This window comes from Chanodichthys erythropterus, chromosome 8, assembly GCF_024489055.1.
Source record: "Chanodichthys erythropterus isolate Z2021 chromosome 8, ASM2448905v1, whole genome shotgun sequence".
Lineage (NCBI taxonomy): Eukaryota > Metazoa > Chordata > Actinopteri > Cypriniformes > Xenocyprididae > Chanodichthys > Chanodichthys erythropterus.
The window spans coordinates 45,892,295-45,964,383 of NC_090228.1; the positions used below are offsets into that span (position 1 = coordinate 45,892,295).

Here is a 72,089-nt window from a genome sequence, read left to right on the forward strand (position 1 = left end):
ATATAATCGTAGATTTAACAGGTCAATATACAGGTCAATATTAAATAAAAATACTATGGTAAGAGAGCAGTGAACACACTATTACAACAACTCAACACAAATCAACAACTATCGCAGAGCTGCCGAAGATCTTTGCTATGTTAAAGGGATAGTTCACCCAAAAAATGAAACTCCTGTCATCATTTACTCCCTCTCAAGTTGTTCCAAAACTGAATACATTTCTTTGAATAAGTGTGCCAGATAAGTGTGCCATATGCATCAGACGTTCAGCCAACAGTCCGTGGGCGTGATATCTGAGGCTGAGACTATTGACTGCCTACTTCAGCAATTGGGAATGAAAAATATTTTGTTGTAAATTTCAATATTTTGCAACAAACTGTTAAAATGAATATATGATTTCTGTGCATGTCAAAGTCATATTCTTGTAGGGTTTAAAGGGGAAAAAAATAGAGAAAATGTTGACATTTTGTGAATGTTTTTTTAATTATACATGTATAAAAAGAATAGTATTAATACATTGTCCACTAATTCAGTCAACTATGTTATGAACCATTTGTTATGAAAATTGATGTTTTGTTCAGGTCAAATGGACTATGTGGAAATTTTATGAATTCTTGAATGTTGTGAACATTGCTGAAAACTAAATACTAGATATTACAATTATTTCTACTTTTTATCATTTGGACACATTATATCTGGACGTACGCACTTTTCCTGGTCAGATTACTGCAGGTTTTTGGAAATCTAAGATATTCCTGCAGCTCGCCAGGGATTTGGATGATGACTGGTGATCATTTATATGTAAATGACATTACTTAGGTGTTGTTTACAATGCAGAGAACTGAAACCATTCAGCTGCGTGCAAGTTCAAGATCATTTGCGATTTATAGATTTCACATCTGAAAGAGATATGCTCGTTTTCTGTGTGTACGTTCATTTTATGAATCACACGTGAGCACATTGTAGAAATGTAGGATCAAATTTAGGACAGTTTCTGCGCAACATTTTATAAATGATAATTTACCAAAAAATGGTGTTTTTCAAAGTCAGTAGAAGGTCACTTCACTGTCCTTAGTTATTAGAACTGTGACCTTAATTGTCTACCACCTGAAAACTGTTAGTGTCTTATGGAAAACAGTATGTTTTTTTTTTCTTTTTTCTTTTTAATAAAGATCTATAAAGCTTATTTGGATTTTCCAAAATCATCTTTAAAATACAGTTTATATGATTTAAATTTTGCTATTTTGTTTTAGTATCATTATTACTTTAGTTCATGCAATTCTCTTTGTTTTGTATTTTGTAGACGTCCCTATCCTCCATCATTTCATTATAAAAATCTATGGGTTGCTATAAATCAAGGCAGATTGAAGTATATCCACCTTATTTTTAATGTAAGAGCAGCGCACAGCCATTTGTTACTTGAATGCGCAAGGTTTCCGGTGTCATCCACTTCTCATAATTTTTAGCTGAAACAGCTCATTATGCTGTCTGATATTTCAGAATGGTGTTTCTTATATTACATTAAGATATTGTTGTAGTTATAAACACACTGTTTTGTAACGCAAATAGTTTTACAGCTTACTGCACTTTATTTCTCTATTCACAAATGGCAGCTAATGAATCAGAAATCTCGCACATTTACAGAAAATAGCTTATATCTGCATTGTAAAATTAGGCGGATAGGCCTACACAACATTGTGTTCTCTTCTACATTTTAAAACAATTTATTGAAGAAAAAAAAAACTTTCTTTGCTATTATCCAAAAACATTCATGATTTGTTAAAGTTTTTAAAGGCTAAATGTTATCAAACATCAAGCCAACTTGATCTCAGTAAACATTTTGACAAATTCAAGCACATTTGTACTTCATAGATAAGCAAGTTTGTATTATTATTGGCTGGCAATGTCTTCACTTTGAATATGAGGCATTCCAGGTTCTAACAAGACTTTTTTTTGTACTCTCCACACAATAAAACTGGTCTAACTGGTATTTATGTAAGGATGTGGGTAAGTATGCATGAAGATTAAATAAGGTGACGAGTAATGCAGTCATGTATCTGTTATGAGCCAATCACAAGTGTCTGCTGTCAGGATAGGCCAATCATGTTTGGGATGATACTTGTTATTTGATCCTTCACAGTCACGGGTAAAAGAAATCGAAACCAGCAGTTAGAATCTTTCTCTGATAAGACATCATATAAGATTGCTGTAAACCAAAGCTTACAAGTTCAAGTTTTTTGGTAAGTCATAACTTAACTCATAACTTTCATAATGTTGTCATTTAAATGTCTTGACATTTGATGTGTGTGTTCAGGTATAACTATACTTGTGAGGTCCAAAATGTCCTTATTATTTAAATATTACCTCACAAATATTGTGAAAACTGCTAAACACCGACTAGGGAGTTGGACCTCACTAGATGAAAAGACTTATAACTCGTCCAAATCATGTTTCTATTTACATTTAGTGTTTTGCACAGGTTTGTGTGAGGATTATATTTCGGGGTCCAGTGAGGAAGTAGAGAATATCTTCTTTTCTGGCGGTTTCCCATTCATACGAGGTCCGCTAATGACAGAAAATATCATTAACCTGATATAAAAACAATAGAAGTCTATGAGACACCCTTACTAATATATTCAAACAAACATTCACATGCCTGTATGTGTATTTGGTATATATTTACAGTCAAACTCAATTAAGAGTTTACTGCAAGGCGTCAGGCACAATTAATGAATAGATGTTTATTATATAATGAATTATATACATTTCTGTGAAATTTGAGTCAGTACAGGTTTAAATAAGGTTTTTCTCAACATTCATATCAAGTTCAACACTTACTTATAACCTATTTCCCCCAGTGTTTGAGCCACCGGTTGGTTGGGTCCTTCCCAGAAAACAGGGCGTAGATATAATTCCTTACATGTTTTGTTACTAATCTACCATCATGTTTTCTCCTCTGCTTAGTAGTGAAGAGTACAATAGATGAGGTTACTGTTTACACTGCAAAAAATGCTTTTCTTACTGTATTTTTCTTGTTTCCTGTCAAAGCAAAAACTCACTTCATTTTGATTTTTTTTTTCTCCTAGAAAACAAACAAACAAACAAACAAACAAAAAAAAGTAAAAAATATCTTTTGAAATTTTACTTGTTAAGTAAGAGCATCTGGATTTAAGAATTTTTAGATATTTAGACTGTAAACAAGACAAAATAAGAAAAGCATTTTTTTGCAGTGTACAAACAAATACTCAAAGACAACACTTCTGGGTTCTTTTCACAGCCCTGAAAAGACCTGTATAATATACTGTCTTATGGGCACTTTGTTCAAATGAAGGTGAAAATTAGCTGTGGCCTATCAAATGTAGCTGGTTTCAATGACTACACAGATAAGTTTGAGAAAACTCTTGTGTTTAGTTTCAAACAGGTATTTCAACATTTTTTTTTTTTTCACGTTACATGGCTAACATTCTCTGGAACAGGTTTTATTTTGGGTAAGAGATTATAAACTAAAACTGGACCAATCAGCTGTGAGCAAAGTGACATATATATGATGCACTAAAGTCACTGTTAATAATATAATATATTTTTGATAAATAATTAGTACACTACACATAAGAAGCTACAATATGTAGTTTTTTCGCCACTAGAGATCACCTATTCAAAACAAAGTGTAGCTTTTTTTATGTTGTCTTCACCATACAGCCAGTGGAAAAGAACCACATTTTACAGATGCGCTTAGCAATCAAACTTTTGGTATAGTAGCATTCTAAGTCAAGTTATGTCACCATTTTTTAAATAGTGCTTTGTACAATAAAGACTGTTATATATAGTATATAACAATAGTAAACAGTCATTATTCAGTTGAAATCAGTTCAGTGTTGACTAATTTCGGTTCAATAACTGTGTAAAGTTCATCAGTTATAAAATAAATTAAATTCAGCTTTAAAGCAGCTCTGCAGAAAAGAGTGATGTCATCATCCAGCTAATTTGAGTTCTCTTAAAGTATTATGTATGCACACATTTTCTTCTTACCAATATATGGAGCTTTACACTCAATTAACACTTCAGCTCTGATTTAGAGACTATAAAAAAGCTAAAATAATATTATATGAAAGTACATAACCTTTACTCCTAGAATTATATTTTAGTGGGTTTCATAAGAGATGTTAGTGACAGAGGTTCTTCATACCACAGCAGACATATTTAATTAATCTAATTAGCACCTGCCTGGCCTGTGACACTGTAAAATTCACTGGCCAAATAGAACATTTCCATGGCACAATCACTCTTCATGTTCTTTCTGTTTCTTCATATTGTCTGTCTGGTTGTTGAGGGCTTTGAGGGCTATAATCACTTTGTAAAGAACAGGAAGACATTTGATTGGTGCAGAATCTTGTCACTTTAGATCAGTCCACTCAAGAATATCTGTGTTAGACAAAACAACATGCCTTGTACAGGTCGGAAAATCCTATGAGCGTATTTCACAATTATTTTTGTTGTCTTGTTACAAGACAACGCAAAAATACATAAGACAGCGCAGTCCCTGAATGCACATTTCTCATGGCAAATGTGTGAGTCAGCAACCCTGCATTATAGAATTATATTGTTTATTATTTTTCTTTTATGCAACATTTATGTTGTCAGTGTTTGTAAAGGCATGGCTGAAAATCACATTTAATTCACAGGAGAATGAGTGAGGAGAGGGAGGAGGAGGACGTTGTTCACTACCAGAACCAGAGAGCAGCATCTCCAGACCCCAGCCTTGTTTCTAGAAAGAGTGATGGATCCATGGGTCCACCTGAAAACTTCTGTGGTAAAACAGAGACCTTTAACCCCAGGTGAGACAAAAAAACAGTACTGGGGACAAGGGTAATAATTATAACTTAAACATCAGTGATAAAGGGGGAGAATCTGATTTATTGAGGTGACTTTCTTAATATCATCAGACAGCATTATGTATCAGCTGTGTGTCTATGAAGAGTGTCCGTGACTTGCGTCCTTTCACTTAATAGTTGGTTCCGATTAGTTCAGTGACTGTTCATTGATTACGTTTCACACTACTGGTGATGTTTGATTAGTATTGTATGTGTTTTGAGGGAGTGATTGAATTGATTCAAGTTACCTGTCATTGCACAACCTACAAATCCCAGCATAAACGCTTCCAATGAATTGTTCTTAAAACATCTACATTCACACACCACTGTTAATTTTTATAGAAAAACAAACATAGGCTACTGCATGTGTGATTTGGCATTGCAGAAAGCATGCAAAGAACGCTTTCTTTATAATCACAAAAAAAGGCTCTTAGTTAATCACAATCTCACAAAAGTTCTGTTTTAATTAATGGAGCAGTCTACACTGCACAATAAATAATTTATTTACATCAAGTCTACACTTTGTTATAATGATAGGATTCGAGAGGATGCAGAACTCAGCACCAAACAAAACTCAAAAACTCAGTGGATTCTAACTTCAACACTTCTATCTGTTTTCAAGAAATCGACATATGTTTAGGATTGGTTATATTGCTCAACACTGTAAAATCAAAAGCTGTAAAATATATTTATGTTGTAAATAGAAACCTTTCATGCTCTCTGGAGTGCAAACACATATGCACTGGATCTCTTGCCAGCATGCTATTATTACGGAGTAAATGTCTCAGGTTATGACTGTAACCATAGTTCCCTTTTGAGTGAACTCCACGCTGCATCTAACATTGACGTTATGGGGAACAAAAAACCCACTGCACTATACTGACAAATGGCTGTCCTAGTGTGAAGCTCTATAGTCCAGGTCCAGGCTATAGAACGTTATAAGTGTGTGCGGGGAAGACCAGCCCACAGCATCACATACTTCTTGGAAGGAAACTCTTGACAATAAAACCTTTGAAGCTGCCACTCTTATGCTCTTCCGCATAACAAGACAACGCAAAAAATACATAAGACAGCGTAGTCCCTGAATGCACATTTCTCATGGCAAATGTGTGAGTCAGCAACCCTGCATTATAGAATTATATTGTTTATTAATTTTCTTTTATGCATCATTTATGTTGTCAGTGTTTGTAAAGGTATGGCTGAAAATCACATTTAATTCACAGGAGAATGAGTGAGGAGAGGGAGGAGGAGGATGTTGTTCACTACCAGAACCAGAGAGCAGCATCTCCAGACCCCAGCCTTGTTTCTAGAAAGAGTGATGGATCCATGGGACCACCTGAAAACTTCCGTGGTAAAACAGAGACCTTTAACCCCAGGTGAGACAAAAAAACAGTACTGGGGACAAGGGTAATAATTATAACTTAAACATCAATGATAAAGGGGGAGAATCTGATTTATTGAGGTGACTTTCTTAATATCATCAGACGGCATTATGTATCAGCTGTGTGTCTATGAAGAGTCAAGTCAAGTCAAGTCAAATTTATTTATATAGCGCTTTTACAATTGGTAATTGTTTCAAAGCAGCTTTACATATTAGAAGCACAGAAAAAAGGGAAGTGGTTAAAAATAAGCTGTACAAACAAGCGTGGTAATATGTAACATATACAAGATGGTGCTACATTAAGCCAATGTCGACTGACTCCCAGGGGTGGAAAAAACCCCCTAGGAGAAAAACCCAGCGTGCTAACACTGGGAAAAAAGTCCTAGGAGGGAAAAAACCCCTTGGAAGATATATATAATATATGTAAATGGATATGGAGATCAAAATCTGAATTATACATTTTTATTATAGAGATTAAAAATAGATTATATATAAATATATGTAAGCGGATACGGGGATTAAAAATCTGAATTATAGATGCAGCCAGAACTGGATCTGTAGGCCCATTGTCTCCTGGGCTACGTTGTAGTCAGGTCCAGACACAGGTTCTCCATCTGATCTGGATACGGCCTGGATCCAGCACCCGGCAAACCTCAGGATAAGCAGAGAGACAGATATTAGCGTAGATGCCATTCTTATTCTGATGTACAGGTATATCTAGTGTTATAGGAAAAGTGTGTCCGTGACTTGCGTCCTTTCACTTAATAGTTGGTTCCGATTAGTTCAGTGACTGTTCATTGATTACGTTTCACACTACTGGTGATGTTTGATTAGTATTGTATGTGTTTTGAGGGAGTGATTGAATTTATTCAAGTTACCTGTCATTGCACAACCTACAAATCCCAGCATAAACGCTTCCAATTAATTGTTCTTAAAACATCTACATTCACACACCACTGTTAATTTTTATAGAAAAACAAACATAGGCTACTGCATGTGTGATTTGGCATTGCAGAAAGCATGCAAAGAACGCTTTCTTTATAATCACAAAAAAGGCTCTTAGTTAATCACAATCTCACAAAGTTCTGTTTTAATTAATGGAGCAGTCTACACTGCACAATAAATAATTTATTTACATCAAGTCTACACTTTGTTATAATGATAGGATTCGAGAGGATGCAGAACTCAGCACCAAACAAAACTCAAAAACTCAGTGGATTCTAACTTCAACACTTCTATCTGTTTTCAAGAAATCAACATATGTTTAGGATTGGTTATATTGCTCAACACTGTAAAATCAAAAGCTGTAAAATATATTTATGTTGTAAATAGAAACCTTTCATGCTCTCTGGAGTGCAAACACATATGCACTGGATCTCTTGCCAGCATGCTATTATTACGGAGTAAATGTCTCAGGTTATGACTCTAACCATAGTTCCCTTTCGAGTGAACTCCACGCTGCATCTAACATTGACGTTATGGGGAACAAAAAACCCACTGCACTATACTGACAAATGGCTGTCCTAGTGTGAAGCTAGGAAGACCAGCCCACAGCATCACATACTTCTTGGAAGGAAACTCTTGACAATAAAACCTTTAAAGCTGCCACTCTTATGCTCTTCCGCATAACAAGACAACGCAAAAAATACATAAGACAGCGCAGGCCCTGAATGCACATTTCTCATGGCAAATGTGAGTCAGCAACCCTGCATTATAGAATGATATTGTTTATTAATTTTCTTTACGCATTATTTATGTTGTCAGTGTTTGTAAAGGTATGGCTGAAAATCACATTTAATTCACAGGAGAATGAGTGAGGAGAGGGAGGAGGAGGACGTTGTTCACTACCAGAACCAGAGAGCAGCATCTCCAGACCCCAGCCATATATCTATGAAGAGTGATGGATCCATGGGACCACCTGAAAACTTCTGTGGTGAAACAGAGACCTCAGAACAAAACTCAGAACAAAACTCAAACACTGAGTAAGTGGATTCTAACTTATACACTATCTTGTTCAAGATCTTGTTGTTTTGTTCAAGAAGTCAACAGATATGTTTGGGATTGCATTGCTCAACACTGTAAAATAGATAGCTGTAAAATATATTTATGTTTTAAATAGAAACCTTTCATGCTCCCTGGAGTGCAAACACATATTCACTGGATTTCTTGCCAATATGCTATTATTATGGAGTAAATGTCTCAGGTTATGACTCATAGTTCCCTTTCGAGGGAACTCCATGCTGCGTCCACACTCTGGGGAATGAAATACCTACAGCACTATACTGACAAATGGCTGTCCTAGTGTGAAGCTCTCCAGGCACAACGAGAGCACTTTTGACACTGGAGTATAGTCCAGGTCCAGGCTAGAGAACCTTATAAGTGTGTGCGGGGAAGACCAGCCCAAGCATCACATACTTCTTGGAAGGAAACGTTTGACAATAAAACCTTTGAAACTGCCACTCTCCTGGTAGAATGGGCCCTCACAACCAGAGGTGAAAGCAAGTTGCACATTTAATAAACTTTAGAAATAGCTTTGACAATCATTTACTAATGGTGTACTTGGAAGCTGAGAGACCCTGCCTGGGTGAACCAAAGCAAACCAGCAGCTGGTCAGTCTTATGCCACTGAGCAGTCAGGTGGATGTAAGCCTCATAGGCCCTAGCTGGACAAAGCAAATTAAGCTTCTCTTGGTCTGAGATATGGGATTATGAGATATCTTAGTTATCTTAGAGATAAAAATACAGATATCATCTCTAGGCAATTTATGTGCCAAGAGAGATTATGCCTTCTCCACATACTTTGAGTTGAGCGGCCATCTAGAACCTGTTCACACGTGTATTTAGCGTCATCCACTTGTGATCCAATTTACCAAAACACATCTTAATACCAGGTAGAAACAGAGCCTAAAGGGGACCATCAAAATGAAGTATTACCCTTATTCTTGCTTATCTAGGATAGATTCTGCATTTAAAAAAAAGATTTTTGTTGTATCTGAGCTGGATTTGAAAATTACTCACATGACTCTATCTAGATGGTCTTGCTCTCATTTATCCTTTGTGTTGTTGCTCTCGTTTCTGCAGTGTGAATAGAAATGGTCAGACTGGAGGCCTGCAGCGGAATTGTCACCAATCAGTAAATAATGAACTTCATAAAGTCAAAGATCTACACAAAACCAGCATGAAGAACAAGTATGAGAGCTTATTTGAGGGAATCAAACATAAAGAGAATCAAAGGCCCCTGAACAATATATATACACAGCTCTACATCATAGAAGGAGAGTGTGAAGGAGTGAATGAAGAACATGAGGTTTTACAGATGGAGAAAACACCCAGAATAAAGAATTCACAAAACACTCAAATCTTCTGCAATGATATTTTTAAAGCCTTACCTGAACGAGGATGTGATGAGAAGGACAAAATAAAGGTTGTTCTTACTAAAGGTATCGCTGGAATTGGAAAAACTGTCTCTGTGCATAAATTTGTTTTGGACTGGGCAGAGGGAAAAGCCAATCAGGATGTAGATTTCATGTTTGTGCTTCCATTTCGAGATCTCAACTTGATTCGAGATGATCAGTACAGTCTTCACAGACTTCTGCTGGACTTTCATCCTGAACTTAAAGATCTGAACTCAAAGATTTATGAGGAGTGTAAAGTTGTGTTCATCTTTGATGGTCTGGATGAAAGCAGAATCACACTGATGTTTAAAGACAGTGAGAAAGTTTCTGATGTGACTAAGACTTCATCAGTGAGTGTATTGATGTCAAACATCATGAAAAGAGAACTGCTTCCCTCTGCTTTAATCTGGATCACCTCCAGACCAGCAGCAGCCAATCAGATCCCCTCCAAATACATCAACCGTCTGACAGAAATTCAGGGATTCAATGAGCCTCAGAAGGAGGAATATTTCAGGAAGAGAATCAGTGACGAGCATCAGGCTAGAAGAATCATCTCACACATTAAAAGAGCAAGAAGCCTCCACATCATGTGCCATATTCCTGTCTTCTGCTGGATCTCAGCCACTGTGCTTCAAAAGCTCTTGAAAGAAGATCTGAGTGCAGAAATCCCTCAAACTCTGACTGAAATGTACATTCACTTCCTCCTGATTCAGATCAACAAGAAGAATCAGAAGTATGAAGAGAGATATCCTGAGAAATTCCTGCAGTCCAACAGAGAAATGATTGTAAAACTTGCTGAACTGGCTTTCAAACAGCTGATGAAGGGCAATGTCATGTTCTATGAGGAAGACCTGAGAGAGAGTGGCATAGACGTCACTGACGCCTCAGTGTATTCTGGGATTTGCACTGAGATCTTTAAGGAGGAATCTGCGATTCATCAGAGGAAAGTCTACTGCTTCATACATCTGAGCATTCAGGAGTTTCTTGCTGCATTCTATATCTTTTACTGCCATCTGACAAAGAACATGGAGCCATTGCAGTTGTTTCTGAATGATAAACATGAGTACAGCTCTACGAAAAACATGTCTGCACTACTATCATCAGCAGTCGATAAAACCCTTCAGACTGAAAATGGACATCTGGATCTTTTTCTGCGGTTCCTGCTGGGTGTCTCACTGGAGTCCAATCAGAAACTCTTACAGGATCTACTGACACACACAGAGACTAGCTCAGAGAGCATTAAAGAAACCACACAGTACATTAAAAATGAAATCAAAGAAAGTTACGGTCTCTCAGCTGACAGATCCATCAGTTTGTTCCTCTGTCTGCTGGAAGTCAAAGATCAGACTCTGTACAGGGAGATTCATGAATTTGTGAAATCAGACAAAGTCTCAGAGAAGAAACTCACTCCTGCTCACTGCTCAGCAATAGCCTACATACTTCAGATGTCAGAAGAGGTGCTGGATGAATTTGATCTCATGAACTACAACACATCAGATGAGAATAAATGGAGACTGATGCCAGCTGTGATGAACTGCAGAAAAGCTCTGTGAGTATTTATTAATGGGATCACAAAATAAACCTATTTACATGTAGTTGAGATTCAAAATAATTCATCTATGGAACCATAACCCTATTTTTATTTATATACACAAATGTGTAAATAATTACATATTTTTTTATGGGTATTGAAAAAGAAAGGATATAAACAGTTGAAGCCACACTAAACAATAGGGAGTAGAAGCACAGCAATGTGGAAACTGGTTATAATCTCAGTCAGAATTCAAAGCACACAATTTATAATAGTTTCCCAACAATGTTCATGGAGGCACATTAGTGTCATTTGAGTTTAATGGAATCAAACAAAGTTTTCTGTTACAACACCAACAGTGGAAACAGCTGATTATGATTAGTCACATGGGTTTAATGTACGCTATGTCAGAATTTATTCAGTAAATGCATTTCCATTGCCCATAATTGGCATTAACTCTTTTTCGCCCAAGTCCAAAATTTGGCATTTCCATCGCTCGTTTCTGATGCAATACTTCAAAATGCGCATAAAAACGGGGTGATGGAAACATAACTTGTGATGAGGATGAAGAGTCTTCAGCTGTGCTTCATCACATACTTTCAGCTCACCTCCATATTCATAATCTCATGTGCTTTTGTTAGGGTTTTCAGACAGGTAATGAATCAATCATGAACTGTTTTTAGTGTGCTTCTTGTCATACAGTGTATTAGCTTTGGTAGTGGTTTTTCAATCCTGGTCCTGGGGACCCACAGCACTACACATTTTGTATTTCTTTCTTATCTGACACACTCTGTTAATTTCCCTAGCCTGAAGATCTGAATCAGGTGTTAAATAAGGAAGACATGTACAATGGGGCTTCGCAATTACAAGCCTGGACAATATTGAGACTGCATCCTTCCTGTAGTTTGTATGTTATTTTCTGAATATTCAACTAAAAAAAAAGGTGAATCGTTGCACATTTTCATCCACTACGAGTATTTTATGCACATTGAGGGAACCTCTAGTCATGATGGAGCCCATTGCTTGGGAGAGTTATTTGTGCTGTTGGACATTGTTTTATTAAATGTTGCGAGAAGATGCAGAAGAATAAATAAAATATCTTATATGGGGCTTAAACAGCTGGGCTTACCCAGTCGGCAGTGTGGCAACCTCTGTTCCAGCAAGAGCCCATGCACAAATTAATATGGCTAGAGTTTAAACTTTCAAATTCCATATGAATGTCAAGGGCTATGTTGGAAGGATGATGTGCCAAGATCAGACCTTTTGTTGGGCCATGGTGTTTTACATGCACAAATGGTCACAACTCATCATCATCAGTATGCGAATAAACTATATCCATTCACATTTTACTTCACGCAAAACTCAAGATAATCTGCATCTAGTGCATTAAATGTCTATAATTCTGAGACTTTATTTTGCATTTCAGCTGTTTCCTTTCAGGATTTCTTATGCACATTCTCAAAATGTGCATCAAAATAATTGGACGGAAGCCTGACTGAGATTGTGCATATATAGGCCATATATAGTAGGGGTGTAAGGGTGTGCAAAAATGACAGTTTGGTACGTCAGTTTTGAAGTCACAGTTCAGTACAGCAGGGTGAGAAAACGTCTCGGTTACGACTGTAACCTTAGTTCCCTGAAGAGGGAACGAGACGTTGCGTCGAGAATGACGCTGTGGGAACGCTCTGCGTAATTGCGTCGTGAAGCACCTATGAAATCAGTCCAACCGCGTGACGGAAGGTGGGTGACGTCATGACCAGGAAACTATAAAGCAAACCCAGACCAAACAATGTTAGCTTCTGATAGGCCGAAGCAAGTCGATCACAGGCATGCCGGAAGTATGGCAGGGCGACGCAACGTCTCGTTCCCTCTTCAGGGAACTAAGGTTACAGTCGTAACCGAGACGTTCCCTTTCAAGGGAACTCGCGTTGCGTCGAGAATGACGCTGTGGGAACGTTTATACCCACGCAGCCATACTGACCAGTGCCTGTCTTGTGTGAAAACAGGCGAGCACAACTAAGACAAAGCAACTGGGACCCAGGGGTGAAGCCCAAATCTAGGTTGTAAAACCTGAAGAATGTGTGTGGAAAGGACCAGCCCGCCGCATCACAGACCTCTTGTAGGGATACCCCTATAAAAAGGCTTCCAAAGCCGCCATACTCCTGATCCGACGCACCACACAGGAAACACCAATGGGTTTCTCCCCAAAGACACCACCCAAAGGTGCGTGGTAAGCAGCTAGGCCGCCACGTAAACCCTTAGAGTGGAGGGGGATAACCCTGCAGAGAATCGATTCTGCAGAATTCCAGCACTTTACAAGCCGGGCAGTAACTGGATCCCGCTGATGATTCTGCCAGTTTCCTTGTGCAGGGAGCTCTGGAGTTAGCATGGTCTTACAACCTCAGTTGAGAGACCTGAGTCTATGAGTTGGGCCTCCTCAGAGGTCAAACCCATACTTCCATAACTCTGCTCTCCAGAACTCCCGGGAGTAGAACGATCAGGGAAACCATGTACAGACACAGCCTCAGCCAAGTCTGCACCTCGATATGAGCTCCACCACCCCAGGGTGGAGTCTCCATTCCCCAGGCCTCAGCCCCTGTCTCGACAGGATGTCTACTCCCTAAATCTGGTGCCCAGGGATGTAGAGCCTGAGTCATCATCAACAGGCAGGTGCCTGGAGAAATGATAACCCGTCCACAGACTCTGAGCGACCATCCATGATCGCTCCCCAGCCCGTGAGGGAAGCATCTGTCGTAAGCGTACGCGACGACAAGGAGCTCCCAAGCACAGGACCCTGGGACAAGAACCAAGACCTCTTCCACAAAACCAAAGTACGAAGCACCTGCGCGTAAAACTTAATCATGCGGAACGGGTTGCCCCTCAAGGAAACCCCTTGGTCTTGAGCCACTACTGCAAAGGTCTTATGTACAGCAAGCCAAAAGGTATCCCGTTGGACGCAGCTGCCATCAGACCAAACAGTCTCGCAACTGTCTGAGTGTGAGTGACTGGCCTAGTTATCTTGCTTACAGCTTTGTGGATCGAACTGGTGCCTGCATCGTCATCTAATCCCACACCACGCCTGAAAAAGTGGTCCTCTGAAATGGAGAAAGCACACTTTGTTGCGCTCAGCCTTAACCCCCCATACTTTCATGCGGCAAGGATGACATCTCAATGCCTATCCGCCATCTGCTCACACTTTGAGCCAGAAACACAGGGTGACAAGACTAGGCCGAAAGGAAGGATGGAATATGGGAGTATGCGTCCACAGATCTATCGTGACAAACCAAGTCCTCGGATCTGATTATGTCCCGAATCGCATCAGCGCACAGATCAAAAACTGGACACAACCCATCCTTTTATGGAACGATAAAATATGATGAGGAGGATGAACACATCTTAAAGATCCTCTTCCCCAGCAGAGTTTATCTCCTGTTCCATAACCAGAGCCTGCTCAGGGCCTACCACTGAGGACAGGAACCCCCAAGTGCAGGACCCATTGAGATATATTGGCAGTCTTTCATGCTGTCAAAAATCTACTAAGGGAACCAGTCTCTCGAGACTGGCCTCCGGAGTTTCTGAGTAGCCAGTTCAGTGCCCTGAAGCGGATGACCGGCAGGGAAGAACCGAAACTAGAACTCGCTGGAGACCGCTGCGCCCCGAAGCACACAAGGTGGCGGGGTTGGCAGAAAGGCTCCCTGATGGCCCTGAAGGGAAATGAGCACCGTATTAGGAGGTGTTAACCACTTTCCCTCTGAGGCCAAGAGAGCCAGCCTCTCGAGACTGGTCTCTGGTATTACTCAGGCGACCAATTTGGTGCCCTGAAACGGCAAACCGGCAGGGAACAGCCAAATTGTTTGCTCTGAGACCCTCCGCAGAGGGAACAAGCATCCCAGTGCCGCTACGTTTCTGGGCAGACGCTGAGATATGTGCTTACTGGAGACCGCTGCGCCCTGAAGCACGCGAGGTGGCAGGGTTGGCAGAATGGCCCCCTGAGGGCACAGAGGGGAAAAAATGGGCACTGTGTAATGAGGTGTAAACCACTTCCCCACGGAGGGGACTGCCCTCTCACAGCCTTCTTGGAGATAATGATGGTCCTCGGATCCATTTTATCACCAGGAGACTTATACAAAGAGAACCAGCCCATCAAGACTGGTCTCTGGCATAACTTGAGTAGCTAGTTCGGTGCCCTGAAGTGGATGACCGCCAGGGAACAACCGAAACTAGAACTTGCCGGAGACCGCTGAGCCCCTAGCACACAAGGTGGCAGGGTTGGCAGAATGGCCCCCTGATGGCACTGAAGGGAAATGGGCACCGTATAGTGAGGTGTTAACCATATTGCCCCAGAGGCCAAGAGAACCCAGCCTCTCAAGACTGGTCTCTGGTATAACTCAAGCAACCAATTTGGTGCCCTGAAGCGGCGAACCGGCAGGGAACAGCCAAATTGATTGCTGTGAGACCCTCCGTAGAGGGGGCGAGCATCCCAGCGCGGCTACGTTTCCAGGCAGACACTGAGATATAGGCTCACTGGAGACCACTGCGTCCCGAAGCACACAAGGTGGCAGGATTGGCAGAATGGCCCCCTGAGGGCACCGAAAGGAAATGAGCACCGTGTCATGAGGTGTCGAACACTTCCCCCCCGGAGGGGACTGCCCTCTCACAGCCTTTTTGAAGATAATGACGGTCCTCAGATCCACCTTACCCCGAAAAGACTTCGTACAAAGAGAACCAGCCTCTCGAGACTGGGCTCTGACATAACTTGAGTAGCCAATTTGGTGCCCTGAAACGGGAGACCGGCAGGGAACAACCGAACTAGAACTCGCTGGGGACCTCTGCGCCCCAAAGCACCGAGGTGGCGGGGTTGGCAGAAATGCCCCCTGAGGGCACTGAAGGAAGATGGGCACCGTGAAGTGAGGTGTAACCCATTTACCCCGGAGGGGATGCCCTCAGAGGTCTGACACCACTGATGTCAGAACCTCTTCACCGAAGCCTTCTTCGCGATAACGACGATGCTCAGATTCGTCTTACCCAGAGGAGACTTCAGCTAATAGCGCCAAAGGGAGATGGGCACCGTATAATGAGGTGTTATCCATTTCCCCCCGGGAATTCACCATTCAATTCCTCAGAATTAAAATGCAGCCAAATCAACCAGACAAGTAAACACAGTCTGGACTAAAGGCAGAAAATAGAGTAAAACAGGCATCTGATTTCCCCAAAATCAGATAAGTAATTGTCATTTAATTTCTCAAAATTAAATGCAGCCAAATATCAACCAGACAAGTAAAAACGGTCTGGATGAGAGGCTGTTATATAGTGTATTAATACACACATCTGATTCCCCCAAACAGATGAGTAATTAACATTTAATTCATCAGAATTTAATGTAGCCAAAATCAAACAGACAAGTAAAAACGGTCTGGATGAAAAGCTGAATATAGTGTATTAATACAGATGTCTAACTTCTGAAAAGTATTTATCATTTAATTTCTAAAAAATTAAATGCAGCCATATCAACCAGACAAGTAAAAACGGTCTAGATGATAGGCTGGATGTAGTATTCTCATACAGACACAAACTTTTCAAAGCAGACAAATTTTCATTTAATTCTCAAATTAAATGCAGCCAGTAAACAAACACACAAGAATACATGCTGAAAGTCCTAGCTGAAATTAAACACAAAAAGAATTGTAGCTCGTAATAGTTTGCAAGCGATCATAGGGACAAGCGAGAAAGGGAAACTCCCGTCTGCTCAGTTCCCTCCGAAAGTACATAAATATTTATATACATTACAGGCACGTAATCTACGCGCTGCCTCGGCAAACGCGAGATCCGAGTCACTATATTCTTATTGCAGACCAGTAATCTACGCGCTGCCTCGGCAGACGCGAGATCCGAGCCATTCTTCATTGCAGACCAGTAATCTGCGCGCTGCCTCGGCAAACGCGAGATCCGAGCCACTATATTCTTATTGCAGACCAGAAATCTGCGCGCTGCCTCGGCAAACGCGAGATCCGAGCCCTTGATATTATAGCAGACCAGTAATCCACGCCCTGCCTCGGCAGACGCGAGATCCGAGCCATTCTTCATTGCAGACCAGTAATCTGCGCGCTGCCTCGGCAAACGCGAGATCCGAGTCACTATATTCTTATTGCAGACCAGTAATCTACGCGCTGCCTCGGCAGACGCGAGATCCGAGCCACTATATTCTTATTGCAGACCAGAAATCTGCGCGCTGCCTCGGCAAACGCGAGATCCGAGCCCTTGATATTATAGCAGACCAGTAATCCACGCCCTGCCTCGGCAGACGCGAGATCCGAGCCATTCTTCATTGCAGACCAGTAATCTGCGCGCTGCCTCGGCAAACGCGAGATCCGAGCCACTATATTCTTATTGCAGACCAGAAATCTGCGCGCTGCCTCGGCAAACGCGAGATCCGAGCCATTGATCTTTACTGCAGACCGTAATCCACGCGTTGCCTCGGCAAACGCGAGATCTGAGCCTTGCATTAGACTTTTATTCCCTCGAGAATAAAGCCAACGGGAGCGGACCTAAAAACTCCTGATAGTGCATGCTTTTCTTACACTTCGGGACATTTTTATGAATGCTTTTAATTCTGTCAGCCCAAAAGAGAGCTGACGAGCACCCAGCGAGTGCAGGGAGAAACACATGACAAACTGCTGTTTGCTCGCCATTATACTCCTGTCTAGATAAATTTAAGCTTGTGGACAAACAACAATAAATAGACAGACAATTTCACATAAAGCGCTTGCTGAAGGCACAGAAGCTAACATTGTTTGGTCTGGGTTTGCTTTATAGTTTCCTGGTCATGACGTCACCCACCTTCCGTCACGCCATTGGACTGATTTCATAGGTGCTTCACGACGCAATTACGTAGAGCGTTCCCACAGCGTCATTCTCGACGCAACGCGAGTTCCCTTGAAAGGGAACTAAACTTTTTTTTTTTTTTTTTTTTTTATTAAACAGTGGTTTAGAACAAACTGTGTATTTAGTCCTATTCAAATGGTAATTGTTTCTCAGGGGGACGTAAGGTATTTTCACCATTTACAGGGGGTAGTCTGTGATGTTATTGCCCTCTGAACCCAGAACATCAGTGTTTTTCTCCTAACACCAGCATAAAAAACCCCGGCCGAATTACCTACTGTTTTTTTTTGACAAACACCAAGGTCGTGTGGGAATTTAATTGCCGTCCGAATCCACATCTCTGAGTTTATAACAAGAGATTAATACAAAATTCACTTTTGAAACCCTTTTTGGCCACTGCGGAGCACCGTATGATAAGTGTTGAGCTTCGCTGTAGTTTGCACACATTTTAAAGATACATTTTTGCTGAAATTTTGTATTTACAAGAACAATATTTCATCACCACTCCACAAACAAGAACAAAAAGAAGAAAGAGAAATAAAGCACAAATGGGCATTTATTCTGGAAGCACATTTTAAAATATGTAAAATTAGCCTATTATATACAGTTGCATTAAAATTATACCAAGCAGCTTCATGCTTACCTCAAGTAGCCTACTGTAAATAAGAGGCTGCATTAACTTATTTCTGCTAAATTCCCCATTTTTAAAATGACATAATTTGAGATAAAATGCAAGACAAAACCATTTCAACTATTTTTAGACAGGAGATTTAAATAATCAAGTAATAAATAGGATATAATTATTAAATATGAATTTATTCTCATTAAAGCATGTGCCATTTTATTCACATCAGACAATCATCCAAACACATGAGCGCTCCTCCACCATGAATACATTGTCATCCGAATGCCAAGTTTTATCAATGAGGTGCAATGCCAATATTATTTTTACAGACGTCCACATGAGAATCAATTACTGTCCGAATAGGGCTTTTGTCTTTAATTTAATTCAGTTATAATTAAAAATGTTAAGGATAAAAAACTATCTCTGCTAATGCTGTAAACTATACAGGGAGCCCTTGCTTGCACATTACTATAATATTGAAGGTTGCAATCAACAACAGAGCCCAAACTATTAAATTCAGTTGCTATTAATTTTTAGATATAATCATCAACATTCAAATAATAATCATTAAAAAAAAAACGTATGTATACATTTAAATTGCACATAGGGCAGTTTTTGCATTAACTTCTATATCTAGTTATAAAATTATGTTTCCCCAATTCATTGTTGAAATTAGGGCTAACAATTTAAAGCGTTAATTAGATTAATTACGGGAAAAAATAATTTTAACGCATTTAACACACTTGCCCTGCCCCCAGACCTATATAGGTCATCTGACATTTCATACAGTTGATGAAGGTTGTTAAATAATTGCCTAATATAGTATTCAGTCTAGTGCTGCAAGGATATTGCACAGCTTTAAGATAACTGACTTTCTCTTTTGAGCTGTCAGCTGTCTGTCACCAGTCGTCAATGTTAAAATATTTGAGAGGACCAGTCAAATCAATCTAGGCGGGCTTTATGTTCACGACAGCTGCTGAGCGCGAATTCAAGCTTCAGTTAGTGGTCATAAAGTGCGAAATATGATGTAAGTTGCTAAACTACCCATTTTTTGATAACTGTTGCTTGAAATATTAAACAGCCAACAAAAATAATCAGGGATTGAATAGTAGTTATAATTTACGTGATTCATGTAATAATTAGTAGTAGCATAACTGTCAATGTGAAGGGTCAAGAAACAATAACAAAGCCATTTTCATCATATATTAGTCATTTGATTAATAATAAATGCACATATTGTGAATTAATTTAATAAACTTATCTTAAACCTAGCTTTCCTGGTAGCCTTCAGTAAATTAACTTATATAAATATATAAATAAAATATATAAATATCAACTGACCATATGTTTACTTTCTACATTGACACAGATGAAAATGAAAAGACTATTGGCCAAAGCTCAGCTTTGAATAGTCAAAACCCCCAGTTTTACAGAATAGGCCTAAGCTAGACCTAGACTAAAGTGTATGTTTGAGCTGTTTTAACTGAAAGTAACTGAAATATCTTCAAATATATCAGTGCCATCGTGTTGTCTCAAGATGCACACCCATAATGTTTTTTTCTAGGGTACGTTTATAAAAGCTACTTAAATACCTAATTGAACTAAGCCCTAATCCTGGCTTAGGCTAAGCCCTGTCTGTGAAACTGGGCCAATGATAATTTAGACTGAGGGTGGAAAAGAAAGTGATGGAGATGACAAGGAGAGATTTTAAAGCTATTATTTTCCAGTTTTTTGGCCTTCAAATGTCTTAAAATGCATATATGTAGATAAGAGAAATGTAAAATTTAAGAAGTTAATATTGTTGCCTGGCAAGGCCAGACTGATATATCTTCCTCAAGATATATCAGTCTGGTCAGTCCGCCCTCCGTCGCGATTCGAGTCAATTCCAAACCGTACCGTGCAGTCACTTTAGTTTATTTCAGTGACGCAAACAGCGTCACTCTAGTGCGGCGAAAGTCCCTTCAATATCAACAAAGATTGTGCACGGGAGACCGGAGAGTTTGTTCTATTCAGCCGTGAATTCAGTTTTAAATGACCAAAAACACATTAATTATTTACTTTTCACTGTTGACTCTCTTGTCGCTTTGCTAACGTCATATCCGCCCTTCTCTGATTGGTTTACTCCACTTCCTGTAGGCTCGGATTTGCTCTGCCCTAGAAATCGAATTGATTCAATGGCCGACCAGACTCATCCGCTGTTACAGTGGTGAGGCTGGATTTTCCAGGCAATTAATATTGTTTTATTTTAGACACAATACTTCAGTTCTGAATTAATCAACTGTTTGAATAAATGGAATGAATTAGACATTTACCGCCACCTACTGGCAGTTTTATGTTCCATTACCTTTCCCTACCCCACTAACTTGCTGGATCCTTCCTCTCTTGTCATTCCGGGACCTCAGAATTCACAAATTAAGCACCGGTCAGGAATGAACATCAATCATGCTGGATCAAAGAAAACACACACACATACTTTTCCAGTTGCTTGCTTACATTTATTTGTGATCACAGGAGTGCACAAATCAGATCCATTAAAGATTTTAAGTCCAAAGGCTTACACATTTTGAAATTTTTTTGATAAAATATCAAATGTTTAAGGAACATTACTTTAGAACAAATTAACATTTCTATTACTTTTTCACAAAATCATGCAATATGAGGAGGTTTGAGTGATCTCACATTTCACTATACCGCTATCCATTCAGGCAGAGCAACAGTGGGAGCTCACGGACAGAGAACAGGAGTTATGAGTTATATGAGTTAATCACAGTATATGTAATTTATGACATATGCAGATACATTAGTCCAGTATCAAGAAGAGGGGCTTTCACACCAGAGGAACCTTTTCATAGTTCCTATAACTAATGTTGGAAGTAACCGCATTTTGGCACATTTACACTGCATGAACAGAAAATTATTAGTTTTAGAAATGTCGTTTGAGGGATCTAAATTGGCTCCGACTTCAAAGTAGGGTATTTTCAACAACGTAAGTGTACATTGATTGGCCAAATGTATGCAAAACATTGGCAAGCCATTCTCAGTGCTGTCAAAATTAAAGTCTGCCGTGGTCAAAATTAAAGGCACGCACAACAACCAGAGTGGCAGAATGTAAGTGACGGCTTATGCCACTTTTTATGCATTTTATATCAATCTTTTATGATTCTTATGTATTTGTTTCCTTTTTTCATTACATTTTCATTCTTATGTATTTGTTTCCTTTTCATGTAAATCACTTTGAATTACCATTGTGTATGAAATGTGTTATATAAATAAACTTGCATTGCCTTGCCTTGGAAATGTGGCTAATGAGACTGTGCAGTAAGGGTTCATGACTGTCATAAATGTTTCCATCCCCGTGGTCACTGCATGGAAATACTATTAAAATTAATTGGGGAAAAAACTTTATATTAAAAATATTATTTTCTTCTCTATTAATGTAATACAGTGAATGACAACTTTGTGCTATCCCAATTGTTTACATTATGTACAATTTAACATGACTTTTTTCATGAAACCAGAATCTTCCACTAATTCTTATGAATATGGAATTGTAAGTTATTGAAGGATGTGAAGGATACACTTTATGTGGATGCAGCCTTTTTAGGACCAGGACTGAAAGCTTTGTGATCATTAAATAGATTGTCATGTACAGAATATTAAAAACATGATTTTAATATCCATCTCCTACTCATTGCACTGTTGTCCTTTTTTATAGACTTGATGGATGTGGTCTCTCTGATCAGTGGTGTGAAAGTTTGTCTTCAGCTCTACAATCATCAAATACATATTTGAGAGAGCTGAACCTGAGTAACAATGACATCCAAGATTCAGGAGTGAAGCTGCTCTCGGACGGACTGATGAGTTCACACTGTCAACTGAACATACTGAGGTTTGACCTTCACATTTACTATTAGACGTGCACAATCTATGAGCAGTCAATGTATTACTGGCTGAAAACTGAATATTCAATCATTAATGTGTCAGTAATAGAGTTTTTGCTGTATTTTAACAGTTCGTGTGTATTTGAATGCTGACTACTTACAGATTATCTAATTTGTCAAGTGGTTTCAAGTGCATCTGCAGCATTTGTAACCTAAAAGATGTGTTTAACCTATCATGTTGTAGCAATTCTATTTGTTGTAGAAAACACTGTCCCTTTAATAAAACAAAGTTGTGCTGGTGAGCAGGGCTTGACATTAACTTTTTTGCTCACCAGCCACTGTGGTTAGTGGTTTTCCAAAGTTACTAGCCACTCAGCATTTTCACTGGCCACAATTTTGATGTTGGTAAATTACATTTTATATGATTAAAGTTGACTTTGTTATGCTTATATTACTTTATTTTGAGTCATTTTACTTGATTTAAAAGATTTAAAACCCTTTCAAACTTTTAAATGCAGATTGACCACCTAAATCAAGACTACATTGTATATCAGCTGGTATGTACAGGTGGGCAAGAGGTGGAATTTTATAAGTTATTTGTGTTAGGCTATATAAAAGAGCAAATAAGCAAATTACAAAAACAATAGTAAATTAAAAATAATCTTTTTTTCAGATACAGTAGGTTTATTTAACATCTTTTGTTGTTTGATTAACATTAATGACAGACAGGTAGGCCTATTTAATCGGGTTGCTGAATGCATGGACTTAACTGACGCATATTCAGTTATTACCCACCTGTTTACGTCCACTTAAGCCATAACCAACTGTATTCACGCGAGATACTCCACGCGATGGACATTTAGACATCTGTGTGCACGTGTATTTGACTATTCAGGCGCGAGGAGAACTGATCGAGAGCGAGAGAGCGCTTCTGTTGTGTGTCATTCAGCGCAATTCCACCTATCCCTCCTTCACTAACTGCACGTAAATAACGAACTGTGTGATTGGATTGTAATTTTGTGCTACGACGATCTTCGACGATCATTTGGCTGTAAACTGAAATTATATTCAACCCGCCAAAGTGGCTAGTGGGAGTGGCTGTCTTACCCGCCACAGCTGAAATCTACCCACATTTGGCGGGTTGGCGGGTGTTAATGTCAAGCCCTGCTGGTGAGAGATTAAAAAGCTCAAAGAAAATGAAAAAAGGAAGGAGAGAAAATGTAAGGGAAAGGAAAAGGTTTTTGGCATGCATGTGTAAACTCTGAATAGGAGAAAATGATTGTGAAGAAAGAAAACAGTAAAGTGCCTAATGTCTCTATGAATGGAATCTGGGCCAGATTTTGTTTTTTTGTCAAGGGTTTCAGCAGCCTGTAGACTCGGAAGCTATGAATATTAACAAACTGGTTTGGACTTATTGTTCGATTTTGAATCCTGTGTTTTCACTACTGCTTTAATTACTGATGATTTTTTCCCTTTTACCTCAATCTTTGCTGCATCGTCTGCCCATTAATTTTTCATCCTTTTGATATTTCCACTTTTGTTGCTCTCTTGGTGCTATTTAATTACACTTTAATTTTGCTTATATAATTCAGTTATAAATTAAATGTATCTTATGAATGATTCCAAAATATAATTGGTGGCTTATTGATAGTATAAGATTTATTTAACAAGAAAGGTATGTAAATGGTAAATGGCAGTCAGATGTCAATTATTTCTGACATTTTAATTACTGAATCCTTTATTTTTTCAGACTGGCAGGTTGTCGATTGACTAGTCAGTGCTGTAAAAGTTTGTCTTTAGCTCTACAATCATCAAACTCCCCTCTGAGAGAATTGGACCTGAGGAACAATGACCTGCAGGATTCCGGAGTGAAGCTCCTCTCTACTGGGCTGAAGAGTTCATACTGTCAACTGAACATATTGAGGTGTGACTTTGACATATTCACTATATACTCAAATATGTGTATGCATAAGTATTTTGTAGAGATCAGATTTTATGTCAGATCTGCATTGTCTGATAGCTGTGACCAACTTACTATTTAAAAATACTTTTTTATTAGTGTCATTTTGTAACAAGTAAAAATTTGTGAGATGAGTACAAAACCCTGACTGAGCAAGTAGCTGGAAGAGAAGGCAGTGGAACCAGATTGGGTATGGGAATTGCAGCATGGCAGGCAGGAAGAGGTAGACTTGAGGTAGGATTGAGAGTAGGAGATCCTCTGGACTGGAGCCACTAGATGGTATGTTATCTCAGAACGTAAACTCATGTCGTTAGCATTAGCAAACTCAGCTCACAAGATGATAGACTTACTCTGGTTGATGTAAATTAGCCGGATATACATGCAAATTATACTGTCTTGATTAAATAAAATAAAGTTTTTGCTCAGGTTTTAAAATATATCTCCTTTCTTACAGTATCGCAATATAACACAATATATCGTATCGTAACTCCTGTATTGTGATGAGTACCATATCACCAGAGTCTTGGCTATACACAACCCTATAAGATAGACTATTAATATTCTTTCTTTGAGCAAAAGTATTATAGTATAAAAGGTTCCAATACAGAGGGGTGCAAACCACTTATGCGCATCCGTGGGGAGAATGATATGCTTGAAGCAACATGGAATCACAGCGCTTCTCACTGGAAAGTTCAAAACACAAAAGGAAAAGATGTTGTTGCATGGTGTATTAGATCTATGCAAGAGTTTATTGAGCCTTTCCCTTTAACAGTTTTAAATTTCAGTTACTGAGCATGTAAAGAAAACAATTCATAGTGCTCTCTACTCCAGTGTTGTGATCTAAAACACACCCAGTAGAAAGTACCATGATTTAGAAATAGTAATAAACTCTAGCAAGACGAAGTCAATTGTCAATTGTAGCACAAAAATAAATAAAAGAAGACTCAATTCAGTGGCTTATTCATGCGCTGTCTGTGATGGTGCTTTCTGTGTGTGTGCGCTTATTTCTGCAAGGCTTTAAACACAAGCAACTGATAAGATTTTTAAACTGACATTTTAAACTGACATATATCGATGTATTGTTATACCCCTAGCCATAGAATTAATATTTTCAGGTTCAGTCTGCTAAATGCTGGAACACACAATGGCCCTCATTTATAAAATGAACATAAAACAGAAAATTGGGTGTAAGGACATTTCCACGCAAAATTTGGCATTTATCGATGTGGACATGAGCGGTGACTACAATCTAATCTCACGTCAGGTCTCAGCTTGTGTACGCACATTTTTCAATCAGCAGGAACTTGTGTGCAGCATAGTAAATCTGGTGGAGAATTATTATGAGATTATTTTCCTGACCAACAATCACTCACTAACCGATCATTAACCATTAAACGACACAATTAAAAAGTCAAATTAAAATTAAATTAGAACAGATGAGTGTCTTAACTCTCTGAGGTCTGAAAACGCGCCGGCGCGTTTTGCAGGTTTTTTTTCACGTTGCAGCAAAACAGACTTAAAATACTCCGTCATTTTTTGTCATAGAGACATAAGTAATATATCAATTGAAACTATAGAATATCTTCTTTTATTTGTATACACTCAGAGTAAAAACAAAATGTTGTGCTTTTTGTAAAATAAAGAAAACTAACATGATGCGTGATTTCTCCTCTCCCTCTGAACGAAGTCCAATCTGATAGTTCTCAGAAAATTAACTGTAACTTAGTGAATACTAATCACAGAAAAATTACACTTATGTCTAAAAAAACGTTAAGATGTCAGGTTTTAAATCATGTAAGTCAAATCGAAAACAAACCTTCTGTGTTTATGTAATCTGTATGAAAAGAGAGCCATGTCAGAAGTCCGTGATTCAGCTCATTATCCGCTAATGCGGCCACGCCCACGGAGGGAGCGCTATTCAGACGCAAATTCAGAGGCAATATATAGCGCTATTCAGACACAAATTCAGTCAATACATGCATTCATTGTCTCGTATTTATTGTCTTGAAAAGTGTTTATCTGGATGTAAAAGTCATGGTTGGGGAGCTCTAGAAGACATGCAGTTAGTTCCTGTTTTCTTTTCTTCTATAGATTAATTTTAGATGAGTTTTTGTTTCTTTAGCGCCCTCCGGCTGCAGTATGAATTGGAAACTCCATTCATGGAATAGCCTCTTCTTCTTTTAGATGAATTTGTGGACTAAAAATGCACAGAGAGCGCCCTCTGACTTCAAGTATGAATTGAAAACACCAGCACTCATAGTAATGACAATGAATATTAAATAAATATAACTCCTCTGTATAGAAAATTGACATAATCACATGAGACTCCAATATTTCTCCAAATGTGCATGCTTTTAAACTAAAAGCCTATATTCAGACTCTTTGCATCACAGAAATACATTATATTTTAAAGTATAATATAAAACCATTACTTTATATTGTAATAATATTTTTCTGTATGTTTCATATAGCATGATGAGCTTGAGACATCACAGAAGGTTTTTTTCACAGCCTACCTGACTGAAATGCCTCATTAATATGCAAGTCATTTCAGCTCATTACTATGCAATTCTTTTGTCTTCTCAGGTGAGAATGGCCCATTATTCAGTGGTGATTCACGCCTCCACGCATACTGTGTTTCTTGGCAAAAAGTGTCTTACAAAAACTAAATCAATATATTGTTTTATATGAAGGAGTAGGCACAGGCACGTGCACACATAGACAAAAAAGGGGCTTGAGCACCTGCCCTTTTTCTTTCTCGAGAGAAAGTGCCCTTTTTTTTCTAGGGTGCTTTTTTTTAAATAAATTAATATTCCTCTTTGCGCACAGCTTCCCTGTCAAACAAATATATTTACTGAATAAAACAAATTAAAAAAATACTATATCAGGTCGGCATTGTCGAGTTCAGATGCCCTCACTCCGCGACGCGCCATTCATGCCCGCACGCTCGCGCGCCCCGCCCTTCCTCACCCCACCTCGAGTTTGCTGCTGGCTGAAAACTTGTGACAGCTATTCCCGTGAAAATGCAACTGCTGTCTGGCGATGAGAAGCGAAAAAGAAAAAAAGCTCTAGATGGATGCATCCCGTGCATTTCTTTCAGGTAGGCTAGCCTATGTTCACAAACCTGAAATTTTGGCTATTTATGGTTATTTTTACATGTAACGCTGCATTAATAGTTTGACCACCATCAACGCATCTGCCTGATTTGATACTAATTTATGTTATATTATAATTTCAATTATTTTACTGTGCTATGCATTGCGTTTTGAACCATGGTGAAGATAACTGTAGGGCTGTCAATACCAGAAGAGGATCATTCCATGGACGCACATGAACCGCATTATTAGACAGTTTTCTAAGGATGCATGGTTTATTAAAACTATTTAAAAATCATAATACAGCATTAGCTACATAATTATATTCTTAAATCTACGCACATGATAATACATCAACAAAAGTTTAAACCCTCGCTCTGTCTTTGCATGTTTGGTGTCCACATATTCTTGTTGAAGAAATTACAGTGGCTGTAGCATTTCTATCACAAAGAAGTGGCCGAATATTATTTTTTGCTAATAACATATTTTGAATCATGGTTGGCTTTGATCGTGTATTTGATTGTGCTGTGCTGTCTAACAACAAAAATCAGCACGCTTTTGGTGCCCTCTGCCGGCATTTGTTATAATATATAATGCATTAACAGTTCAGGAAAACAAATTATTGACGTGTTTAAATATGCTGATTAGCTTGTTTTGGTTAATTTAGAATAAATCTACAGATGCAAACAGATGGAGGGTAGTAGGCTTAAAACAAACACCATCTAAATGTGTAGGTTAGGGTTGAGTTTTCTTTCCATTAGAGTAAAAGACATGGCAGCAAAAATGGACCACAATCTTAAAACTGTCCACTTCATGAAAGAAGTATTAATACCAAAAAAAAAAAAAAAAAAAAAAAAATTAAAATGATTTATTGATTTAAACAAATTATTAGTGAAACTATGTCCCTCTCCTAGATGCAGTCATTTATTCTAAATATATAGCTTGAAAATAGTTGCTGTTGCCTTCTCTTGTGATAAACCTAGTGAATACTAAAGAAGACCATGGTCTCTATATGTGAATTAATTATTTTGTAGAAATCTGTGGAGTATAAAACAATTGCATGAGTGTAAGGGAAGTCAGGAGTTGTCTTAATATATTTAAGGGTTTATTTTTTTTTTTTAATAAATATAAGTGCCCTTTTTTTTCCACTTGAGCCCCTGCCCCCCAAAATGTCTGTGCACGTCCCTGAGTAGGCAGCATAATTTTTACATAATTCTGAAGCAAAAACTCTAGTCTACAACCTCCAATACCCTAAAGTATTGTAAACACAGATTTACTATACTTTTTTTGGCCTTATTTCAGTGACTTAAGTTTTTTGTTTTTTCAATAACCACGCATAAATGTTATTCCTTCAAAAACACAAACATGTACATACATGTTCCTCACATATTATTGTAGCCTAGTTTGTGCTGAATACAGTGTAGTGACACTTTTTCCATTAATATGTTTATGAACAACTAAAAAAAGCACAAATGTCAGGGCATGTCAAAACTTCTCCAGGCCCCAAATCAGCCTCAGATTCCAGAGGGTTAAAATACCACAAATGTTTTTTTTGTCTTTCTTTCCAGTGATTTGTATGCACACATGGCTACCTCAATTAACATTCGGATTCACACATCATGCACCTAAAAAATTGAATAATAGGCTATACGAGGAATAAAATAATAGGCTAGGACTATATGAAATATATTTAATTGAAACAATTAACAGATTAACAAAACAAAAGAGAAAAACTGTGCATAAAGTAGGGCTAGTACAGACTACGCTAATTTGATGCGCTGTATTCGTTTTCTTTATTTTATTAAAATATTTATATTTATTTTGTTAAATCCAATTGATTGCATGAGCTCCTCACTCACACACGCAGATACTACATATCAGTTTTAGCGTTGCTAACTTTACATTTCACCCATTTATCAGCAACCTAAAATGCAGACAAAGTTAACACTGCTCAGTTTAAATGGTCCGCTATACTGTACCAGTCAACGTGTGCAACACCCAACCAAACATATTTCTGCTCATGTGAAGGGTGATGTATGAATGCACCTCAGCTACAACATTATAATTATTTTAACAGTGCTGAACAGAGATTGAGACGGTGGCGCTGCAAGCATGCCATGTCATACTATATCTCTTATGGCAGGCATACTTTTTTTTTGGCATGCATTAGCATGCGATTGTTTTCTGAAATTAGCATTTTTGAGAGATCGCAATCAAGTCATTAGAAGTGATTATCGGCTGATAGCAATGAAAATTAGCCCAAGGTTTACTCACCCTCAAGCCATCCTAAGTGTGTATGACTTTTTTCTTTCTGATGAACATAATCTGAGAAATATTAATAAATATCCTAACGCATCTGAACTTTATAATGGCAGTGATAAGGATCAATGAGTATGATCTGAAGAAAGTGCTTTCATCCACATCCATCCATCATAAACTTGTACTCCGGGGGGTTAATAAAGGCCTTCTGAAGTGATGTGTTTGTGTAAAAAATATCCATATTTAAAAAGTTATGAAGTAAAATACCTAGCTTCTGCCAGACCACCTTCCATATTGAAGTTACAAAGAAAGTGTAAACTGGCATCATGTCAGTTACACTTTTTCAGTAAGTTGAATAGGATAGGCGTAGGATGTTGCGTAAGCTTTGAGAACTGCATGAGTTTTACACTTTCTTTGTACATTGAATACGGTAGGCGGTCTGGCGGAAGCTAGATATTGGGCAAATTTTCATTTCGAAGTGAACTAATCCTTTGAAACCACCATTGTAAAAATGACATGTAACAGGGTGGTCAAATGTTATAAAATGTGAAATTTGAAATATTTAGTCAGGATACACTGGTCTGAGGTTGACCAGCATGTTTTAATGATATTCATACATTTTCTCCATCTGTCAAGACTAGGGCTGTCACGATATTATATTTTTCACACCACAGTTATTGTGACAAAATATTTCACAATATCGATATATTGCGATATTTATAGAATCCTTGGGGGGGAAATTTATCAGTCTAAATAATTTTTACTTTGTTTATTTAGTTTTTCTCTTTCAGGGTTGCTGCACATTTTTTAAGTCAAATTTAAGGCTTTTTAAGACCTGAAGAAATAAAAATTAATACATACAAGCATAGCAGCCTATACATTATGGCTGTTACCAATCAAATGAAATCATTATCAACAAAATCCATCTTTGTAATACAGACGTGACACAGAATGAGAAGTGACATTAATATATTTACACAGCATTTACAATTTGTCTACATAAATTTAATTCAATATTTAAATATGGATTTTTTTCTAATTTTAACTTTTTAATTAAAATGTCCCTTAAATATGAAAGTAAACTAAACTGCCAGTAGGTGGCAGCAAGTCACTGTCTTAATGAGTGAGTGAGTCATTTATTCAAATGATTTTTTCAGATGACTGATTCATTCAGGAACGAAGCTCGGATTCATTCGTTCTAAATGTGGATTCAGTCAGTAACAAAAACATTTCTGTTGCACGGGGGCTCTGTTCTGCTGTTAATAATTTTGACATTTTCGTTAGCGAAATAAAGGAAAAAACAATATTAACAATACTGTGTCTAAAATGTAACTCACATTGTTCATTTAACAATAAGTTGAAGGCACATTGCATTTGTGCTGATTTGGGGAAAACGGCACTCTTGCTCGTGTGATATTGTAACACAACTACATCTTATCATATGATATAATGACAAAAACTTGTCGGGGAAAAAATGCCCGTGTATCTTGAATTTTGAGGGCATATAACTGTATCCATAGCTACATCACGCCAGTAAGATGAGTAAAGAAAACGCGGTACTTATTAAAATAATCACCCTTTATTTAAATATATGAACACAGAAAATCGCTGTTAACAGTTTAATATAACATTTCCCATTCTATGACTAGTAAAATAATCGCAACTTACTCTCTGTAAAATGGCGTAATCTGCAGGGTGATGGACACGGAGGTGGGTAAAAAGGTTTCACTTTGTGCTGACTGTAGCTAGGCAAATCCTGCAGACTGGGCTGTCTAAGGAGCCGAAAAACTCACATACTGTCGAGCTTACTTTACTTCAGAGCCTCTCACTCTCCCGCTTGGAACAGCTGCGCGTGCTGCATCTTCTTCTTGTTTGACAGGTGTCAGCGTTAAGGTGCAATACTGCCACCTGAGAGGTCAACGAGGTACTGGCACTGGAGTATTTACATATATGATATCATAAGCGTCCTATTCATTTTAAATATTGTGGTTATCGCCAGTACCTGTATATTGTCACACACTAAATTAACACAATATCGATATTTCATGCTTTGAATATCACGGTTATTGTCAATACCGGTATATTGGAACACCCCTAGTCAAGACTAAAAAAAAATTGAATTTTTAATTGTTTTCAACAAACCTGGTTATTTGAAATTAAACCAAACTGTAGAACAAGTGTGGCCAACTCTGGCCCTTGATATCCACTTTCCTGCAGTGCTTAGCTCCAACAATAAACACATCTGATCAGCTAATCAAGGTCTAAAGGATTACTAAAAAGCTACAAGCAAGTGAGTTTTATTAGGGTTGGAGCTAAACTCTGCAGGAAAGTGGATCTTAAGGGCCAGAGTTGCCAGGCCCTGGTGTAAAATATACAGCATATTTAATTGTGTGAATGATCCGTGTGAACGGGGATCCGTATGCGAAAAACACAAAAGAAAAACGTTTTGTTGTTGTTGTTTTTAGTACATTATTGTAAACATATCTTATATCTCGTCTTTATGACACTGGTGTTGATTCATTCCTGCTTTATTTTTGTTTAGATTGGCCAACTGTAATCTCACTGGTCAGTGTTGTGAAAGTTTGTCTTCAGTTCTACAATTATTACACTCTCCTCTGAGAGAGCTGGACCTGAGTAACAATTCCCTGATGGATTCAGGAGTGAAGCTGCTGTCTTTTGGACTAAAGAGTTCACACTGTCAGCTGATCATACTCAGGTAATTCAGAATTAATATTCATTTGCATTCTTATCAAATTAAATATGTAACTTGATGCTCTTGATTTCTTGTGAGCTTGTAATATGACATTAGAACCCAGCTGTATTTGCTCTAGTCTTTCACTGAAACCTTCTGGACTTGATTTTTAATGAATTGTCTGATTTTTATTCTGGGGATAGGGAGGGGGAATATGGTAATTAGCATATTCATATTTCCATGTATAATAAATGAGGCAAGGGTGTAGAGTTATATTCAAGCTATTTTAAGGCACAAAGAAATGTATTTTCAGAGTTTTTTTTAAATGTGTCATTTTGGTTATCAAAGATGAGTTTTAAGGGATAAAATTATTGACTACAGGGGGACTTTAAGGCTATTAAAGGTAGTTGACCTGAAATGTTTCAAAACAATAACATTAACTTCCAGATCTTGCTAAATTAACACCAAAAGGTGCCAAATAGCTGATAAAATACATAACGCCTTTGAAACAAATTTATATTCAATGTGACTTACAAATAAGGAATACATTAACTGATTCATGTTTTTACATTCTATTTTAAGTATTTGACATCTTTTTTTTTTTTGTTTGAACATTTAAATTCTATATCCTTATTATTGTTAATATAATTCATTTTTTCCAGGAGCTCATTGCTTCTACGTTCAGTTAAACTGCTAACAGTGATTGTAAATTAATTGCTTAAATTATTACATTATTTGCTAACTGCATTCTTTAAATTGTGATGTTGACATGCATTCTCTGTATAGCTGCTTTGAAATGATATGTATTGTGAAGTGCGCTATACAAATAAATGTGAATTGAATTAAAAATGCTTACATGCCCTGAAATTAAAATAATAATAATAATAATAATAATAATAACAACAACACTTTTTAGGCTGATAAAGAGTTTAATTTTATAAAATTCTTAATAATAATGTTTTTAAATATTTCGTTATTTTGATTATATCAAACAATATGTTCTGATATGATTGTTTTAAAATATGTTTTTAAATAGTCTTTAAATTGTTTAATATACAGTTGTGTTGTGAAATCACATTTACTTAGTGTATTCACTATTATTTAGTGCATTAAAATTTTTTTGGAATTATCCCTCTGCAACTAAATGAACCAAACAGGTCACTGTGATAGTGATGTCTGATTGATGTCAAACTAATGGCTTGTGGACTATTGTGTGTGTTTGTAGATTGTCTGGATGTATGGTGACAGAGGAAGGATGTGGTTATGTGTCTTCAGCACTGAATTCGAACCCCTCACACCTGAGAGAGCTGGATCTGAGCTACAATCACCCAGGGGATTCAGAAGTCAGGCTGCTCACTGATAAACTCAACCATCCAAAATACAGACTGGATCAACTCAAGTATGTGTGTGTGTGTGTGTGTGTGTGTGTTTACTGATTGCATCATACATGCAAAACGTGACACTTTGTGTTTTACAGTGTGGATCATGGAGGAGAATTCAGGATTACAGCAGGACTACACAAATGTATGTCTACAAATACACACACAAACACTTTAGTGACTGTTGTTGTTGTGTTATAAACTTTATTTCTTCTTATGTTCAGATGCCTGTAATCTCACACTGGATCCAAACACAGCAAACAATGAACTTGTTCTTTCTGATGAGAATAGAAAGGTGATATGTTTGGAAGAGTATCAGTCATATCCTGACCATCCAGAGAGATTTGATGAGTGTCCTCAGGTTCTGTGTAGAGAGAGTCTGTCTGGACGCTGTTACTGGGAGGCTGAATGGAGAGGAGATGTTGATGTATCAGTGACATATAAAGGAATCAAAAGGAAAGGGTGGAATAATGACTCTCAATTTGGACTCAATGAAAACTCCTGGAGTCTGAACTGCTCTGATAACAGATTCACTGTCTGGCATGATAAAAAGTCAACTGACATACATGTCCCTTTAGGCTCCTGTAGAAGAATTGGAGTGTACGTGGATATGTCAGCCGGTACTCTGTCCTTCTACAGTGTCTCTGACACACACACACTCACACACTTATACACATTCAGCTCCACATTTACTGAATCTCTGTATGCTGGATTTTTTGTTTGTCGCCTCAACTCCTCAGTGTCTCTGAGTTTGAAAAGCTTGTAAGCATAAACAGAGATGTTGCACATAAATGAATAATGAAATACTTTATAAATCTTTAACACACACACAAATACACACATGATGGGTTTCTGTGTTTTATGGGGACTTTCCATAGACAATGATTTTTATATTCAAACTGTATATATTTTATACCTTAAAACAGTGGTTCCCAAACTTTTTAGAGTGGAGTACCCCCTGAGGCATTTAACATCCTTCTGCGTACCCCCTCTCTTCCACTTCCACCTTTTCCATATGGGACAATATTTGCCCCCGTAAATTGATTTACCAGTGCATTTTTATCTTTATAAATACTTGTATAAAATAAATTGTTTTAAATAATAATAATTAAACAATTTTAAATAGAGAAATATGCAATAGTGATAAAAACAAAGTGATACTTTTAAATATTAAATGAAAACTGCCAGTAGGTGGCGGTAAGTCACTGTCTGAATGAATCATCGAGTCATTCATTCATTCAGTAACAAAGCAAGTGGCTATATTTATGAATGGAAAAAATGCATTAGGCTATTGATTGTATAATATATTGTCAATATTAAAATCAAGAACTCACACAAGATATGTTTTGTATTGAAAAGAGTTTGAGTTTTAAAGGGGGACTCAGTAGAATTTCAAATACACTGTTTGGAAGTTAGTCGGGCCGACAACAACAAACGCCTAACCAATCAGCATTATGGGGCATATGATGGTCGAGTAGAGAGAACGAGCAAGAGGGAGATTTGAAAATAATAAGAAAAAAAAACAAGAACAAAAGATGAGACACAATACAAAAGAACTCAAAAGAATATCACTGGAATGAAGGTTTATGACTGGGCAAGCGCTTTAGGACCACATTTATATTAGAAAAGCTTTCCAGTGCTGGAGAGAGCTAAGCGAGAAGGCCTGAAAACAGATGCGGAGGCTGCTTCGACGCCTTTTCATGTGAGTAACACTGGGTTTTGACTGTCTGGAGCTGCTGTGCTGTTTGCGACTAACAACGTACACTTTGTATTTACTCTAGTGTACTGTACTTTCATTTTAGTGCTTCCTTGTCGTTTATTCATCAACTGTTTTATTTTTCGTGAAGCATTTTGTTGCGCATCAGATGTGATAAACAGACATTCACTTTGTATTGCGTGTGTAACAGTTAAGATAGTGAGAGTTTTGCAGTTAAACTACTGCACACTGACGACTGCTAGAGAATGCGTGTGTTTAGTGTCATTGACAGTGCACTCGCCTCGCATGCTAACAGCGATCGGGCCAGTGTTCGAGACTAACTCTGAGCAGGGTGGTTAGGATTGAAGAGTGAGTTTGGGTTGATTTCAAATATTAACAACCAATAGCATTGTTCAAAATCTATTTACAGCACCTTTAAATCGATATCAATGCATAGTCTGCCTATGGGCTATTTGTTCTTCAAGCTAGTAAGTGCTACATCCCCACTTTTACATTGTCGAAAACAGCAGTAGTTTAGCACAATCTCCTAAGGCAGCAAACTCTGGAGGCAACTTATCATATACTTGTGTGGATACAGGTAGGTTTGATTGGACGTTATGTATTTACGGCATTTTCCCTGCTAGAAATACATGCTCGCTTTTAATGTTATTTTAAGGAAGCATAGAATGATATGAACGGCAAAACTTAGCATTTTGTTCGCATACCCCCTCTGTCACCTCACGTATCCCCAGGGGTATGTGTACCCCAGTTTGGGAACCACTGCCTTAAACACAATCTTCACAGACAACTTTTATATTTAATGTATTTAAAAAAAAAAAAAAATTCTCATGGGGACTCAATGGGGACTACCTTAACCACACACGCACACACACACACACAAAATAAAATGTATAATAATTCCACATGCATACTGGCTTCAATTGTACATGTATCTAGATTTTGTAACAGTTGTATCTAATTAGTAACTATTCAATGTAATACCCTGAAGCAGTAAAGAATTAGTTCACCCAAAAATAAACTTTCTGTCATTAAGTACTCACTCTCATGTTGCCCTAAACCTGTAAGGAACACAATTTAAGATATTTTTGATGAAATCCAAGGGTTTCTGAACCACACATAGGCAGCTATGTTATTCTGGACCTCAAAAGGTGCAAAATTATTAAAAACATTGTTAAAATACTCCATGTCATTACAGTGGTTCAACCTTGATGTTATGAAGCGACGAGAATACTTTCTGTGTGCCAAAACAAAACACGAGTTTATTCAACAAATTTGTCTCTCCGATGTCATTCTCCTATGCTATTTTTGTTGCAGCGCTTCCAGGTTTTATGACAAAATGCCGATTCATTATTGCCTGTACATGTGAGCAGCACAATGCATGATGCTGATGCAGGAGCTGGCCAATAATGAGTCTGCTTTCTGACATAGAACACGGAAGCAGAAATTTAATTTTTGGGTGAACTAACCCTTTAACAGCATAATATCTGTAAATATGACAGTACTGTCAAATGAATAGTTTATTAAAGTATTTGCTAAACTAAGAAAAATTATTGTACTCGTGTCACATTCTCTTTTAGTTTCTTTTAGTTTTCTCTTTTAGTTTTACTTACTACCATTATTACATATTACATATTTGGGCAATTTCACTCTGCACAAGAATTGCCCGAAGTGTTCTCATTGACTTCCATAAGTTTTTTTTTTTTTTGCAATATTTGGGTTCTGGGAGGTCTAGCACTAATATGCTTGTGTCATAATACATAATCTTAACTTGTGGTATTACCTTTATCTATATCAAGTGTGATTTAAAGGGGTGGTTCAGTGTTTTTGTTTTTTTTTTCTAGGCTTGATTGTGTTTTTGGGGCACAGTTTAACATGTCTTAATGCTTCGTTTTTTTTTTTAAAACGCTGTATTTTTCATATATTTTACCTTTATTCTATACCTCTGTTTTCACTGTCATATGAACGGCTCATTTGATTTCCTGCTTCTAAGATACCACTCCCTCCGAAATACACAGTGTGCTCAGATTGGTTAGCAGGTTGGTAGCTGGCCCAGTGTATTGTGATATGCTGAAGCGTCCGGAAATGCCACGCCCCTTACCATTCATAGTTAGTGCTTCAGTGAAAATGTAAATAATGGCGTCTATATTGCTGTGCAATCCTTATGCCAAATCTATTAGCCTTGGAACAAATAATAAATTACTAAGACGAAAGATTGCCCATTTGATATACCAGAAACAAATTATACCTCATGTTTTAACACTATCTACATGAGAGCCAGCAGCAAATTCCCAAAGGACTGGCTGAGATAAAGCTGTTTTCTGTGGGGACATGAGTGCTGAACGGTCACTGACGGCCTGGAGCTCACATCTCTGAAAGCGTCTAAACAAATTTTTATATATAAGCCGCATATCTGAGGTCTAAACAACTATATTATCACCTAAAAAACTACATTCTGTTACAAATTAACAGTAGTATCTATAAAAACATGGTGGGTTTGCTTGTCCACCATGACACTAGCTGCGAGAATGCGGACAGCGGAGCGGTTCAAACAGTGAAACGGTTCCTGTGCAATACTGGTATAATATCGCATGGCTGGAAAGACCTCTCAGCCAATCAGATTCGAGAACGAGAAAGAACTATTGTATATATATTTGAACTGTCCAATCTCTTATAATCAGTATCCCACATACTGTAATATGTAACTTTTACTTTATGCCTTGCGCATTTTCAATCATTGACAGTATTATAAACTACGGCTACAGTTGTGATGACAGCACACTGTTAAATTGGCAACATGGCTAATTATTTTGACCAACTGGTTTGTTAAAAATGACACAAGGGCATTCTGATGGCTCTGATCTCCTCAGATGATGATGAATATCAGCTTCATCTGAGGTTCATCTCTCTTCAGTGATGCCAGAGGATACATCAGGTTCTTCTGCCTCTGCTTCCATGTCAGAAACTGCTGAAAGGAGCAGCTGTAGCAGATGATGCATTTCACACAGAAGATACATCTTTTGCAAAAGTCCTTGCTTGTATTTATCCTGAAGTTGCCTCAAGGAATTTCCCTGTTGATGTGGGTTTGTAAAGGCAGGAACACACCAAGCTGACAGTTGGCCATCGGGCAGTTTTTGTTCGTCGGCTGAAGTTGGTCCTCATTGGCTTTTTTCCGGCCAATTCGACATGTTGAATCGGCGTCGGAGCTCATCGGTCCGTCGGGCTATTTGATCATTCTGATTGGCTGTTCAGATACTGCCACCTGCTGGTATGGAAAGGCATTTCATCTTAGCAGGTGCAGAACGGACGTGCTACTTGGCCGTTGGCTGTCGGTTTGGTGTTTCAGGGCAACTTTGGACCCAGACGCTGCCGACGTGAGCCAACCCCGCAGTCTGCTTTCGTCGCCACTAGTTTGTCGGTGTTGGCTTGGTGTGGTCCTGCCTTAAGGAAGTGTCAGGTAATTCCTAATAGAGTGGTGCAGGTATGACATCACTTTATAGGCAAAAACCCAGAAACAGGTTTTCATTTTAGCACTTCCAGTTCCATCATCCCAGAGTCAATGGGTTTTTTGAATGGGATTTTGGTTAAATGACTTAAATAAGGTCTGTGGTTAACAAATAATGTTATATAAAATAATGTAACCAGTTACACCCCACTCATGATTTTCTTAAAGGGGACCTGTTATGCCCACTTTTACAAGATGTAAAATAAGTCTCTGATGTCCCTGGAGTGTGTATGTGAAGTTTTAGCTCAAAATACCCTACAGATCATTTTTTATAGCTTGTTGAAATTGCCATGTTTAGGGTATGAGTCAAAATGCACTGTTTTTGTGTTTGTCCCTTTAAATGCAAATGAGCTGGTGCTCCCACCCCCCCTTTTCAGACGAGGGTGGAGCTTCTAGAGCTCATGCTCCACATGACAGCAATAACAAAACATGACACTTTCATGCTATGAAAATGTCGGAAACTGTAAGTAGTGGTATTCAGCCATATATGTATGAACTGGAATCGGACAGTGAAAGAAGGACTGTAGAAGAAGTGATAACACATGGAATACAACAGGAACTTTCTGAATGGTTAGTTGATGTTTTTATGTAGTTCATATGGAGATAACTTTAAGTAATCAATTAGCATGTTCCATCATGATAATCAATAACTTGCTGTAAGTGTTCGTGTGGGAACTGTTGTAAGATGCCTACAGATCCAGAGAACATATGCTGCATGGAAGTAGAACAGGTATAGCTTAGTTAACTTATGGTTATAATTGATCTCACTGTAATCTTGCTGTTATGACATGTATTCATGTTACGAATTTTATTGCAATAAAGGTTAAAAGACAGATGCGACAGCTTGAGCAGACTCCCAGATGTATGACTGAGCATCCTGGACTGGAGCCTGTTTGTTTAAACGTGTATTCTCTTCAGAACGCATACAACATTTATCGAGCTGACTATGGAACCTTACGGCTACGTGCAATTGTAAAGTAAGTGTCATTGAATACTGTTTGAAAATTTAATGTCATGTTTTTTTATAATTTATTCAAGTTTGATAATTGTATTGCAGGGCCGATAATACTCTATTTACATCTACAATTATCCTACACATGAAATGCGATAAAAATAACAACATAGCTGGTCTCATGGTGCCATCGCATGCTATAAACTTCACATTGCTTTCAAATGCAATTTTTAGTAGTAGACAAATCTTTTTATTGAATTTTCCAAACATTTGAACAACAGTCACATCAAATTAAAATGTTAATACAACATTGCAAACATAATAGGAAAACAAAAGAAACAAACAAACAAACAAGCAAACAAAAAGAACCTACTGGGGGAGGGTTAAGGGGGAAGCTTGCAATTAGTATTTTGGGTTAAATCTATCTTCAAAATATGAAAGGAAAGGCCTCCATACTTTAAAAAATCTGTTAACAGAGCCTTGCATGGAATGTCTCAGTTTTTCTAACTTTAAATACGCCATGACACTTTCTACCCACTTAATGTGTGTTGGTGGTTTATTTGACTTCCATTTTAGAAGTATAAGCCGTCGGGCCAGCATAGAAGAGAAAGCCAGTGCATCCGATTGACCTGGCGGTAGTGAAAGGTTTTCAGATGCCACACCAAATATTGCTATTACGGGGTCTGGTTTTATCTCCTTTCCACACATATATGAAAACGTCTCAAACACAGCAGACCAGAATGGTCCTACAACTGGGCATGTCCAAAACATATGACCCAAAGTGGCCTCATATCTGTGACATCTAAAACATGTTGGGTCTATTTCTGGGAATATTCTTGCCAGTTTACTTCTAGAAAAGTGTAGCCTATGGATTATCTTAAATTGCAGTAGTCCATGTCTGACACAAATATATGTTGAATGAATTCTCCTAATGGCTGATTGCCAGACTGTTTCTGCGACTACACTTCCCAGATCTTCTTCCCACTGTTTCTTTAAAAAGTCTAAAGATGGAGAGGCCGCTCTTTGAATCAGACTGTACACTGTTGATATCAGACCTCGCTCAGATGTACTCAAGTCAAAGAGCTCCGCAATCCAACAATGAGGAGGAGGGGCCGAAAGGGTATTAAAATATTTTTTGACTAGACTTCGCACCTGCAGATACCTATAAAAATTAGATTTAGGAATATCAAATGTTTTAATCATATGGTCAAAAGAGACAAAACTACCACCTTGAAAAAAATCCCTTACACACCTGAGTCCATCTCTAAACCATGCCTGAAATGCATGATCAATTAAGGATGGTGGAAACAATGCATTGGAAGTAATGGGTAACAAGGAGAGTGCTTGCTTTTGCTTAAAGTGTGACCTAAACTGAGCCCATATTTTTAGAGTGCTAGTCACCAAAGGGTTGTTTGTCAAATACTTCCTGTTGAGTGGTAGTGGGGCACAGAGCATTGAGAATAGAGAAACTGGACCACAAGATGCCTGTTCCATCTCCACCCAAACAGGTTTGCTCTCCTGATCCAAATGTTCTGCCCAATAGATAACTTTATCAATATTACATGACCAATAATAATACAAAAAGTTGGGCAATGCCAGTCCCCCTTCATCTTTCTGTCTTTCTAAAAATGTTTTCCTGATTCTTGGAATGCTTTTATTCCATATGAAGGAATATAAAAGTTTGTCTAACTCCTTAAAGAAAGATTTGGGGATAAACAATGGGACATTTTGAAATAAAAATAAAAACATTGGCAGAACAGACATCTTAATTGTGTTTATTCTGCCTGCCAATGAAATAGGTAATAAGGACCATCGGTTTAAATCTTTTTTAGTTTTTTCCATCAATACAGTGAAATTACATTTAAATAGTTCTTTGTATGTACTTGTCACTGAAATTCCCAAGTACTTAAAGGAATTATAAGTTGTTTTGAATGGGAATTTCTTGAGATCTAACTGCTTTGCCTCATTATTAATTGGGAATAATATACTTTTATTAAAATTGATCTTATATCCTGATATTCCCCCAAAACTATTTATAAGTTCTATCGCTTTGGGTATGGACATATCTGGGTTGGATATATATATTATGAGGTCATCTGCATACAACGAAATCTTGTGGGTGCTCCCACCTCTATTTATACCTAGCAGATCTGTCTCCTTCCTTAACGCTATAGCTAGGGGTTCTATCGCAATGTTAAACAAGAGTGGTGACAGGGGGCAGCCCTGTCTTGTACCCCTGTGCAAACAAAAATAATCTGATATTACCCTATTGGTTCTTATACAAGCAGTTGGATGTGCATAGAGTATACTGATCCAAGTGCAAAAACTAGATCCAAAACCAAAATGTTTCAGGGCTGTGAATAAATCAAGTATTCTATGCGATCAAAGGCTTTATGTGCATCTAACGACAACAGAACCTCTGGTAGCCGTGGGCTGCCTTGTGAGTAAAGTATATTGAATAGTCTTCGCAGATTACTTGAGAGTTGCCGTCCAGGCATGAATCCTGTCTGGTCTTGATGTATAATAGACTGCATGACAGGATTCAACCTCACTGCCAAGACCTTAGCTAATATCTTATAATCATTTGAAAGCAAACTTATAGGGCGATATTAGTCGCATTTTAGGCGATCTTTACCTTTTTTGTGTACAACTGTTATAATAGCCTGAGACATTGTTGGTGGTAAAAATTTTTGCTCAATTATTTCCTTAAACACTTCTTTCAAAATAGGGGATAGTTTTCCTGAAAACTTCTTATAAAATTCAATTATAAACCCATCGGGGCCAGGTGCTTTTCCACTTTTCATTTGTTTAATAGCTTGTTCAATCTCCACTGTAGATATGGATTGTTCAAGATTGGCTTTATTTTGCTCACTGATGGTAGGTATTTCCAATTTGGCAAAAAAACTTGCTATGTTTGCCTTGTCACATGGCTCCGATGTATACAATTCCTCATAAAACATTTTAAACTGCTTGTTAATATTCAACTGGTCTGTGGTTACTCCCTTTGCTGTCTGAATTTCAGCTATATAATTAGCTTCAGTTGTCTGTCTCAGGTGGTGTGAAAGCAACTTACTAGCCCTTTCACCATACTCAAATTCTTGCTGTTTAGATCTCAGATACAATGCTTCCTCTGCCTCTGTAATCAGGTTATCTAATTCTGACTGTAAAACTCCTCTCTCCTTGTATAGAGTAGCAGTGGGGGTTCTAGAATGTTCTTGATCTATATCATTTATTCTTGAGATAATCTGATTGATTCTATCCATTCTTTTTTTCCTCATACCTACACTGTATGAAATTATTTGGCCTCTCAGAAAGGCCTTCATTGTCTCCCAGAGGTTGCAATAAGTCATACCTGGTGTGCAGTTTGTTTCAAAGAAGTAATCTATCTGTTTAGACAAGAAATCAACAAACTTCTCATCTGTCAATAATCTGGAGTTGAATCTCCACATACCCTGGGGTGGGATGTTATTAGGAAAGCAGAGAGTCATCAGTACAGGGCTATGGTCAGAAATTACTATACCTGTGTATTCACATGAACTAAGTAGTGGTAACATTCTCTTGTCTAAAAAGATGAAATCAATCCTTGAATAAATCTGATGTGCTGCAGAAAAAAAAGAATATTGCCTTGATGTTGGATTCTTATATTTCCATGCATCAACCATGCCATAAGTTTGCATAAACTCATTGACACATCGAGTTGATTTACTAATTGGCCCAGATGATGCTTTAGATCGGTCCAGCACTGGGTGGAGTGTACAATTTAAATCACCTCCTAAAATAAGCTGGTGACTGTCAAGATCTGGAAGACGTGTAAAGAGATCTTTAAAAAAATTAACATTGTCCCAATTAGGTGCATATATGTTTACCAGCAGCACTTGCTGGTTGAACAGTTTTCCTTGGGCAATAACATAACGGCCCTCTTTATCAGCTATCACCTTTGATTCCTCAAATGATACATCTCTATGAATTAATATGGCAGTACCTCGACTTTTCCCTGTAAACTTTGAATGAAAAAATTTTTGAAAGCCCCCTCTTTTCAGCTTATTAAGATCCTTAGGAATCAAGTGTGTTTCTTGTAAATATACAATAGATGCTTTCTGTTTGGAGATGTGAGAGAAAACCTTATTTCGTTTTATTGGATGATTAAGACCCCGGCAATTCCAACTTAAAACTACTGTACTGCCTCTCTTTGACATACATGATTACTATTTGCAGCATATATGCTCCCTGAGAATGAGGAGGGGGGAGGGAAGAAGAAAGAAAGAAAAAAGAAAAGAAAAAAAAAAAAAAACATAAAAAAAACAACAACAACTTGAGCTGGCCTCTAAAAGAAGGCTCCTAATACTACCAGTTACCATATCCTTTTAACGTCACTCGTCCCACTGACTTAAACTCCAATCTGAACTGTTATAATAAAATAATAATGCCACAAACTGCATTTCTCTTGTTTACAGGAAGATATTAAATACTAGAGAGATAAAGAACGGATCTCTTAAATGTATTACTGTCAACCGACTTTATCTTCAGATACTACTAAATGCCATAATCAACAAAAAGCAATCAGACAAAGTCCGAATATGTTTAACTCACCATGCATTAATTAGCAAGATATTAAGGGTCATATCGTTTGTATTAGGGTTTCAGAGTGTCTCTCACGAAGTCCATAGCCTGCTTTGGATCTTTAAAACTCCGTCTCACCCCATCTTTCGCGGTGATTCTCAACTCGGTGGGATAAAACAGACCGTAGCGCACACCCTCACAGCGTCTGAGTAGTCCACGCACCTCATTGAAGGCTGATCGCTGTTTCACGACCTTTTGGGTATAGTCAGGCTGGAGGTGTATTTTGTCTCCATCCGGTGTGACAATCTCCCTGCTCTGCATGGCTTTCTTAAGCAATAATTCCTTCTCCTGAAAATAGTGAAATTTCACTATAATTGCCCTCGCTGGTTGATCGTCTCCTGGTCTCGATCTCAAGGTTCTGTGCGCGCGATCTATTACAGGGGCCTTGTCCAGCTGTAACGAATCCTTGAGCAGCTCGGATATGAAGTCGGGAATATGCTTTCCCTCCTCCCGTCTCTCCTTCACTCCCGTAATGCGTAGATTACAACGGCGCGATCTGGCCTCAAGATCCTCATTTTTTGCTTCCAATGCAACGACATCTTGTTTAAGTTTCGCCACCTCTCGCTGCAGAGTACTCACTTCATCCGAATGTCCGCTTTCTGCTTCTTCCAGCGAGAGCACCCGCGTCTCAATTGTGGCCATTCTCGCGGCTGCTTGGCCCATCACGGTCCCAAACTCCTCTCTCAGTTGCTCACATTGCGTCTTTATCTCCGTGGCCTGGATCTCAGCTTTTTCGTCTATTTTCGAGAGTAGCTCCGTTTTAAGCATTCGTATCTCACTGAGAATAATCTCTTGGTTAGTTTCCATTCTGTTTCCCGCTACTTCCATCGTCGCGTTTTCCGCCATCTTATCTGGTTTGCTGCGTGTGCCGGGCATATTCAATAAACATCTAAATTAGACGATTATTTATTCAAACTTTACTTTGTAGGGCCTCTTTTTTTTTTAACTAAATGTAATCACAGTGAGCTGGTCGAGAATGCATTTGTTTTTAACTAGTTAAATACAGTTCAGTATGGAGACCAGTCAAACACGTCTTCACATGTTGCCGACCTAACCGGAAGCCTCTCAAATGCAATTTTTAACTACTACATTCCTATTAACGATCATTCTGGTAGCACGTGAAGGCAGCATCAGTGAAAACTACGAGGCAGATGATGGTAGCTTTAGCAACATTAGCCTTCCAGAGTGCCAAGAAGCTCTTTCATAAAGGCAGTTTGGAAAACAAGCACGTGATGCTTGCTTCTTCTGGAGGTATAGCTGGATCATGAACAGCTGGCACTGTTAATCCATCCAGCTACAGAACACCTAAAAAGCTTGGGAGACATTCTCGTCAGTGCAGCAATGGCAGACTGTGTACAACTTGCTGTGAACTCGCTCAGGGCGGTTATATGTTAAAGCGGCAGTGTCTGTCAACATTTGTGGGTTTTCGGATAAGTTTTCGGATTGGTTCATTTTATCGTTTTCCTAATTACAATTATTTCCATGTCAACACCACATTTACTGGCTTTATATGGTCATGGTGAAAGTGGAACTTTAATGAAGCATTGTGTTTACTGCCACATGAAGTAGTTAGAAAGATTAACATTATCCTAGGATTTTCTTGAAGCAAGCATAAAATAACATTTTGGATAACCAGCGTAACAAAATGATATCTAAAAATGTGCTGCTTTTCTCACTAAAATTAATTTAATTTTACTGTATCCAAAAACTTGCTCACTTAGCTGTTGTTTAATAGATTATAGTGCTGCAATTGTATTGAATGTGGAGAATACATTTTAATTAAATTATTTATATTAACCACAGATTTATTGACTTTTAACACTAGAAGCGCCAGAATTCCAAAACTACTAGAACAGCCGTGAGCGGTCATTTTGACCGCTATATTATAAACTCTATAATCTACAACATTTATGATACATTATAACACAGAACATAAGCTAGAAACAAGCAGCTCTAAAGTTAAAAAGAGTCACGAACGAAGTTTGGAACCATAAAACAATTACGCTACAATTCGTGCTCGGCTATTTAAGATTCACAGTCAACACAAGTTACTTCTGTTCTTCTCGCACAATTTCCACACACGGGTTTGTGGCATTTGCAGCAGGTGTCGTGCGTTTTATTTTGTTTGCAGATTCTCCGCACCTGGCACTGTCTCCGTTTTGGTGTCAGTAGCGGGGGTTGATTTTGCTTTAGGTTGGGACCTTGTGTCAACTGCGATGCTGCCCTTTTTCCCTCCATGAACTCCGCTCTCAGCTCCTCTGCCAGTCGCAGCAGGAACTTCCTCCGGGCAATATTGCTGATGGTGCACTCCTTGAAGAGGATGTGGGCATTGATTCCAGCGAGGTCGAGGATGTTGTAAAATACAGCCACTGGCCATCTACGCGTACCGCCTTTCACAGAGTATGCCCGTGCCATCTGATCTAGGACATCCACCCCATACTTGGTGTTGTTGTAATAGGTCACAGACTCCGGCTTTGCTTTCAGCCCATCGGTGATGCCCACGCTTGTGTGCACGGAGCTCAAAATGCACACATTCTTCCTCGGCTTTCCCTGGTATATTGTGAGCGTCGCATCCGCACATTTTAGCACTTTTGTGCTATACAACTCCGCTTGCTCTTTTGCGGAGGGGGGCAACTCGCGCTTACTTTTTCCCATAGTGCCAACCAGGCTGGTCTTCTTGGCCTGTAAGGCGGTGGCCAGTTTCAGTGAAGTGAAGAAATTATCCGTTGTAATATTTCTTCCCTTACCCAAGAATGGCTCCGCCAGTTTCAGCACCACACTCTCTCCCACGAGCTGACCTCTGCTCCGTGCCTCTTCTTTACCCAGAAACGGAGCCCCGTTCAGCATGTATTTCGAACGGACATCAGCAGCCAGCCAAAACTTGATGCCAAATTTATCAGGCTTATTTCCCATGTACTGAAGAAATCTGCACCGGGCCTTGGTGGGGAACAGCTGCTCATCTATGGTTATGTCAGCACCGGGCTTGTAACAGGCTATGCTGTTCTGAATAAACTTGTTCCAAGTGGCCGATACCAGGGCAAACCTGTCATCCTGCAGACGCACACGTCGGGTTTCTTTTTTATCGAACCGCAGGAATCTCATTATCTCCCTGAAGCGATTTCTGGCTATGGTTTCTTTGAAAAACGGGAAGCCCCATTTCTCCGACCAAAGGCTCCCCAAATCCATGTTCTTCGCACCCTGTGCTCCACGGACATATAACAGAGCTATGAAGGCTTTCAGTTCCGCCACTGTCAGGTCCCATGAGCTGTCACCACGGTGCTGATGTGCCTCAGCCACAGTGCAGTCCCTGATGTGTTTCAACATGCCATCGTCAAACAAACACAGAAAGGCAGTGAGCGCATCCTCGATGTTGCGCTTCGCGTGCACGGTGGGACCGGCAGCTTCAGTCAGAACATTTTGGCTCTGCCTTCTCCCTGGACGTTCAGTTGACTGAAGGATGGTCCACACCGTCCCATCCTTTCCCTTTTCCACAGCCACTTCCGGCCGAGATGACTCTAAGGGCGGGCTGAGTACTCCAGCTGGCTCAAGTGCAGGTACTGGTTCGGGAAGGCCTAGGACAACAATATAACACTAATAATAATAATAATAACAATAATAATATAATAATAATAATAATAATATCACAATAATAATAATATTCTAATAATAATAACAATAACAATTACGTAGCCTAAGAATGATAGTAATATTCTAATAATAATAATAATAATAATAATAATAATAATAATTTTATAATATTATAATATAATAAAATAATAATAACATGAACAGCAGAACTAGTAAATATGGGTTTTTCCAAGTTTACCTGGAACGTCAGCTGTGAACGGAACATCTGGTTCCCTAATCTCCGAGGAAGATAGCCGCCTCTTTTTCCTTTTTACGGACTCTGACTCACTCTCTGATGAGGATGAACTGTTGTCTTGCACCCAGGAAAGGTCGCTGTCACCTTCCACCTCAGACAGCGCCCCTGCATCAGAGTCATCACTGTCCAGATTGTGAAGCATTTCCAAGGCCTCGGCAAAAGTCATATTTCTCTTCATTCTATTATTTGTATTAGACATTTTCTAAACGCTCGCTATAAACTCTTTATAAATCTATTTTATAATAATAATAATTTGGCAATAATAATTTGTAGTCCAAGAATTAATATTTATAATCAAATGAGCATATGCTAATAGTACTGGAGACGCTGACAGAGACGATAAACCGCGGGAAAGAACGATAGAATCGCGCGAGATTTAGAGCGGTCAATATGACCGTTATGGCTTTAATAGGTAGAAATGCTCATATTTTTTTTTGCCTTTTATATAATTTAAATAAAATCTATTGTAAGTAAAAATAGAAACACTTTTAGGAAAAGTCACAAACCAGCAAGATTGTATTTTTTTATTCAACAAAGTTATTGTACATATACATTTCAAAACGGTCATTTTGACCGTCATGGCATTTCTAGTGTTAATGCACCTTATTTTGAAATATACACAAAAGGGGGTGATTTAAGTTGTATTATAGTTATATATAACATATATAATATACTATTATAGTTTTGTACTGTATTGATATTTTGACAACATTTTCATTAAAATTTAAATTTTTGGTCACTTCATTATGTGCTTTAATCATTATTTTTTCATTACTTTCTATTACTATATTAATTTGTTTTTATTTGAGTTTCAGTTTGGCTTTAGTTTTTATTTATTTCCAGTTTTTGTATGAAAAGGTACAACTCTGATGAAATAAATACTGCATATTTTGAACTCTTCCCCAGGCGAGCAGACAGGAAGCACAGTTCCTATTTTCGCATTTGCAGCTGTCATTTTCCTTCAAGGGAAAACAAGCCCCTGTTTTGTTGGTGGAAGATCATTCTGACTTACTGAGAGAGGAAAGCACTGATGTGAATTAAACTCTAGCACTACATCACGTATGGCTAATAAGGATTAATATCCAGTATCTCAGGATGTTGTAGAAGGTCCTCAGCCCCCTACCAACAATGTTGAGGAACAACCAAGTTGGAGCACAGTTGAAGAGCTGCAGTGGGTCAAAATTAAAAAAACAACAACCTAAGAAAACCTTCCCCTGGTTTCACAGACAAGGTTTAAGCTAGTCTTGGACTAAAATGCATGTTTGAGCTGTTACAACTTAAAGTAACTTACACTGAAATGTTCTAAAATATGTCAGTGCTATTGTCTTGTCTCAAGATGCACACCAGTAATGTTTCTTCTTTCTAGTGAACGTTTATAAAAGCTACTTAATTGTCCTAATTGAACTAAGGCCTAATCCTGGCTTAGGCTAAGGCCTGTCTGTGAAACCGGGCTCTAGTGTTTTATATAATATAAAACATTTTTATTGTTATTACTTTATAGCATTTTACTATGGTAAATATGGAAATATACAGTAATTATATGCAGGTGTTGCTTGTGTATATAATAAGGCAGGTCAAAGCCCTGTTATCCATATAATAACTTCCAATAGTTTAATTTGTTAATCATAAATGCATTCAATAATGAAACAGTGCATGCCATTGTAAAGACTGTAGGTCTATCCCCTCCCTTGATGACAGCCGTGGGAGAAGTGTGACCATGGCTGTGGTCCTGTGGTGGAGACACATAAGTTCTTGTTTTGGGTGTCAAGTTCCACATCATATTTCCTACTTCACTGTATACAGAGCCATACACAATGTCAGAAGGAGAATCCTTGGTGTCATGAGAAAGGTCATCTCTCTTTCTTCTGCTGATGACCAACCTTCAATAGGCAAAAGATTTGCCAGGCTTGCTGGTCTGCCATTTTTAATAAGGTAGTGGGCAGCATTGAGGTCCACCTGAAGCCCCTTGCTATTTTTATTCCATTCAGTCTAATTCCAGGCAATCTGATTAAACAGGAATTTCTAGACATGTTTACAGGTTTTTCTGATTATATTATCTTAATTTGTCTGTTCCCTGTCATACTGCTATGCTATTTTCGTTGCAGAGCTTCAGTGTTTATGTCTGAATGCAGGCTCAGTATTGGCTAGCTCCAGCGTCAGCATCACACGTATGGTCGTGCTCACGTGACCAGAGCCAATACTGAGCTGCCGTTCGGATGAAAACACTGAAGCTCTACAATGAAAATGTAGAGTATGTAGCAGTATGACAGGGGACAGATGAATTTGTTGAATAAAGTAGTTATTCTTGTTTTGTTTTTGTCTAAAAAAAAAAGTATTCTCATCACGTCATAATATTAAGGTTATTGATGTCTTTAATACCTTTCTGGACCTCAAAAGGCAATATCGTTGCTGCATATGTGTGGATCAAATACCCTCAGATTTCATCAAAAAATATCTTAATTTGTATTCCAAAGACAAACGAAGGTCTTACGGGTTTGGGATGACATGAGGGTGAGTAATTAATGGCAGAAATTTCATTTTTGGGTTAAATAACCCTTTAAGTTCAGTTGGATTAAATAATAGACAAATGTACTAAACTGAATGAAAAGATATATGTATGATTTGGGCCAATCACAGGCATCTGCTGTCAGGAAGAACCAATCACATTTGGGCTGATGCTTGTTATTTGATCCTTCACAGTGAAGGGTAAAAGGAATAGGGAATTGAAACCAAAGGGAAAAGGAATTGAAACCAAAAGTTTTTTCTGATAAGACGCCATTTAAGACTGCTGTTACCAAAGCTTACAAGTTCAAATTGGTAAGTCCAGTAATGTCATTCTTATTTTATTTAACTTACTTTCATAACGTTGTCATAGAAATGTCTTGACATTTGATGTGTGTGTTCAGGTTTGACTTTACTTGTGAGGTCGAAAATGTCCTCACTATTAAAAAATGACCTCACTAATACAGTGAAAACTGTTGAACACTGACTAGTGAGCCGGACCTCACTTGATAAAAAGACTTGTTTTTTCTTGTCCAAATCATGTTTCTATTTACGTTGTATTTTACACGGGTTTATGTGAGGGTTATCTTTCAGGGTGTGGTGAGGACAACTTCTTCTTTTATGGCGCATTCCCATTATATGAGTTCCACCAATGACATAGAAAATATAATTTACCTGATATAAAAACAAAAGAAATCTATGAGACACTCTCATTAATATAGTCAAACAAATGTTCACATGTCTGTCTGTCTGTCTGTGTGTGTGTGTGTGTGTGTGTGTGTGTGTGTGTGTGTGTGTGTGTGTGTGTGTGTGTGTGTGTGTGTGTGTGTGTGTGTGTTGGTTTTTGTGGTTTACGAGGACTTTTGACCTGAATACGCACCGGCATTACGGGGACATTTGGGTTTATGAGGACACAGGCCATGTCCTTGTAATTCCGGCAATGTAGATGCCTTTCTCTATGTCCCAGAAGCACCCTCTCCAATTTTCGCGGCATGTCCTTATATACCACAAAAACCTGATTTTATACCATACACTGTGTATCCTCTGTGTACGAGAGTGCGCCCCTGCAGCCGGGTCCTGGTACTGTACCGGCGTCATCGAAAATTTGCATTTTTCACACAAGTGTAAGTATTGAGGCCTGTGACTGGTCAGATCGGTACTGGTAGGCGGGAAATCACGAAAACAAGATGGCGCCGACGGGCGGAGCCTAATTCTGCAGCTCCTATTGGTTGCATACGCAATGAACAACAGCGAGACAAGATGGCGCCGGTGGGCGGAGCTTCATTCAGCTTCAGCTTCAGCATAGGTCTGTATAACAAGCGAGTTAATGCAAAATACTAATTATTTAAGTGTTATTGCCTATAATTTTTTATTTGTGAATTAAATATATGAATAAATAGTGATCCTCGATTAAAAATATCCCTTAAATGCCATGTAATAAAGTATAAAAATAACTTGAATGCTGTTTACTCAGTATTTATACAGTTTATTTAGCTCGTTAGCATATGCTATTCATGTAAACACAACCACACATTAACTCGTGCGCTCACATCACATATATTTATTATTATTATTTTAATCCCGCGTATATTATATTAAGTATGGTTTATAATAAGAGTCTTCGCGTTCATTTCCTGTTTGGGCCGGATAGAAGCTGCACCTGAGAAGACATCTGAGCACCTGATGGAGGCTACTATTATTTTAAAGGTAAGTTGTTCTGCTTTTTAAATGCTTGTGGGTCCGTTTGGCTTGTTTGTTCATGTTTTGTAAGCTCTTTGCAGCTCGTTTTACAGTTATAAAACAGCTAGCTCGCGATGCTAACGGCGCTAGCGAGATTGTGATTGTGTTTAAAGACTGTCAGGAGGGAATCAGCGATGCTTGTCATTTAAAGCTGGTTTTCGATTAAACTATAATTGTAACTGCATCATTTTCTGATCGCATGCAATAACCTAGCCAAGCCATCATAATAAGGCGTTGTCATGACTACAGTCTGAAGGGGACGGCATTTCACCCAGTACAGTATCCTCACATACCAGCCTACTGTAAATATTACTACAGTTCTGCTTGATTTAAAGACATTAAGAAACAAAGATTTACTGGCTATGATAAGATGTATCAGAACTGTCAGTCTTATTCAGTCAAATTAATGCTGTCAGTATTATTGTCTATAATTTATCAATTGTGAAAATTTATGAAGGAATATTGATCCTCAATTATACATAATTCTTAAATATCATACAATAAAGTATGAAAATAACTTGCTGTTTACTATAATTTATCTTTTGACGTTTATACTAAAAACAGAAGATGACAGAAGACACATCAGATCATGCTGAAGTGAAACAGTGATGGAGAAAGCCCAATCTCAGGAGGAAGACATACAGTATTCACAAAGATTCATCAGTGATTTCACCTGTGTCAGGTATATTATATGTTATTTACAGTCATGATTTTACTTGCTTTATTATTAAAGGTTAAATGTTACTCAGGGAAATAGGGCTACACAATATTGCAGAAAAACTGACATTGCAATATTTAGTTTTTCTGCAATTTATATATTGCGATATGAAAACAATTCCACCAGATGAATTGAATAGCACTATTTGAAAATAATTAATCATTCTAGGATGATTGGGATCATTTTGTAGGGTAGTGCATCTGCTTAGAGAATAATAAACGAATTACAAGCTTAGATAAACACAATAAAAATAAGATACAAATTAAAATAAGCAGTGCTTTATGTTTTTCAGGTTAATCTAACTGTATTGAGGTACACACATTGAGGAAAGCATGTATGGGTCCAATATTATATGCATCCGTTTTCTTAATTGTTTACAACACAGAACCAACTGTTTTCGCTGAGAGTGTTTGTTCAAGCTCAAAGATAAGAGAAAGAGAACTGAACTCTGTGTTCACGTGCTATCTGTCTGTCAGAAAACAGCGCGAGTTCCAGTCATAGTGCGTTTGATGTTTAAATTGACAGGACTTAAAAACACAAGCAAATGACATTTGTAAAAGTCACATGCGCTCTTAACCGGGGGGCAGCTGGACCGTTCGGATCAACTACGATCCCTACACTTGACATTGCACATCCTGTGATGTGACTTTTGTGGATGCACACATCGGGATACAATGCTAAAACCATACATCGTGCAGCCGTAGTCCGTATGGATCGCAGATCAACTATGATCCCTATAGCCTACTTGACTTCATTTGTACTGCAATGTCACACCCACAGATAGGTATCAGTGACAAAACTATATATTGTGCAGCCCTACATGGCTTTATATATGCATTAGGGCTGCACGATATATCGCATGCTTTTGTCACGCGCATTTCTTCAGTAAAGCCGGTTCCCTGATTACCGCTAAATCACCATCACCTGCTTTCAAATGGAGCGCCATTTAATAGACAGAGCCGTAGATCACTGAAAAGCCACGCAATATCGCGTTCATTATCGAAGGCGATTCATCTGCGATATGAACGCGATATTGCGTAGCTTGTCAGTGATCTACGGCTCTGTCTATTAAATTTGAAAGCAGGTGATGGCGATTTAGCGGCAATCAGGGAACCGGCTTTACTGACGAAATGCGCGTGACAATCACATGCGATATATCGCCCAGCCCTAATATGCATCACATTACATGCATGTTCATGGCAGTATGTGAGGTGGTGTGTAGCTTTACACCTGTTTTATGAGGACACGTGTTTTATGAGGACATCATGCGAACATGTTCTTCATGTTTGACTTGACTGAAGAATCTCTGTGTGTTGTTAGATTGACACAAGCCTGGTCTATGAGGACACTCGTTTTACCGGGACTCTGGGGTGCACCCATATGGAAGATTGGGATTGATACTGATAACCCATAATTCACAGCTCACTGTAGCAAATGTCAATATTGAAAACTCATTATTGTGTTTGTTAGATTAGATATAATCATTTTAGAAGTAGGTAAAAAGAAGCACCCTCAGTTGAAATTGACTTTCAATGAGTAATACTGCAATGAATAATTGTTTTTTTTTTTATTTTGATTTGATTTTTATTTGCTTTTCTTTCTTATTTTCAGATGGTAACTGAGAAGAATCAGATTCAGAAGAATAAGATACAGCAACAATAAAGGTATCAAATAAAAGTAAAGTAATAATTGAGTTAGTCCTTAAAGGTGGTAAAGAGGATGTTTTGTTTTATACATTTTTGCAATATTACTTGAAACTGTGTTTACTAACTGATAAAAGACTATTTATTAGGTGCACTGAAAGTAATAATATTAATATACATAATCTGTGCACGAGGTAGGGCCTTAAAAACATCAGCCAATCGCGTAAACGGTTGGCCCTCTGGCTTGTCAATCACTGCCGTGACGTTCCTTGTGAGAGACGAGCGCGGCTGCGCTCCAGTAACTTTCCAAACTCCACAGGCGCCGCATGCAATGTTTTTGTCAGGAGACAGGAGTAACAACTGCAGATTATGAGTTACCTGCGGTGAGTCCGACATAATGAATCCACTAAAACGACACAGCGAATGCCGGTGGTAAACACTCGTGATCTAATACTTGTGCAGGAGTTTTGGGAGGCGTTCCCGTGAAATGAGCTGTGAAGGAGGGGGGCTGTTCTTACGCATGCGCTCATTTCAAAAACTCAGTAACAGTCTTTGGTTTCTCAGTCGACGAAAAGATCCTCTTTAGCACCTTTTAAAGAATAGAACAGATTTCAGTGTTTCTAAGAAGCAGATTGTTTGCCACAGTTATCAGTCACTGAATTATGATTGTGTGTGTGAAAAGTGAGTCATGATCACTTACTGTACAACTAGCACACCTCGTTTCACCACTATCACTCTCATACATACCCCTAACCTAACCCTAACCCTAACCCTAACCCTGAACTCAGGGCGCCATCCAAATGTATCTAGTTATCAGTGTACCGTTAAAACTAGTGTCCTCATAGACCAGGCTTCTGTCAATCTAACAACACACTGAGATTCTTCAGTCAAGTCAAACATGAAGAACATGTTCTCATGATGTCCTCATAAAACACGTGTCCTCATAAAACAGGTGTAAAGCTACACACAACCTGACATACTGTGATGAACACACACACATAATGTAATGCATATATAAAGCCATGAACATTACCATGGGTTTTTAAATATTGAAATATTGATTTGAAATGGATCTATTATGTGATCTTGTATATGATCTTAAATCAATATTTCATGTGCACATATTTATTGATCGGAAGCTGTGAATGGTTGACACTGATCATCCTGTCCATGTTTAATTTGCATTAATTACTGTCTAACTGTACATTACCCCTTTGATATATTTCATATATACTGAAGGTTTGCAACTCTTAGTTGAAGTGATTGTATATAAAGCTTTATTTCTTATTTTCAGATAAGCCGTGAGACCCCGCTGTCATCAGTGACGATTGTGGTGCTCTTACTGTGGGCCTACACCAGGTAAGTGAGAGTTGTGCTGTAAGAGAATGAGCAAATGTAGCAGAGACTCTTGTGAGATCTAGGCTGTTAACATATTCAGACCAGTGTTTATGTCTAATTTGATGTTTGCAGACTCTCCGTGAGGTTGGACCCTCTGCTCTCAAAATGAACACTCTGTCCCAGTCAGAAGTCAGAGATGTACAGAAGGTATTGTTTTTCTTTTTGGAAATCAAATTAGGCATGTGCTGACAGGAAAATTTGGGCCAATTTTGATAACCAATAATTTTTTATATTTGAAAGGTGATAAATGATACATTGGCAGATAAATCTAAATCCAAATTCTAATATACTTTGAGAGCCTGATTACAAAAACAATAGACCGTGTCCCAAACACTTCAGCATAAATCAAACATATACAGTACAGCAGTCTAGTTTGATCCAGTATAAGATTCCTTTACTTTTACAATTATTTTGACACTACCATTCAAAAGTTTGGGGTCAGTAAGAATTTTTAATGTTTTAAAAGAAGTATCTTCTGCTCACCAAGTCTGCATTTATTTGATTAAAAATACAAACAAAAACAGTAATATTGTGAAATATTATTCCAATTTAAAACGGCTGTTTTCTTTGTCAGTATACAGTAAAGTGTAATTTATTCCTGTGATCAAAGCTGCATTTTCAGCATCATTACTCCAGTCTTCAATGTCACATGATCCTTCAGAAATCAATCTAATATGATGATGCGATGCTCAAGAAACATTTATTATTATTATCAATGTTGAAAACGGTTGTGTACAATTTTTTTTCAAAATTCTTCGATGAATAGAAAGTTCAAAAGAACAGCATTTATTTAAAATAGAATATTTTCTAACATTATAATTGTCTTTACTGCCACTTTTGATCAGTTTAACTTATCCTTGATGAATAAAAGTATTGATTAATTTTATTTCTATCCCCCAAAAATAAAATTAAAATTCTTACTGACCCCAAACTTTTGAACGGTAGTGTTTAATGTTACAAAAGATGTAGATTTCAGACAAATGCTGTTCTTTTGGACTTTCTATTCACCACAGCATCATAAAAAAATGTAAATAACTGTTTTCAACATTAATAATAATCATAAATGTTTCTTGAGCAGCAAATCATCATATTAGAATGATTTCTGAAGGACCATGTGACACTGAAGACTGGAGTAACGATGCTGAAAATTCAGCTTTGATCACAGAAATAAATTACACTTTACTGTATATTGACATAGAAAACAACTGTTTTAATTTGGAATAATATTTCATAATATTGCTGTTTTGTTTGTATTTTTAATCAAATAAATGCAGGCTAGGTGAGCAGAAGATACTTCTTTTAAAACATTAAAATCATACTGACCCCAAACTTTTGAACGGTGGTGTACATTCATATGGCCAATTTTCTTTATTTAAAAAAAGTGTCAACACTTTACAGTAAAGTTTATTGTTAGTATTAGTTAACATGAGCTAACAATGAATGGACAAATCCTGTCGAAGTTTTATTAATCTTAGCTAAGGTTAATCTCAACATTTCCCAAGGCATTTTAGGATCCAGTGTTTTATCTGTTAACCTAAAATATGCGTGTTCATGTTAGTTCACAGTGCATTATTAACTCACATTTACAAGGGTTTTGCTCAGTTGATTCACGTTAGTTAATACAATAACAAATGAGACCTTATTGTAAAGTTGCAAAAAATATATATATTGCCTCACTACTACTACTACTAATAATAAATAAAATTAAATAAAAATGCAAACAAGTTATTGGTCAACATTACTTAGGCTACATAAAAAGAAACACAATACATGTGCTATGGATGAATAAAATGAAAGCCTGTTGGGAAATGATTTACTCAAACCATATTGTTGATGAAAATAAGAACAATACAAGTTGTAATGTTTTTGAAAAAAAAAAGTGTATATAAACATCTTTATTAAACATCTTTAGCATTACTGTTTCAAATAACACTGTTTTAGCATGAACCTGAAGAGCTGAATGAACACCCATAAACCAAAGCGCTTTGTTAGATGGTTTTCGCTCAACGGGATGCAACTTATATATGATAAAGTAGATATTTATACAAAAAAATTACAACTTATACCTGCACAAACTCATGCACAGATGTACATGAATTAAGTCACAAAGTGTTCTGGATACGCTCCCCACAACAACACACTAAAAAACGGCAACTAATCCAAAATAATTCACAGCGTTTTATTACAGTCGTGTTCTCATTATAATGTTATGTATATATGACAGTCCCAGCTATAGTTATTAATGTTATCCATTGCTGTTTGAGTGCGCATGCTGAAGAGATGATCACCGGTAGGCCTACAATGAAGCGCTTTCCTGCCGCGTTCATTAACTCAACCAAATGCATCCTATATGAGTTTAATCAGATATATACACAAAATAAAAAAATTCAACTTATAATTCCACAAAAGGCTGCGAATGCACAAGCAAACTGACTGTGCTAGTCATAAAGGTGTAACTCCGCAGATGTGCTCTTCGTGTAACAACGCTCTGATTTCACAGATTTGTGATTCACCGTAACTGTATCTTCCTTCAAGCAGTTCAATACTATCATGGAGAACAACGCACATCATATAATCCATTATTTATCAGTGTTAAAATATCGGCCTAGTTCGGACTGAGAATGATAACATTAAAATGAGCATTTATCGGCCAGTAAGATATGGTGGCTGATATATCATGAATCCCTGATTGGTTATGGCAGTATATTTATAGAGTTTTAACTATATGCATGATTTTAATGTTAACTTGTCACTGTTTTAAATGTGTAGGTCACTACTATAACGCATTAGTTTGATCACTATTAAAACGGAGTGGTTTAAAATGTACCATCATACCTGAAGACATTTGTGTTGAGCATGTGAACACAATAGCCAATCGGATGCGTTTGTTAGTCTGAGTTTTTGCTTAGCGCGAGTGCTGCATGTTGAATCCTTTCATTATAACCAACAAAGTATTGACACAATGCCAATAAAAGATGCACAACGTAGACAGACACACACACACAACTTCATTTATTATAACGGACGTTTCTGCAGAAGTACAGCTTTGTGTTTCTCGTGTTGTAATCGATAGCTTCAGTGGCTAATATGGCAGCGATCTTTGATTTCTGTAGGCCTATATAACACATTTGTTTATGCTGCTAACTACACATTGCATAGTTTCTGGATTGACAAATGTATTTATATGTGCAATTAAATCCAATTGATGCTGATAACCATAGCAATGGGTGGAACAAAATAATCTTGATGCTGTGTGTCAAATGATCTTTTTATTAAGTATTGGAGTGTAAATGTAAAAAAATAATAGACCTCCCACTTTTGCAATGTAATGTATTATTTTGTTCATTTGTTCAAACTGGCCACTCAGTGACTTTTTACTTTTAAATGTACAGATATTTAAATATAAAATTGTTCTAAGCTCTTTCTTTTGTCATCTGTCCTGACAGAATTAATTATTTCATTTGTGAATGAATAGGATATGTTAAATTCCAAACTTTTTCTTCGCATTTATTGTGGAAAACCCTGTAATGTAAAATAGTTTTCATTGTATGTTTTCAGTTGACAGTGATCAGTCAGTGTTAATCAGTGTTAAGTTTCTGTACTGCTTCATTTGGATCATCTCTGAATCCTTTGTCTGTAGTAGAATGTTTATTTTTCTTTCTTTACCTTGCTTTCAGGTGAGCCCTGAGAAGGACCAGTTATCAATGGACAATCAAGATGGTGTTAGACGGAGAAGGTAATAAAAAGAGCATTGCATCCTTTTAGAAAATGGTAGTCTAGTGAGAACTTTTTCACATAATCTTTGGGCCTGTTAACACCTGGTCATTTTATGTGTTTTTTTACTGATTTGTTCAAACAATTTCATTTACGATTGGCCACATAAATGTGTCTGTACAGAATCAGGGGCCATATTCACAAAACATCTTACGGCTAAAAGTAGCTCCTGACATGCCGATTTATGAGAAACTCTATAATCGGCGTGTCAGTCCTAATTTTTGCTCTTAAGAGTATTTCACAAAACATTTTAGTGCTAAAACTAGCTCCCAAATCTGTAAAAGGTTAGGAGTAGTCAAGAGGACTCCTAAATCACTAAGACCAAATCACAAACAATCCTAATGGCCGTTGATGCCAATCCGCCCAAAGACACTGAACACTATTGAGACAATAGCGATAGAGCCTTGGGTGCTGAACCTTTTCTTCATACATGTAATAAATATTTGGATTTATAGATTTGAATTTATGAAAAAATGCCAAAAATCTATAATAAATAAATAAATAAATAAAGTCCAATTACCTGTAGCAGTTGTTTTCACAAATTCACACTTACAAATAATTGAATAGAGTAAAAAACCAAGTGTAATAAGTGTATTTGGCGTCCTGTTCAAGGCGGTCGAGGGATCAGAGTTTGAAAATTTAGCCCAAATCCATATTACTTCCTCATATCTCCACTGAGAGTAAGGAACGGGGTGGCGACGGGATGCAGAAAACGGTCGAGGAAACTATAGGTGAGATCGGCTCTAGTCAGTGTATATATACCTCCTCTCGAGCCAATTAGACTGCTTGAACACGCTCCTCCCAAATTTTGTTTATAAAACATCATTTGACGCTTGAATTCTGCAATCTCTCGAGACGCAGACATGTAAGAGGCTGACAATTAGCTGAACGTATACTAGTTTAATTGACCCTTCACCAGGAGTTTGATTGACAAACAATCTAACCAATTATAACGCTAAATCCACCATCCAACCAAAGCTGTCAGGAGTTTAAGATTAACCTCGGTGGACTTGGAAAAATGGTGTACTGATGTCTTTCTGTGTTTTAAACAACATTCCTTCTGATGTTCATTCATGTTTATTTGATGCTATAAATGAACTAGTAGGAAGAGATGATCGATTCACGAGCCGCTTGAGCGGAGGCGCTACAGCGATCTGTCTTCAATTCCCTTACTATACGCAGATTTAACAGTATTCACATCATTAAAAGCTACCGCTATGAGCTCCATTTTATTGATCATGAGCAGCATCAGCACTGGTCAAATCATTTATTCTCACATTTTTTTAATGAAGATGATTGTGTGTTGAGCGTTTTCGACTTTTTAAGTTTCATTTGAGGTATTTTGTACGTCAGCTTACTGAAGAGATACTCATCTGTTCATCTGCGCCAACGCATGCTGCAGTAATGCTGTCATATCTTTCTATAACATGCCTATAACACATTCTCACATGTTTATTATTTAGTATTTTTGGGAGGAGTAAAATGTATTATTGTATAAATGTATATACAGCTATGGAAAAAATTAAGAGACCACTTAACATTGATTTCTGAACTTGGAGTGGTCTCTTAATTTTTTCCATAGCTGTATTGTTTTAGACAACGTCCAAAGTGATTTGAGCGATCGGATTTAAATCCGTCTCGAATGCGTTTTGGAGGGCATTTACACCTGGTCTTTCTATTATTGCATAGCAATCAATTAAACAGGTTTAAAAAAAACGTTTAAACCAAATGAGCTGAAAATATTTTTATATGCCTCATAATAGTGCTGGGCGGTATGACCAAAAATTTATATCACAGTATTTTTCAAAATTATATCGGTTTCACAGTATATGACGGTGTGTGTGTGTGTGTGTATAATATATATATATATATATATATATATATATATATATAATATATATAATATATATATATATATATATATATATATATATATATATGACTGGGCGTTAACCACATTTTCTACTGATTGAGAGAGGAAATACTGCAGTAGATTGACTAGAATGCCCTGTTTTACTGTCATGATGAGTGAATATTGTAGAAAAATTCTACACTAGAGTTAATACAGGTTTACAAAACCCCACAAAATGATGCTGTGGGGAGACAACAACCAATAAAACTCAGACCTGCAACACATTCATTACAGACACATGAATATTAAAATATGACCATGGAGATAGGAAAAAAAGAAGAGTTGAGGGCACCTTAAGCATTTTAAAAATCTAACGCTATATAAAAACAAACTGCCAAAAATAGGGAGAAACGCGGAAGAACATTTAAACTAAGGATATTTTCAGTACATTTAAGAGCACTACAGTCTCTGAACAAATGACACACGTAAGTTTAACACAGAAAGCAGTTAAATAAAGCAGTTACATTTTTTACCATTCTTCTTTGAATTGTCAGTCTATTTCTGTGTTGCAGAATAACCCATCGTGTCATCGCGGTGGTGATCAGACGTACAGTTCAGTGTCCTTTGCATAACGTTACATTTCATTTGAAGAAGACGTGATGAAATATGTGCGAATACACGCTGCTGGCTCATGTTTAGAGCACTAGAGTATATGAAATAGGTCCATAAAAAACGTAAACAGGCTCGCTCCGGTCTATATAATATGATCCATGTGGAGAAAGTTGTTAATCTCATCACGGCGCTCCGCGCAGAAACCGCTCTATCTCGCGCGCTGGTTGAATTCTCAGCTGTAATCAAGGGCTGAATCCGAAATCGCCCCCTATAACCTCAAATAGGGCATTATTTGAGGCGACAGCCATTTGTAGTGGCGTCCGAAACCATAGTGGACGTTATTGAGTGCACTCGTTCAATCCCACAATGCACCACAATGAGTGTACAGCCGATGCACACACAACGGCTGTCCGAATTCACTCATTCGTTTTCATTCATTCTTTCAAGTGAAACGGGACGCTCTCAAACAGTGACGGGCTGCGCCGCGTTCTGAACGTTGGTTAAGCGACACATACCGGTATTGCGGTATCATCAAAATTCATATCATAACAAAAATAAATACCGGTATTCGGTATGAACCGGTATACCACCCAGCACTACCTCAAAATAAGATAAATTTTGGTCTTTGTGTTTTGTTTCATTGCTTTGGCAAAGCATTTCAAACAAACTAAAATCAACAGCACAATGTGGCTTTGTGCCCTTATCAAATTGCAAAAGCTGATAATTTATTAAGACTGTAGTCCGTTGCGCTCCCCGTTTCAAAGTGGAGATCACACTTTGTTCACTCGATCATCTTGTGATTCGGTGTTTTCCATGTCTCAGTTCACAGGGAATGAATGTAGTGAACTCTATCTCAGCAGTTTAACATGCATTTGGGAACGCAACGAGCACCAGTTACACATTTCACATTCGCATTATTTACAAAATTTGTGTGGCCAGTTGTTTCAAGTATTTCACCTGATTTGTAATAAGATGCATTTATAAACCTGTTTTCACTGAAACAGCTTAAGCGAAGAAATGAAGATAGAAGTATTGTAATGTCGTATTGTAAAATAGTTTTTCATTTACAGTAGTAGTATATTTCTGTCTTGGCAATAATTCTAATAATAGTCATCTAAAAGTATTAGTTATTATTTTTATTTTTATTTTTATTTATTATTAAACAGCATAAAGTTTCATAAATTACTTTTGAAAACAGGTTAAACTGAAGATGTTCTTGTGTTTTAAAATTCTGTTTTTCTTCAAGATGAGATCAGTATGATGGATCCTAATGCCAGTGATCCTGATGAAAGCGTTTCTCAGGATGTTGTTCCTGCTGGAGCTGCGCAGGCGTCTCCAGTAATGCTGGTATGTGTTAACTAACAGGTTTATGTTTATTATTATTTTAACCCATTATTATTTTAGATTATTGTCATAAATACAATGCATAGATACAATTATATATTTATAGTTCAACTTAACATTTGTATTTTCACAAAAGAAAAATGGTTTTAAGCCAGTTATTTTTATCTATTGCTGTAGTGTGTCAGTAGGAAATATCAGTTTATATTTCCAAACATTCCTTTTGCCATTAATTGTAATAATTAATGAGCAATAATCAGTTATTATATACAGAGATTTTTGCACTTATATAGTGCAACTTTTCTATAAGAATATTATTGGAATCAGGGTTGCACCAACATTGTAAATCTGGTTGATACAAATGAGTTTATCATTTTTGTGTTGGTAAAAGACTTGGAGATTTTTAAAGGGTAGTTCACCCAAAAATGAAAATTTGATGTTTATCTGCTTACCCCCAGCACATCCAAGATGTAGGTGACTTTGTTTCTTCAGTCGAACACAAATGATGATTTTTAACTCCAACCATTGCCATCTGACAGCTGTATAATTGGTGTCAATGGGAGCACAATTTATGAGTCAAAAAACATGCACAGACAAATCCATATTAAACCCTGCGGCTCGTGACGACACATTGATGTCCTAAGACACGAAACTATCGGTTTGTGTGAGAAACCAAACAGTATTTATATCATTTCTTACCTCTAATACACCATGTCCAACTGCGTTCAGCACTCGGTTAGTGAGGTCTGATCGCGCTCTGACAGCGGCAGTGATGTCTCGAGCATATACTTCAATGAGTGCTAGACATTACTTCCACTGTTAGACCGCAATCAGACATCACTGGTGTATTAGAGGTAAAAAATGATATAAATACTGTTTGGTTTCTCGCACAAACCGATCTTTTCGTGTCTTAGGACATAAATGTGCCGTCACAAGCCACAGGGTTTCATTTGAATTTGTCTATGTATATGTTTTGACTCTTATGAATTGTTTCCATTGACACCCATTATACAGCTGACAGACGGCAACGGTTGGAGTTAAAAATCATCATTTGTGTTCGACTGAAGAAACAAAGTCACCTACATCTTGGATGCGCTGGGGGTAAGCAGATAAACATCACATTTTCATTTTGGGGTGAATTATCCCTTTAACAGGCTAATAACATTTAATCTCCAGAATAATATTTTGTGTCACTTGAAATTTTATTTTTAGATATCAGGTGTATAACCAGTTTTAAGTTCTAGGTATTTGAGAGTTAAATCTTAGTTTCCTGATCAGTATGTAACTGATTTCTTGCAGATGTTCAGAAGATGCCCATTTGGAAAACTGCTGAGTTTGTCAAGGTACCTGAGGTTTAAATTAGAGTACGACCATCATTGTAAGTACATGAGCTTTGATAGAGTAGGAGCTTAATAAAGTATGTATCTGTACAGAGAATGAGAGTTCGGCAGAAATTAAAAAACGGAAAGGAAAAGGACAAGACGGAAAGGACAAAAGGTTTGCTGGTCAGATGCTGAAGTTACAGCTGTAATTGATCATTTTAAGGCACATATGACCAAAGGAAAATTGTGGACAAAACACAAGAGATTTTGTAAGAAATCAAGGAATTAGCTTGAAAAAAAAAGCACAAAATAAGTGATGTTGCATTGTGTCTCATTTGATGCTGTTGTATAAGGATTATTATTTTAGTTGTTGGTTATGTTAGTTTCATTCTAGAGCATGAATATACTAAGACTTCACTCTGTAAATCTCTAAAGTTTAACTGTTCTTTAAAGCAGTAGTTTGTCACAAAAACATGACAATTTAATATTCAACATTATTATTGATCTGACTGCATTGACACTATTGTATGAGAACTGAACTGAGCTGGACGATGACATGACTGTTGTCTCCAGAGCTGCTGCTGCTGCTGTATAGATGAAGTGAACTAAATTAATAACTGATGAGTTTTACAACGTAATTGAATCAACACTGAACTGACTCTGGCTGAACAATGACACAATACTCTTCTGCTGTACAGCCCAAACAATCTTTGTTGAACAATGTTCCTGTTATGAGGGCTGCTTTGAAACAATATGTAGTTTAAAAAGCGCTTTATAAATAAAGGTGACTTGACTTGACTCAACAATTCTGTTCACATTTTTTTCAAAGTTTTGAATGGTTGCCATTTCAATATGTCAAAACATTAATATTGCTGTATGCTTTCTGATTACACAGATTACACAGTTGTCCATGTGTTATTGACCTAGTTTTTTAGTTGTGGATTTCATTTTCCCCTTAAAATGCCATTCCATGATGGTATTACATGGTTAAAACCGGAAAAACTCAATGTTTATGTTGTTATTTTAAGTCATAATTAAAGTACTTCTAATACACACTGGTCCCTGTAATGTTGGAGTGTGTCAGGTGTGTATTGTGTTTAAGATCAGGTACTCATTAATCACCTCAGTCTTGCTAATACACCATATCGTCAGGTTTGTGTGTTGTGTGTGGTCATGTACCATTAAACACACTGGTCCCTGTAATGTTGGAGTGTGTCAGGTGTGTATTGTATTGAGGAACCGGTACTCATTAATCACCTCAGTCTTGCTAATACACCATATCGTCAGGTTTGTGTGTTGTGTGTGGTCATGTACCATTAAACACACTGGTCCCTGTAATGTTGGAGTGTGTCAGTTGTGTATTGTGTTTAAGATCAGGTACTCATTAATCACCTCAGTCTTGCTAATACACCATATCGTCAGGTTTGTGTGTGTGTGTGGTCATGTACCTGTAAAACACACTAGTCCTTGTAATCCAGAGAAATGACATGTTTTGTGTATTGTACAATAGGTGTCCTCATAAATCAGGTTGTACCCAAAAATCACAATTATGTCATAGGCGGGAACATTTTTGGATGGGCGGGAATGTCCTTGTATACCACTGATATGTCATGTTGTCATATTTTCCGTTCTGTTGTGTGTAAAGAAACTTTAAAGCCAGATGTGTGATCTGCAGATCAAAACAAAATTTTTGATAGTTTTATCATCACTGTAGGGCATCGGGAAAGGTGTGTCCCCCTAAACCACAATCCTACTGGTTTGAGCATCAAAGTCCTCGTAAACCACAAAAACCAGTATGTGTGTGTGTGTGTGTGTGTGTGTGTGTGTGTGTGTATTTGGTGTATATTTAGTCAAACTTGATTAAGAGTTTACTGCAAGGTTGCAATATAGGCAACTATGAGCACTTTGTTCAAATTAAGGTGAAAATGAGCTGTGGCGCATGTATCAGGTTTCAGTGTTTCAGTTTAGTTTGAGCAAACTGTGGTGTTTTGTTTCAAGAAGGCTTTTAGTGGTGTTCACCGCCATTATAACTTACGTTACATGGCTAAGTCACTGTTAATTATATAGTATATTTAAATAAATGGCACACTACACAAGCATAATTTTGATTTCTTTTATGATTTTTGTTAACATTTAAAGTATTAAATAAATTCAGTTCATACACTTGCATTAATAAAGATATTTTTTCAGCGATCTTTTCAGCTTTTAAGAAAAATAAATTGTACCCTTTCACAAGAACTGAATCAACCTGGTGCTCTGCATGTTTCATGTGGCTGTTTGCTGAAGATGGTCAATAATTTTGATGAAACCAGAGCCAATTCAGTCTTTTGTGTCCTTCCACAGTTTCTTTCTCTCTAAATTCAGTGTTTTAATATGATGAATTAACTTATTTTCTAACTGAAATTTCTCAGCTCAAGTGAGGGTCTTAAATAAAAATAAACCTAACTTAAAGGCCCAGTGAGTAATATTTAGGAGGATCTATTGACAGAAATGCAATATAATATACATAACTATGTTTTCAGTGGTGTATAAAGACCTTACATAATGAACCGTTATGTTTTTTACCAACTTAGAATGAGCGACTTTTATCTACATACACCTTGGGTCCCCTTTTGGGCTGCCATGTTTGTACAGTAGCCCTAAATTGACAAACTGCTCTACAAAGTGGAATATAATAGTGTTACAATAGCTTTATAAATAATGTTACAAACATCGGTTACAGTTCTCTGGTTCCTTTGGAGGGCTTCCATACTTTCCTTGTCTTCTCTTGTGCACATCCAACACCTCTTCCTCTCCCTCTCCCTGTTACCTGCATTATTTACTCTGCTAATGGGGAGAAAAACTTCTGTTAACGCTATCTCGCTGTCAGATTAAACGCCTTGAACAGCGTAACTATTTACCATTAGCTAGCTGCTTCACTACTTTTACCTTGTATTAACTAAAATCCAAATGGAAAATTGTTTAATAAAAAAAATAAACATAAGACTACAGAGACCAGGGAACCAGGGAACAGAATGAGCAGCACCAAATGTACATCCAAGTAGAACAAGACCTGACAAAGAACTTAAAAACACAGGGGTTTAAATACACAGGGGCAAACAAGCTTAACAAGACACACCTGGGGAAGACTAATCAACAGGGAAAACTACAAACATGGCCATAGTAACAAGACACATAAATGAACACAGAAACAATGAGAACAGAGAATTCATTACAACATAAAAGTCTATACAAAACAAAAGATACAGAACCGGGATTGTGATACCATTAACACTTCAGCTCTGATTTAGAAGACAAAATATAATGTACATAACCCTTTACTCCTAGAATTATATTCTAGTGGGTTTCATATGTGATCTATGAGCAGATTTCACACTTAATTTTGCATTGTCTTATGTGGGAGAGCATGAGAAATGTTTGAGAGTTGGCAATACTGCATTACAGAATGATATTGTTTATAAGAATTATTATTTGTCTTTTTTTTGTCATTTATATTGTCAGTGTTTCTAAAAGTTTGACTGATAATCACATCTAAATCACAGGAGAATGAGTGGATATGAGGAGAGAGAGGATAACTTCAATGATGAATCCATGGGAGCACCCCATAACTTCAGTGACGAAACAGTGACTGTTAACCCCAGGTGAGACAAAAACCAGTACTGGGGACAAGATAAAGAATTATAACTTAAACATCAGTGATAAAAGGAGATAATCTTATTTACTGAGGTCAGTTTCTCAGTATCAGACCAAAGGAACATCAGACAGTGTTAAGTATCTAGCTGTGTGTCTATGAAGGGTGACAGTCCTAACTTGTTTGTTTTGTTCTCAGGGAACTATGGTTACAGTTGTAACCTGAGATGTTCCCTTTTGAGTGAACTCCATGCTGCATCTGACATTGATGCTATGAGAACGAAATATGCACTGCACTATACTGGCAATTTCCTGTCCTAATGTGCTCTTCTGGCGACCTTGGTGTATAGATCAGGTCCAGACTATAAAACCTTATAACGGTGATGACCAAACTAACTATGTCACCAAAAAGGCCAGGATGAGACAGCAGGGCATCTAAGGGAAATGATTCTTCTTTCTCTTTTATTCCAGAAAGATTTAAACAAAGGTGTCTCTCTGTAGCCACCAGTATTGTTATGAAGCAATGGCACAGGCTTTCTCCTTGGTGGCCCAGAGAGAGAGGTCTGTGGCCCAGTGCAGCTCTGTCATTAGCAATGGTGGAAAGAGAACTGAAAAATTGTACTTAAATAAAAATATTGCTACTTAAAAAATATTTATTAAAGGATTAGTTCACTTTCAAATTAAAATTTCCTGATAATTTACTCACCCCCCATGTCATCCAAGATGTTCATGTCTTTCTTCAGTCGAAAAGAAATTAAGGTTTTTGATTAAAACATTCCAGGATTATTCTCCTTATAGTGGACTTCAATGGCCTCCAGACAGTTGAAGGTCAAAATTACAGTTTCAGTGCAGCGTCAAAGCGTTCTATGCGATCCCAGACAAGAAATAGTGGTCTTATCTAGAGTCACTCATTTTCTAAAAAAGAAAAAAAATTAAAACTTTATACATTTTAACCATAAATGCTCATCTTGAACTAGCTCTCTCCTCTCTATTAGAATTCCTGCAATGTAGAGACTGCTAAGTGTATTACTACCCTCCACAGGTCAAAGTTTAAACTAATTGTTATATACTTGCACAAGCATATTGTATATGACAATTAAAGTCCACTATATGGAGAAAAATCCTGGAATGTTTTCAATCAAAAACCTTTATTTCTTTTCGACTGAAGAAAAAAAGACATGATCATCTTGGATGACATGGGGGTGAGTAAATTATCAGGAAATCTTAATTTGAAAGTGAACTTATCCTTTAAGTAGAAGTACTGGAAAAGAATATGACTCTAGTAAGAGTAAATAAGTAGTTTGTAACATAGTAACTTGAGTAATTTTTCAGCAAAGTACTTTAGTATTATTTTTCTATTTTTACCCAAAATGAGGCAAAAAAGGCAAAATGAGGCATTCTTAAAATGTTTTGATTAGTTTTGCACTTGGGTCAGACCTGTCAGTTATTGCTTAAAGTGCAGGGCTCCACCACAGTAAAATGATTTTCAAAGTGAGCACAGTCAGCTAATGCTGCTTTGTTCCAGGTATCCTTTATAGCTTCAACGATACGCCATCATGCTTCATGGGCTGATGTTGTGCCAATCAGGATTGGAATAGTTTCACACATTACACTGAGGCTTTCCTCATAGCATTGACGTCAGATTCAGCATGGAGTTCCCTCAAAAGGGAACTGATACTAGACCCGCAGTTACTCTAAAACCTGGGGGGGAAAAAAACTCTAAAAGCAATCAGAAGCAGAAGTAGACAGGCTTTGCCCAGCTTTACACATGCTCTGCCTATACTTAATTGCGCCTGTAAATAATTAGTCAGCGTAACTGACTAATTAGTTTTAGTCTCCTGCAACCCGCACACACACAAGTGTCTTACCACCCGAATGCGCACTCGCCCAACAAACTGTCACATTTAGCACTCTGTTGCATCAGTTCCTGCAGGAGCAAAGGTCGCTAGAATATAAGAGCTCATTAGTGGATCATCATTTTTATGAACACATGTTTCACAGTTGAAACAAACATGATGAGATGTTTGTGAGATGTAATTTGAAGAATAAAGCTCATTCTTGCTTATCTAGGATAGTTTCTGCATAAAGAAGTTTGTTTTTTAATGGTTTTACTTCATGGCTTTACTAGATGATCTTGGTCTCATTCATTCTTTGTGTTGTTGTTCTTGTGTCTGCTTTGTGAATAGAGATGATCAGCCTGGAGACCTGCAGGAGAATTCTCACCCACCGGTAAATAATGAACTAGACAAAGTCAAAGATCTACATAAAACCAGCATGAAGAACAAGTATGAGAGCTTATTTGAGGGAATCAAACTTAAAGAGAATCAAACCCTCCTGAACAGGATCTATACACAGCTCTACATCATAGAGGGAGAGAGAGAAGGAGTGAATGAAGAACATGAGGTTTTACAGATGGAGAAAACACCCACAACAAAGAACTCACATAACACTCAAATCTTCTGCAATGACATTTTTAACTCCTTACTTGAGCCAGGATGTGATGAGAAAGACAAAAAGGTTGTTCTTACTAAAGGCATCGCTGGAATTGGAAAAACTGTCTCGGTGCAGAAGTTCATTCTGGACTGGGCTGAGGGAAAAGCCAATCAGGATATAGATTTCATGTTTGTGCTTCCATTTCGAGATCTCAACTTGATTCGAGATGATCAGTACAGTCTTCACAGACTTCTGCTAGACTTTCATCCTGAACTTAAGGACCTGGACTCAAAGATTTATGAGGAGTGTAAAGTTGTGTTCATCTTTGATGGTTTGGATGAAAGCAGAATGACACTGATGTTTAAAGACAGTGAGAAAGTTTCTGATGTGACTGAGACTTCATCAGTTAGTGTATTGATGTCAAACATCATGAAAGGAGAACTGATTCCCTCTGCTCTAATCTGGATCACCACCAGACCAGCAGCAGCCAATCAGATTCCCTC

The 72,089-nt window shown here is 37.7% G+C and overlaps 1 protein-coding gene across 1 annotated transcript; it reads left to right on the top strand.

Annotated features, from left to right (window-relative positions):
* The first annotated feature begins 9,414 nt into the window (after positions 1 to 9,414).
* On the top strand, positions 9,415 to 34,713 carry LOC137025327 (NACHT, LRR and PYD domains-containing protein 3-like). The gene is made up of 7 exons (XM_067393327.1): positions 9,415 to 11,195; positions 22,397 to 22,570; positions 24,313 to 24,486; positions 32,419 to 32,592; positions 33,794 to 33,967; positions 34,046 to 34,092; positions 34,172 to 34,713. The coding sequence occupies exons 1-7, from the start codon at positions 9,430 to 9,432 to the stop codon at positions 34,711 to 34,713; spliced, it is 3,051 nt and encodes a 1,016-aa protein (XP_067249428.1). The 5' UTR covers positions 9,415 to 9,429.
* Positions 34,714 to 72,089: the final 37,376 nt, after the last annotated feature.

What these genes read in the sequence shown, in the direction of transcription:
- LOC137025327 (XM_067393327.1), top strand. Translation starts at nt 9,430, where the DNA reads ATGAAGAACAAGTATGAGAGCTTATTTGAGGGAATCAAACATAAAGAG. An exon ending in TGTCAACTGAACATACTGAG is followed by an intron (nt 22,571 to 24,312) that starts GTTTGACCTTCA and finishes TTATTTTTTCAG; the next exon opens with ACTGGCAGGTTGTCGATTGA. An exon ending in TGTCAGCTGATCATACTCAG is followed by an intron (nt 32,593 to 33,793) that starts GTAATTCAGAAT and finishes GTGTGTTTGTAG; the next exon opens with ATTGTCTGGATGTATGGTGA.